At 32.0% G+C, this 72,089-nt stretch overlaps 5 protein-coding genes and 2 non-coding genes across 27 annotated transcripts; 3 read left to right on the plus strand and 4 right to left on the minus strand.

The window, feature by feature from the left end:
• The first annotated feature begins 2,494 nt into the window (after nucleotides 1-2,494).
• LOC107925488 (uncharacterized) lies at nucleotides 2,495-6,494 on the plus strand. 21 transcript variants are annotated; one of them, XR_005926981.1, is made up of 6 exons: nucleotides 2,554-3,310; nucleotides 3,404-3,601; nucleotides 4,122-4,163; nucleotides 4,321-4,472; nucleotides 5,177-5,405; nucleotides 5,491-6,494. XR_005926981.1 is itself a non-coding variant. In XM_016856205.2 (4 exons), exons 2-4 carry the CDS (start codon nucleotides 5,046-5,048, stop codon nucleotides 5,599-5,601), a joined length of 396 nt encoding a protein of 131 aa, XP_016711694.1. In that variant the 5' UTR covers nucleotides 2,675-2,929; nucleotides 4,122-5,045; the 3' UTR covers nucleotides 5,602-6,494. The 21 variants fall into 21 exon arrangements, 2 of the variants coding, with proteins under 2 accessions (XP_016711694.1, XP_016711695.1); XR_005926962.1 differs by having other exon boundaries at nucleotides 2,654-2,929; nucleotides 3,048-3,310; nucleotides 4,321-5,405; XR_005926975.1 differs by lacking the exon at nucleotides 3,404-3,601 and having other exon boundaries at nucleotides 2,669-2,929; nucleotides 5,052-5,405; nucleotides 5,491-5,678; nucleotides 5,885-6,494.
• Nucleotides 6,495-8,972: 2,478 nt separating this feature from the next.
• On the minus strand, nucleotides 8,973-10,786 carry LOC107925384 (YDG domain-containing protein At5g47160). Its single transcript, XM_016856045.2, has 2 exons — nucleotides 10,575-10,786; nucleotides 8,973-10,219 (listed from the first exon to the last, which is right to left on the minus strand). The coding sequence occupies exon 2, from the start codon at nucleotides 10,208-10,210 to the stop codon at nucleotides 9,335-9,337; it is 876 nt and encodes a 291-aa protein (XP_016711534.1). The 5' UTR covers nucleotides 10,211-10,219; nucleotides 10,575-10,786; the 3' UTR covers nucleotides 8,973-9,334.
• An 8,542-nt stretch (nucleotides 10,787-19,328) lies between these two features.
• Nucleotides 19,329-19,727, minus strand: LOC107925391 (uncharacterized). Its single transcript, XM_016856054.1, has one exon. It carries the CDS (start codon nucleotides 19,725-19,727, stop codon nucleotides 19,329-19,331), a length of 399 nt encoding a protein of 132 aa, XP_016711543.1.
• A 12,405-nt stretch (nucleotides 19,728-32,132) lies between these two features.
• On the plus strand, nucleotides 32,133-34,497 carry LOC107925361 (F-box protein At1g10780). The gene is made up of 4 exons (XM_016856021.2): nucleotides 32,133-32,400; nucleotides 32,888-33,632; nucleotides 33,736-34,016; nucleotides 34,121-34,497. Exons 2-4 carry the CDS (start codon nucleotides 32,891-32,893, stop codon nucleotides 34,355-34,357), a joined length of 1,260 nt encoding a protein of 419 aa, XP_016711510.1. The 5' UTR covers nucleotides 32,133-32,400; nucleotides 32,888-32,890; the 3' UTR covers nucleotides 34,358-34,497.
• Nucleotides 34,498-46,869: 12,372 nt separating this feature from the next.
• On the plus strand, nucleotides 46,870-46,972 carry LOC121206400 (small nucleolar RNA R71). The gene has a single exon (XR_005901460.1). It is a non-coding gene; the product is annotated as a small nucleolar RNA R71 (small nucleolar RNA).
• Nucleotides 46,973-49,003: 2,031 nt separating this feature from the next.
• LOC121206685 (small nucleolar RNA R71) lies at nucleotides 49,004-49,110 on the minus strand. Its single transcript, XR_005901828.1, has one exon. It is a non-coding gene; the product is annotated as a small nucleolar RNA R71 (small nucleolar RNA).
• A 21,022-nt stretch (nucleotides 49,111-70,132) lies between these two features.
• Nucleotides 70,133-70,874, minus strand: LOC107925403 (organ-specific protein P4). The gene is made up of 2 exons (XM_016856064.2): nucleotides 70,705-70,874; nucleotides 70,133-70,550 (listed from the first exon to the last, which is right to left on the minus strand). Exons 1-2 carry the CDS (start codon nucleotides 70,747-70,749, stop codon nucleotides 70,269-70,271), a joined length of 327 nt encoding a protein of 108 aa, XP_016711553.1. The 5' UTR covers nucleotides 70,750-70,874; the 3' UTR covers nucleotides 70,133-70,268.
• Nucleotides 70,875-72,089: the final 1,215 nt, after the last annotated feature.

Here is a 72,089-nt window from a genome sequence, read left to right on the forward strand (position 1 = left end):
TGCCGGTTCTTTTACCTTTTAACAAAATGAGAGCTCCACGAGATACTTTAATGTCGCTCGACTCGATGTTGATTCTGCATCCTTTCAAGTCTAAAATACTCAAGGAGATGAGATTCTTTCGTAAATCAGGTACATACCTGACATCTGAGAGTGTCCTAATCGTCCCATCGTGTATCCTAATTTTAACAGTACCAATACTGACTATTTTACTAGATGAATCGTTTCCCATTTGCAGAACTCCACCTTCAACTGAACTGTATGTGGAGAACCATTCTCTATTGGGACACATGTGGAAAGAACATCCTGAATCTAGGATCCACTCAGACGTAAGCTTGAGTTATCGCTCGTTGACACTAACAAGAAATCATCACCGCCTTCATCGACCAAATTAGCACCAGCTACATCTTCCTCGTTACTCTCAGCAGCTCTTTTATTTCGCAGTTTATAACAATCTGCTTTGACGTGACCTAACTTTTTGCAATAGCGACACCTTTTGTCTCGTTTCTTTGATGCTACCAAAACGAAAGCTTGTCTATCTGCTTTGCTATTCAAATCAAACTCATTGTCGAGTTTGTCTCTACTCAACAAATGACCCTTCACATCTTCGAACGAGAGTTTGTCTCTGCCATAAATCAGGGTCTCCCTGAAAGACTTGTATGAAGAGGGTAAAGAGCACAATAATAGCATAGCTTGATCTTCATCGTCAATATGAACCTCAACGTTCTTTAAATCATTTAAAAGAGTAATGAATTGACTGATGTGATCTTTAAGAAGCTCACCTTCGTTCATGCGAAACGTAAATAGACGTTGTTTCAACACTAAACGGTTAGCCAGAGACTTAGTCGCATAAAGAGTTTCTAACCTTTTCCACAAGGCGAATGAGGTCTTCTCCATCAATACCTCCTGCAATACTGTATTCGCGAGGCACAACTGGATTGCAGACAAGGCCTTTTCATCAAGCTCTTCCCATTCTGTTTGATTTAGATTCTCAGGCTTTTTCCCTGTAACAACCTTTTCAAGCCATTTTGAACTAGAATTGCCATCATCCGAACTTGCCACAAATTGAAATTTGTCTCACCATCGAACTTCTCAATTTCAAACCTTGTTGCTGCCATCTCTGACCGGGCTGATCTATGAAAGTTAAACTAGCTCTGATACCACTTGATAGGATCGTCCCGAATAAGCAACGAACAAGTAAAAATAGTAGAAGAAATTGAGAAGATGAACACACAAATTTAACGTGGAAAAACCCCTCAAAAGAGGATAAAAAACCACGGGCAAAGATAAATTTACTATAATGGCAAAAGAATGAAGAGTACAAAAGATGGAGATAAAAACTAAACCCCGAAAACCCGAAAAACAAAGAACCCTCAAACGTAAACACAAAATTCTCTGAATGTGTTATGAGTTCTAATCTAATGGGTGTCTCTTAATTCTAAGATTGTAAAGGAGCCTATTTATAGGCTAAATTAGTAAGTCAAATAAACTATACTAATAAATGCTAAATATATTATACTAATAAATACTAAATCTTCTAGAAAGAAAATATATTTTTGTTTAACTTGACTTGCAAGCAATCTCTTAGAATTTGGGTCACATAATTCTAACAGAGATGCTCGTCAACGTGAACTTTATCAATGTTTGTCATCCCCTGTTGATAAGAGCTTAGTCTTCTAAGTTTGCAATCTCTCTTCCATATTAGTAACTACTAAAACATCTTTTTAAACATATTTTTAAATTTCAGATCACAATTACCACTCACCATTAGTTTTGATTTATCTACATTCAACTTTTGTCTACATATTCGCATTACTCCCCTATTATTTGTTTTCACATTGCAGTATTCTTCTAAGTTTGTTCTAAACAAGATATAACTATCTTTTGCAAAAAAAAAAAGATGGAATTTGGTAGACAATTTTTTGTAATTTTTACCCCATAAAAAATGTCATCCTCCTCATTTGAGTAACGCCAAAAATAAAATATTAAGATAGAGGACGAATGTATACGAGGACGAATGTATACGAGGATAATGAATCCCCCTATTGAAACCTTCTCTTTGGTAGCACCATAGATGATTGATCTCTATTAATCGATACATGATAATTTACTGACATTACCAAATGAGCCTATAATTCATTGAGTTCCATAGCTTCAAGCACTTTTCAAATAAACATCCAACTTACCTCTTCTTTTGAATTATCTGTAGAATCTCTTCCTCTAATTTGCATGTTTCTCACAAGCCTTTTGGTTGATGGTTATGAGTTCTTTTATGCATATTCTATTTATCTGGTAATTGAAAAACAAGTCAAAAAAAAACACACACACACACCCACACACACATTTATGCAATGTTTTTGAATTGAAGTATCCATGCCTTTCATTCTTTGTATCTTAAAATAAAACAAAAGCAATACTCAAATTCTAAAATTCATTAAAAATTTCTATCAAGAGGAAATTATTTAAAACAAGAAAATGTGGGAATATATGCTGAAACTTGCAAGTCTAATAAGAAGGATTACAAGGTAGAAATGAATTCTAATTGAACCAGTGATTTACCGGTGATGATTTTCCTACTTTTTTTCTGATACATCGCTGATTATTCAGAGTTCATCACCATTTTTGTATTGTATTTTACCAAAACAATTTATTTTTTATATTAGTAGTGTAGTGATAATAGTTTAATTTATGTAAATAAAGATTTAGTTTGAATTTAGAGTTTAAAAATAAATACGAAAATTCAAAAAGGTACAGCAAAAATATTGCTTTCTACCAAGGTTTTTCGATTACTCAAAGGACAATTTGGTTTCGCCAAGACACTGTTCTTCTCTGGTGTTGGTGTTGTTGGGTTGATGGGTTCAGCCGTGCCTCATTACCACAGCTGTTTCTCCCCGTCACCAGCTCCGCCTAGGGTTCCACCTCTGCCTTCAAGGTACCCCCATCTATTACTTTCCATTTCCCAGCTGAGAAACCCCATCAAATTTATCTTTAAGGAAAAAAAAAAAAAGAGAGAATAAAAAGATTGATTCTTTGATTCTTATGTCATTCAGAAACTCTGCCATCTATGTAATGTGTCTAGATTGAAGTGTGTATGGTCTGAAACAACTTCCAAACCCATGAGAACTGGCAATTTTCGATTTGCAATTGATTCTGTCTGTCATTCGTGTTCATCTTACTTATTCTTCAATGGGGAAGAACAAAGAAAAGAGTTTGGAATTGCCGGTAATAGTGGCTCATCCAAGATATATACTTACAGGAGAAATTCATTTAACACAAGGAAATTGCCCAACACCCTTAAAGATGTTAATGTGTTGTAAGTTTTCGCTTGTGAAAACTACTACATGTTCATTCAACAAAAGATTGAATTGTCTGTATAAAAACGAAAAGTAAATTATATGATTTGCAGAATTTATGTTGCACAATTGGCAACACAAGGGAAGCTCTTGCGTTGGTTTCATTGTAGTTTTAGAAACTGTGGGTTGATATTTGATTACTGGTTATGCATATTCTATTTTGACTCTGTCAAAGAAAACTAGTTGCCGCTGCCAGTTACTGGTTCTTCCAAGCACCTGCAGTTGGTACATCAGGCACAATATTTAGATTAGTAAGTCGCCTCAAACTTATTCGCAAAATAAGATTAATGATCATAAGAACCTCTTCCAACTAATGAAATCTCTGCCTTGAAAATTTAGGTTTTCTTTTTCATTTTCTTTTGAAATAGATTTTTTGCTTTTATTGCCTGTCTTTGTCTCATTTGACATTCTCTTGGTAGTCTAGGTTGGTTCTGTTGCTGTGTTTGTAGCTAGATATATAGGTATGATCAGAGATGCCAAAGAAGATCTGCAACACAGCACAAGTTATTTCCACAAACCCAGTATGATTCTAAGTTTTCGCTACTCTTATGTTTGAGAACCTAAAACCATATAATTACCTATCAAAAAACCCGTCTCATGCATACCAAATGCAGTCCCTAGAGTTAGTTTCTGCTATGTTACTGCTTGATACAATGATTTCCTTGAAGAAAATCGTAGTATCTAGTAATCCTCCAGCCTACTTTCATAGTGCATCAAATGCTTTTGCTCTTAAATTTCCGAGCTCAGAGGTAATGAATGTTGATCATGCAGGTTATTAGGCTAATGTCAATTGGCACCAATAAATGTGGTTATGTAAGTCTTAACTACCATGCCTTCTTGTACGTTACTTATAGTATACCCGTATTTAAAGTAACGGTTTTCTATCATAAAAATCTCCTTATACTTCATTAATACAGACATTTACAGTTTTACTTCCAAGATTGTTTCATATCTTAACTTACAATTTCAGATAGGAGGCTTGATTTGAGGAGCCGCAGTTTACTGGTCTGTAGGACCTGCTTGGAAGTATGAATCTATGGCCAGCAATGGCCATAGAATATTCTCAGACTGAAAACCATTTTTTACCTTACTGACAGAAAGCTGAAACTTCAATGAACAACTGTAAGTATTGACAATTGTGACACAGGCTCTGATTTAAATTGGTTGTAGCTATACTATATGCAAAGTATAGTAAGGGGTTTGCAAGGTAGAAGTGAATTCTAATCGAATCAATGATTTACCAGAAAATAATCGAAGGGATGATGGTGATTTCCCTAGCTATTTTCTGATACATCACTGACCGTTCAGAGTTCACCACCATTTCTGTATTGCATTTTAGCCAAACAATCTGTTTTCTGATATCTGTAGTGTGGTGAAGTTTGAAGTGACGATGGCCTTTTTTTATATTGAAGCTCGTTGAATCTTGACCATTGATTTATTATTATTACACTTAATCATATCCGTTAAAAAATGGGAAACTTAATTAATGCTAATATTTATAAAAATTCCTTATATGGGATTATGCATATCCACCACCTACCACTTTAGATTATCATTTAGTGTTAGTGAAATATAAGTTGCTGTTTATCTATACTAATACAAAAAAAATATAACCGCGTTTGGTGCATGAGTTAATCGTACACAATAAAACTATGGAATTATATTAGATTTTTTAGAAAATACAACTTGAACTGCATGCAGGGAGGCTCAAGTGGTATCATACTTGAAAGTAGATTGCCTATATGTCTTAGGTTGGTGCTTCAAGCCTCCTCACACATAAATGATTTCCATAATTAATGTTAGACACTATACTGGCACCTCTCCAGTGAGTTTTGCAGGTCATATCTCCGTCAACTGAGGTGCTCTCGACTCTACGAACCCACGCCTACGGCAGGCCTCTTAAAGCAGTCGGGCTCTCAGCAAATTCAGAAGGATAAAACTCTGCCACTGGAAGAATGCCTTACGTTGTTAGGGGTTCAATCCTCATTGACCAAAAGAGAGATTTGGAGGTTGGCCACATCTTCTCTTTTGCATGCTAATATTGGACGCCGTATGGTATGGCTTCGAATTAGATGGTTTCAAATTACTCAACTAGGAAGTTTATTTCTATATTTGATTTAATAGAATTTTTTATTTTCAGGTCAATTGTTATTCTTTGAATTCTGATGGACCTACGATGGAGAATTTAAGCGGTCCAAGGAGATTCCTTGTAGTTTACTTCACCTCTGCTCTTTCAAGTAACAACTCTTAAACTCATTACAGTACCTTATAAATTGCCGGTTGTGCAAAGCACCTGCTGTTGGTGCATTAGGTGCAATCTTTGGATAAGTAAGTCATCTTGAACTTATTCGCAAAATAAGATTAATGTTGATAAGAACCTGTTCCAACTAATGATTGGCCGCTTTTTAAATCTAGGTTTTCTTTCTTTTTTGCTTGGGAAATTGATTGTTTGCTTTTATCGCTGGTCTTTTTCTCATTTGACAATCTCTTGGCTGTTTTAAGTTTGTTTTGTTGCTGTGTTTGTCTTGAGACAGAGGTAGATCAGAGATCCCAAACACTTTATGATTCAAAGCTTTCGCAATTCAATGTTTGAGATTCGGAGGAACCATATAAAGACATGTCAATAAACCCATCTCATATATGCCAAATGCAGTCCCTAGATTTGATGCCTTAGTAAGTCTGATATATTCAAGTTTCTCTTATGTTACTGGTGTGATACAATGAGTACCCGGAAAAAAGGTGTAGTCTCTACCGTCCTCAAGCGGACTTTTCTTAACGCATCAAATGCTTTTGCACCTGCATTTCAGAGGTTAGTGGTAATGAATGTTGATCATGCAGGTTATTGGGCTAATGTCTAGAGGCATTGATAATAGGGGACACATAAGTTTTAACTATTACACGTCTGCTTGTAGTATACCCTTATTCAATTGAAAAAGTAATTTATTTAATAATTGAATTACAGACATAATTAACTTGAAGCCCAATTAAGCCCGGTTTGACAGAGAGTAGTTGGCATTTTCTAATCCTAGAGAGGGCTTGTTGCGACCCCCTATAGTGCACTCATTATGGGAGTTGTATTTTTCTTTTTAAAATATTATTATTTTATTACTTCCTTTTCTATTGAGACTCATCTTATTTTTTCTATGAGTATGATATTGAGGGCTAAGTCAAAATATAGAAAGATTATTTTCTCTTTCTGACAAGATTTCTTCTTTCCGTTTTTAGCCCAAAATTTTACATTTTCATCGATTTGTGGAAGTGTCCACTCTTGCAAATTGAGATCAATAATAACAGAAAATAAGGTGATCGAAAGCCAAGAATGATTTAATCTACTTCCTACATAACATAAAAACAATTCAGAAAAAAATTTGTATCAAAGTCAAATTGTACAATGTTTATGGTGTAAATCAAATAATCGAATTCCCTGAAACTCTTTTCTTTGATTAAATTTTGATAAGATGTGATATTTTTGCATACATACATTTCATGTATTATATGTATGAATGTTTCGGTAAGTGTAATTATTTTATATTAATATAAAGTAATTTTGTCAAAAATTTTGATTCCTACATTTAGATCGATTGTACTTGAGTTATTTTTCAAGTTTGTAATGTAGATTATCATTATCCCATAGGTTTTATTTTATTTTATTTTTTGGTAAGAAAATATAAAAATCACTCACAAAAACAAATCAGTTACACTACAAACAAGCTGTCGATAAATTAATTAGACTACAAACAAATTATCGACAAATCAGTTACACTACAAACAAGCTGTCGATAAATCAGTTACACTACAAACAAGTTATCAATAAATCAATTACACTACAAACAAGTTGTCGATAAATCAGTTACACTACAAACAATCTGTCAATCAATCCAAAATTGCTCAATGATTTCTATCGGGATCTCCTTGAACCTTTTAGAGCCATACAGGAATTTTTGCATTTCATCAGCCAAGTATAAGTTGTAGCATTGGCTTCTGTTAAAACCTTTTGTATGATCACCTGCCACTCTCTTCTACAAAATTCTTGTATTTTTAGAACAAAGTCTCTATTCAATTGACCACGAGACTTATATTAAATTGTCATAAAAGCTTGAGCACAATCCGTTTTAACAATAATATTATCCCATTTCGCATTCTAAGCCAACATAAGAGCATAATAATTTGCCCAAAATTCTGCATGCTCGACACTACACCTTCAAATGTTCCTCACCATGCTCCAAGCCATCTACCCACATCATCTCTAGTCACCACTACAGCCAAAGCAAACCCCAAACTCGGGGATATCGCCCCATCCGTGTTTAACTTAATGTAGCCCAACAATGGAGGTTTCCATTGACGACAATGTCTTAGTCTCGTGAAATTATCAACGGAGGGATGTGAGCCGAAAATGGAGGTTTCCATTGATTTCGCCCAACACAACAAAGATTGAAGAATGTGAGCCAAAAATGGATTATGTTCTTTGTAATTGGACGACTTTCGATGAAACTTGGAAAAGCATGGTGGACACGTAAATCTATAAACAAAGAAAACAAACACAACCGAGTGGGAGGACGAGGCATCGTTCCCCGACCAAACACACGACAACATCAAAGTGCGAAGCCCAGCACGTAGGAGCATCGGGGCGTTGCACCCAAGCATGATGTGCACCAACCGCATAAGCTGAGGCTATCGCAGCATCAACATGTAGGGTAACTAAGCAGGGGCGTAGGCAGGGGGGCTGGCATGGGCCCCGGCCCCCCTTAAAATGGGAAATTTCATTTTAGGCCCTTAAAATTTTTTAAAAATTTTAAATTAGTAAAGATAAAATTGCACTTAGGCCCCCCATAAAATTATAAAAATTTAATTTAATCCTTTACAAATTATAAAAATATAAACTATAAAAAATTAAAATTTCATCCGGCCCCCCCTAAAAAACTTTTCTGGTTTCGCCCCTGTAAATAAGGTCGTTGCAATCCTAGTTGTTGGACAAGTGCGCAAAAGGGAACTGAAGCCGAGGCCATCACAACCCCAATGGAACCCACAACCGAGGTGGCCAAGGGCATTACGCCCCAAGCCAAGCGCCTTAAGGCAGAAGACTACACAACAACATAGCCCGATTGAGTGGGCATCAAACGCCAATGCCTTCATGTAAGCAAGAAGTGTGAAGTGATGGGATCGTCAACAAGCTTGCACAAGCGATGGGCGACAACAATAGTGACGGTTGCAAGGACATCGTGTGATGGCTATAAATTTAGTAGTTTGTGATTATCTTGGGGAATCACATGAAAACCAAAGTTTAATTTGGGAATATTTGTAACTTCTTTTCTATTATCATATTTTTTCCTTAGGATGAAACCAAATCTTTAGCCGGTCAAAATCTATATTTTAATGGTTCAATATTTTCGAATATTATGAATGTAAAAATAATTATTTTAAATAAGCACAAAAGTTGAAAAATAAATTAAAAATAATACTCAAGTTATTGATATTACGTTAATAGTCAAATTATTAATATTATGGTCATATATAACATAAAATTAAAATGAGATTTAATTTATTTGAAAGTAAATGATATTTTATTTTAATATATAAATCATATTTTAGTTATTAAAATTAGATACAAACATTACTCTTGAATTTCACAAACAAATCTGTTTAAATTTTTCATTTCTAGAGATTTTCCAAAGTTGAGAGATGGTAAAAAAAGGGCAACTAGCATAGGTATAACCACAAAATTCACCTCCATAAGCACTTGAGTAAATGCTTCACTGCTAGACCCTACAAACTTCCTAGCTTAAGCTAAAATTTATTTACAGATCAAAACAGTTCAAAAAACATGAAAGCAACTAGCATTCTACGAGTGCAAATTTCACCTATGGTAGAGCATATGAGTAAGCATTGTCAATGCATACTGCAATTACTTTCATGTTTATACTACCATTTATAGACCAAAACAGTCTATAACATAAAGAAGGCGATTTTATGATGCAAGTTCATTGTCAATGATACCTCCGAGTACGAACGTTGTTCACTTTCCATTGTGGCTCATATTGTAGATGATCCTCCAATTTCACCAGGTTGAACTTGTAAACATATTTACCAGAGTCCATTCTAATTTCTTTCCAACAATGGTTCACTTGGTACAAGCCTTCGTAAACAAACTTGTAGCCGCTCTCGTTTGTGTTGCCGATGTTGTCGAACCTACGTATCACCCTGACTGGCTTCCTGTCAATCATATTGTTCATCAATGCACGGTTCCCACCAACAAGCTTTTGATCTTTAAGTTTCTTAAACCCACAAAAGCTAGGATTTTCACCTTCCCCGCAGTAAGTAAACTCATCGGACGAAACCTTTCTTGTAGAACTATCGTATCGACCGGAATCGACAATGCTCGTAGCCCAAATTTTGCTACCATTGAGAGAAGTGATACAATCTATCCCTTTTTGAAATTCACTGTGAAGTCCGACAATGCACAACTCACCCCTCCAATGGAAACCATCACCAACTTCAATCCCTGCAACGCATCCTATTTTCTTGGCTGTGTTGACCCATTTTCCCAAACACCTAACCAGCTTCGCTAGTCTCATATGTTGCCCTATGCCGGAAGGTTTCCCTCGTTCCAAGCCCATCCCATGATCCTTTGAAATACCCTCACGGTAATCCTTGTCTGAAAGTAACCGTCTGTAACATCTCAGAGCTTCCTTGATAGCACTACGACATTCATACCATTCTGGAGTAAAAGCAGACTGTTGGTTAGAACAAATTCCTCGGGGATAAACCTTAACATGCCGCAAAACTTTGCCAACAACATGTCTTGCCTGCTTAGACTTAGATAAAGGTCCCTCTTTCACTGGTTTTGGAAGCGATGACACCATGATTAAACCCTGCTTACACCAATAGCCACCCAAATGAACGTTAAAAATCCAGGCAAAACACATTAAAAAAATCCATTGCAACGCTAAAGAAGAAGTGAATAGAAAAACAAGGCAAAACCCACAAAAATAAACATGGAAAACAAGGGAATAGTTCAAAAAAAGCAAGCAAATCTTAAAAATAGTGAAAGAGAAGATAAAAGAAGACTGTAAGACAAAAATAAACACATAGGAAGTGAATGTGACACCCTGCACAATTAAAACCAAAAAACAAGTCGAAAAACTCCAGGCTAAAAACAGAAGCTCCAATGGCAGGATGCAATAAAAAGGAGCAGAAGAAAACAAGATTAAAAAGAAATATATATACCTGGAAAAGTTATTTGCAAAGACTAGAGTTGAAAACTTTGAAATCTTCACTCTTAACAAAGAAATAATAGAAGCGAAACCTTTTAGAGTAAAAAGAATGAGAAGCGATGAAATTTTTGAAATGGGATGGAGAAGCTGTTGAATGTGGTGGGTTTTCTCTTTTACAGAGAGGGGTGCAGTTGAAAAGACGGGGTCAGGCTGCCATGTCTACAGTTTTACGGCAGTAAAAATTTGTCTGATGTTTCTTACAGCATCCGCTATCAATTTTAAAGATAAGACCAAATGAAGTTAAGTTTATTTCAGAGAGGGGAAAGGACGGATAGGGTCAGAGTGGAATGCTTTTTACTGCTTTTATTTGCTTCGATTTTTAATTATTAATTGTTTTCTAAGTAAAATTATATTTTATTTAATATAAAAATGACTTAAATGTCGTTTAATATGTTGATTTAAGTGCATTGGCAATGAATATTATGAATATATGTTCAAATCTCATCGGAAGAGTATTTACCAACATCAAATATAAATCGTAAAATGAATATAGAAGATATCAAAAAAAATTGAGTTTATACTATTATTTTAAAATTCTAAACAAACAAACTAAATTAGATAATGTCACACCAATACTTTTTACACTAAACTGGTGATTGAATCGATCAAACTATCGGTTTAATAGTCCAACCAATAAGATTAAAATAATAGTCCAACCAATTTAATCGGTCCATATCAATTCCAAAGTCAACTGATTCAAAGTCTTTCTCTAGACCGATACCTTGACCGGTTTCCAATCCAACAAATCTAATTAGTCTGATTTGGTTCAAACAACATTGAGTCACCTGGTTGTGTGTCACTAGGGGTGAGCGTTCGATCAAATCAAGTCGAGTCAAATAAAATAAATTCAAGTTGACAAATCTTATTTTATCATACTAACTCGATTTGAATTTTTTTCGAATGGAGTGAGTGAAATGAAATTCAAGTCGAGTTGAATTGAGTTAAATTGTTCGAATTAAATTAAAAAATTAAACATATCAAATTAAAATTGTTACAATATAACTGATTTCATGTTAAAGCACATAAATTTGAAATCATATATTTTTTTTTTCAAAACAAAATAAAAATAAAGATACTATAACACCTCCAACCAGTATCTCTCGCCGGAACAGAATTACGGAGCATTGCCGGAGTTTATAGATCAAACAGACAGAAATTTCAACATTTCATATAACATAACAGAAACCAATCAAACTCATACATACTGTCCCTTATTTGAGCCCTCGAGACCCAAAATACACGTTAGAAACAAGTCGTGACTAATTCGGAAACTCAAGAAATTTTTCGAAACACATTAAAAATTTTCAAAGCTGCAGGGGTCACACGACCAATAGACACGCTCGTGTCTCAGGCCATGTGGATATTCGAATTAGGGACACATGGTCGTGTCCCAGCCTCTATCCGTACTCGTGTAACTCTCTGACTTGGTTACAGTGTCAAGTCACATGCCTGTGTACTAGGCCGTGTGAGCATGCTGACTTGCATTCTTAAAGGATACAGGAGACACATGGCCGTGTCACCTGGCTGTGTGTCACACACGATTGAGACACACGCTCGTGTCTCTGCCTGTGTAGACGAAAATAGGCCATTTTACAAGCCATATTTCTCACCCAATTTGGTGTCAACCTACAATCAACATTATGCATATAAACAAGTCATATTATGGAAACCAAAATAAACAGAATCAAGTCTTAAACATATAGTATATTCACATACAACCAATATGCCCTTAGGCACCTCAAATGACAATTATAAACATGTTTAATCATGTAATCCATGTAACCAAGAAATCAAGCAACTTTTATGTATAATTGCATTAACACACAACATGTAAGTCATTTACCAAAACTTAATATTTGGTACCAATTGTATCACTTATTCAATAGCATCAAATACATATACACTTACTATAGCATAGTATCAAATCACACCAAGTTATAAAACATATGCATATTCAACTACTATTTTACCTTTCATCATTCAACCACAAATCATTCCACGCATCAACATTATAAGGCAAATTATGCACATACCAAAATATCAACACACAAGTCAAATAATTGGCTTATCTCAACAAAACACGTATAAGCCAACATTTATCCAAAATAACTTATACATGCCATTATAACCAAAATCAAAACATCCGAAAGTACAGAAAAAATTGATGGATAGTGTGACATAACTCCGACAAGCTTCCAACCCAATCAAGCTTCCAATAATTTGTGAAATAAAGGATAAACAACTACGTAAGCAATGAATGCTTAGTAAGCTCATTCAAACTTTAAACATAATATTCCAATTCACTAAAAAACTTTATATATTAAATATAAAGTTATACCAATGCCTCAAGATTTATCAACTACATAACCACCAACTCAAAAATGAGTAAGTCTATCAACATCATATATATTTATTCATTCTAACTTAATAGGATTTTATAAACATTATACACCATCGTTAATCTTTTCATAAAACTACGAATAACTTCCTTTACTTATTTTCTATTCTATTTACTAAACATAAACTTAAATAACAACATCAATTAACTAATTAATATATTTATTCATATCATAGGTAAGTTCAACCATAACATACGTAATTTCTCATATAAGTACATTGTTCAACTCATCAATCCCTTTTTCATCATATCACATTTCAATTATGAACTTACCGTTTTATTTGTATAATACTAGACATAAGCATATACATCAATCATAATCTCAAGTTTGACATATGTCTAATCACCATCATCAATACACAAGTTAGTGCATTTATATATATAACTCATTTCCATGTTTCAAATCACTATCCCATTTTCAATTCTCATACAATATCATGCAATGTCAATCATAGTACCGTTTTATTTAATTATCCTATTAACACGACTCGGACTCGGATGGATACATGGATCCAATCAACACACCAGTTTGGCACCCAGTGCCTCATCGGATAAATCCGAAGTAATATGTGTCCAGCGCTATATACATTTGACACCCAGTGTCTCATCGATTAAACCAAAGTAAATTGGCACCCAGTGCCTCATCAACTCGAAGTCGAAGAAATTTCTGAACTTTTCCTATCTTATGGCATGCCATCTATATCCGACTCAGCCCAATACAGTTAATAAGGTTTAATTTCACTTCCAAATACAACCAATATCCAATTATCATAGTTGCACACATATATATTCCTTTCAATTCAAATAATCAACACATTCATAATTTATATACAAATTCAATCCATTTCAATTAACTATCAAATGTCAACCTTTTCAATTCATACATATTAGCACATCATTTCAACATCATTTCTTACTATACTCAAATTGCACATGCTAACATCTTTTATTTGATTAACAATGTCCCAATTCACACAATTACTATATAAATAGCTATTCACATATCAAACCACAATTATTTGTACATTGGCATTAGCCATTCAATAATTAATAAATCTTTCAAATTCATTAAATAATTTACCTTATTGAGATTTTCCATACGAAGAACGACTTACGGATAAGAGTATGTCATCAACAGAAGCTCATAAAGCTGGTCCACCAGAACACACCAACAGAAGCTCATAAGAGCTTAACAGAAGCTCGTAAAAGCTTATCCACCCATTCACTCCAAACAGAAAGTAAAACACAAGAGTTCACAACAAATGTTGAACCCCGGTTTACTTGGTTAATATGTCGATATCTCCCTCCAATACCATCATACACCAATTTACGAATGTACTCAAATCTCGTGTTCCATTCAAACTGAAATTCAATTCAATATTATAATTCCAACAATATAATTAATAAATAATACCATTCATCAATTTATACAAAATATTAAATTTTAACCGTACGAACTTACCTGGCTAAATTATAAAAATACCAAGATTCAGGGGCATTTTGGTAATTTTTTATTTTCCTCAATTTTCCATCCGATCTTGATCTAAATTAATAATCTCATTCAATTTATTAATTTAGACAACAAAACAATTCATTTCATATAATTTGGTCACTTTTGATATTTTTATAAAATTACCCTAAAGTTTTACTTTTATTTAATTTAGTCCTTAAGTCCAAATCATACAAATTAACTATTTTTAATGCAAACCCATGCTAGCCGTGGCATTCAATACAGCCTATTTTTGTAATAATTCCACAAAAAACCTTGTATTTTTACTATTTCAACAATTCAGTCCCTAATCGGGAAATTCATCAAAAATTACTTAATAATTTTTTTTCTAAATAACAATTAATATCTCAAATTTATCATTTAATAACTAAAATTATATAGATTCATCAATGGCAACTTCCAAAATTTTAGTAAAATAAAAAACTAAGGTAAAATTTAGTTGGACCTATTTATAACAATCTCAAAAACATAAAAAATTACAAAAAAAGGGGTAAGAATTGAATTCACATGAAGCAAATTATGAAGAACCAGCTTAAAACTTTTCTCTTATGGCAGTTTAGACCGAAACAAGAAGAAATGTCTAGAAAATTTTCAATTTGTTTCATTTTAATTTCAATTAAATTACAATTTTACCATTGGCTTTATTTTATTATTTTCCGCCTCACCTTTTAATTTTGGTATATTTTCTTCTTAAGTCCTTCCTTTTTTTATTAATCAAGTCATTTAATCTCTTAAATATTATAATTAGTAAGTTTTGCACCTTTTTAAATTTAGCCCTTTTTAATTAATTGACTATCAAAACGTTAAAATTTTTCAATGAAACTTTAATACTACCTTAATGACACTCCATAAATATTTATAAAAATATTTACGGCTCAGTTTATAAAAACGAGGTCTCGATACCTCACTTTCAAAAACCACTTAACCTAATAAATCATTATAAAACACAAATTACTAATTCAAAAATCTTTTTAAAATCATATTTGACTCATAAATATTAAATAATAATATTTACAAACTTACTTTTCGGATTTGGTGGCCTCGATCCACTATTTCCGACATCACTAAAAATTGAGCTGTTACAAATACTATAAAAAAAGAATCATTAATTTATTTATTTAGGTCCCAATATTATTATTTTAGAAAATTTAAAATTTTTAACTTTCTTTATATATTTTTTAGATTTTTTTAAATATAAAATTTGTATTTTTTTATAAATATTTTGAATTTTAAATTTTTTTGAAATTTTAAAAAAAATTGTAATTGTTTTTTCAAAGAGAGACCAATTTGCTCATTTTCAAAATTGACAAGAACTAAAAAGATATTTACACCAATCTATTATTCAAATTGTAAAATTCAACTAGAATTGAACTCAAAACTCGAATTACTTATTCGAGTTGAATCGAAAAAATCAAATAACTTGATTCGATTAACTCGAAATTTAAAAAAAATTAATTTTTTCGAATTAAATCAAGTTTTATCACCCCTATTGAGTCTAAAAGAATACATTTAATGTAAAAAACACTCTTTTCAAATTTATTCAACAAAGATTTTAGATGGAGTGGTAAAAAATTTGTATATAAATTTTACTAAACATGTGTTGTATGATTGAATAAGTAGTTTTTAATTGTTTTATTTAAAAATTATATAAATATGTGAAAAAGAATATCACTATTGTAATTATATTAATTGTCAATTAAAAGAAAAGCTATATTAGTTTTTTTTTTCAATTTTTTAATTTGAATTTCATGCTATTTTTATAGTTCATGTTCAAAATTCATGACTCCCATCTCAACAATGTGCTCTCTAAAATTCGAATCTTGTTCGAGCTTTAGAAGTTTAATGTGCTGCATCATTGTACCCAACATTTATTGGTATCTATTTTATATTATATATTTACATATAAAATAAAATGTAAAATGTTATTTCAATACCAATAAAATTAGTGATTTGTGTAAATTGAATTAAATCAAATTTTTAAATGCACAATTACACAAAATCTAAATTCACATATCATATTACATTAAATCAAAATTCATATATAATTATAATATTCATCCCTAATAAAAATATATACCTATATTAACCTTATGCATGGCATAAAACAAATAAATTGTTAAAAAGAATAAAAATAAATAAAATGCATAAAAAATTAATTATCAAATAGATATTAAAATCTATGTTTAATTTGCATAAATTAAAAACAACTAATATAGATTTACACTAAAAATCGAGTAACATTATTATAAGAGAACTAAGGGCCCACCTAAGAGAAGTCTCTGAGCACAACATTTTTTTTTCTTTAAAGATTTTCTTAATTGGTTGGTTGAGAATTTGATTATTGTCTTGAGTAGAGAGGAATAGTCAACAAAAAAATCAGATAAATTATAAAAAAAATAGTTATTTTTATTTATTTTAAGTTGTATTTTAATCATTTATGTTTTAAATGTTATGTTTTAGTCACTTACGTTATCATTTTATTATGAAGTTGTTACTCTACCATTAAGCTTTGTTACCTCCCTAATAGTGATCCTACGTGGCAGTTCAAATGGTTTTTAAATGCCAACATAGATGTCCTACATGACAATCCAAATTAAATTTATTTAATTAAAAATATATTTTCATCCCAGTAACTGGACATCCTAGTTGGCATTTAAAACCTATTTGGACTGCCACGTAGGACTACCGTTAAGGAGGTAACGGAGTTTAACGGTAAAGTGACCACTTCGTGACAAAACAATAACGTAAGTGACTAAAATGTAACATTTCAAATATAAGTGACTAAAATATATCTGAAACAAATAAAAGTAACTATTTTTGTAATTTATCCAAAAAAACAACACATTTATATTGTTGAACTTTAGTAAAAAAAAAAGTTGAATTTAATTGAGAGAGATTTAAGCTCATAATTGAATTTATTTGATAATAATTATAATTAATTGAGAGGGATTTAAGCTATTAAATATGATATAAGCAACTCATATTTATATCGTTCAACTTTACCATGATTAATTGAGAAACCTTGAAAGAAAGGTAAATTAATTGAGAGAGATTTAAGTTACTAAAAATAATTTTATCTAGGGACCCAAAAAAGTTAATTTATTTCATAATAATCATATCAAATTAAATCAATTAAGAGACATTTAATTTTTTAATATAATTTGATTTAAATTTAATCAAAATTTAAAACTTAAATAAATTAACATGTACTAATATTAATTTCTGAAATCATCGAAGAAAGAATATTTAAGACTTTGATTAATTAAAAATATCAATATAAAATATATGGAAAAAATTACGATATAATTTTATTACTATCAAATTTAATACAGAATTATTCTAAAAGCTTTTTTTTCCCTTTTCCGAGATGAAGCAACTTTTTTTATTTAATTAAATCTAATAAAAATATATATAAATAAATAAACATTTTTTATTTATACTCAACACTAACTCGATTAGAAAAAATACTAAAAATCAACCTTTATATAAAATTTATAAAAAAAAATTATCATGGAAAAAATTATAAATTATGAGATTTTAACCAAAATCATAAGCAACTTAAATTTTTAATTTATCATTTCAATTACTCACATTAACCAAAATCATAAGCAACTTAAATTTTTAATTTATCATTTCAATTACTCACACTGTCTTCTCTATATATACATTAATTATGAGTTTCAACTCAATTGAAAAATAATTAATATACTTTTTTTAATTATAATTAATAGTTTATGATAATTTTTTTCATATTTTTGTATAATTTTTAAATAAAATAAAATAATTAAAAACTACAAATCCAATGTTCAAATATGTACTTAATGAAGTTTAGGTTGCGTTTGTTTAACCAAAAATAGTTTCTAAAAATTTGTTTTTGAAAAGTGTATTGATTTTTTTAGAAAAACTTATATTTTTTTTATGTTTGAATGATTATGCACAAAATTTTTTTTTATGTTTGAAAAGTTGTTATTAGTTAAATGAATACGAGTACACGACATAAATATATTTATTACAAAATATTATAATACGATTTACTTTTGACAATCAAAATTTATTTTTTATAATAACACTAGAAATCCTATCACACACGTATGCGTGTGAACTAGACCAATCAATGGGTCAAGCCACTCAGCCCGTTTCGAAGACTTGCCCGAAAAGTGGGAAGGTTTGGGTAAAAATATAGGTCTGAAAAATGGACTTGGGGTAGAAAAATAAGACATTTTAGAAAAGGGGTCGAGTCTTACGTAATGTTTTTTTTTTGCTAGAACCCAACCCAACCCGAATTTGAAAAAAAAACTGTTGTTCTTTCTTGTTTTGTTGTTATTTTCTTGTTATTTTCTCACGATTTTGCTATCATTTCATTATTATATTGCTACTATTTTGTTGTTATTGTTTGAATATTGTATAACTCTTGTTTTATTGTTAATTTTGTTACTATTTTGGAGGCATTTGCTTGTTAAGTTGCACTTATCTTAGTGTTATTTAAGTATACATATTTTTTAAATTTATTTTTAATTTGTTGGGAAACATTTGTTTGAATGTTTTTAGTATTTTTTTATGTATTATATATTTTTAAACAATATAAAAAATTTAATATGATTGGGCTGAGCCTGAGTTTTAGCATTTTTATTTGGGTCAGACTTGAACAAAATTTTAAACTCATTTTTCGGGTTGGGCCTGGGCCTAGCAAACGGGCCTAAGATTTTAGTTGGGCCTAACCTAAACCAGGCCATAGACACCTCTAATGTGAACCACATATATTTTTTTTTTCTGGTGAAAAAGAAATTACAACTCAAGTATCAAACATTAAGAAAACTCATCATATAATTTTTATCAACAAACCGCAACCCCGGTTTCCTGTCTCTCCTAAGCTTGACTATCCTGTCTGTAATTCTATTATCTTCTCTAGGAATATGTTGAAGATTCCAGTGACTCAGAAGCTTCAAAAGCAAAAGTATTCTCATAACTAAAGTAGAATTAGATACTTCATGAACTCCTTCATAAATGAGGTTAACAGCTTCAAGATTGTCTGTCCGAATGATGACTTTTCGAAAGTCGCTATTAAGAGTAATTTGCAACCCATCAAGAATGCCACATAATTCTGAATCAATAACTTCGCAATTACTTAAATACCTAATAAAGCCAACAATCCAAGTCCCATTATGATCTCGCAGAAGCCCTCCAACTATGACAAACATATCAACATATTTAATCGAACCATACGTGTTCAAATAGACCAACCATCCAAAGAAACATGAACAAAATCAGATCTTGAAAGTTTAGTGCCTTACGAACCTCACACCGAAACATACTATTTTGCCCAACATAGAGAGGCTTTGATAACCTCATCAATATTCCACAAAAGTCCTTGAAATATACATAGGTTTCGATTCTTCCACATACGCCAAATGATAATCTCGAACAGACAATACCAATTGGCTCCACCCACTAATTTTACGACTTGCAGATTTCGTAAATTAAGCTCCATCCATTCGTATAAAGACCCTGCAAAAAAAAAGATTGTTTACTTGGAGGGATTAACTGCATCCAAATATCCCTTGCCGTTGTGCAATCCCATAGAACATGAAAGACACTCTTATAATTATGGCTACATGTACCACAAGCAGTATCTGAACCCAATCCTCTTCGTGTTCTTTCAACATTTGTGAGCAAACGGTGCTTAATAGCAAGCCAAATGAACACTCTAACCCTTTGTGGTCCCTGATATTTTCATGGTAATTTCCAAACATCCTCTTTCATATTCCATGAATCTTCCCGAAGTTTCCTATACACACTTTTAATTGAGAAAGCGCCAGACGTAGTCCCCCCCAAATAATTCCATCCATACCAGAATTTGATTGAGGTGGCGAAATCTCTACAATCTGATGAATGATATATTCGGTTAACCAAAGGCAAAAGAAATCTAAATCCCAATTCTCATTTTCTATGACCATATCACTAAGGGAACAATCCATATCCAAGCTAGATTTGCAAGCTATCTTTTTGTACAATGGGCCAACATTAGGAACCTAAGAATCCTTTTAACAGTTAATATTGTGCCCATCTCCAATTAACCAGAGTAGATTCTCACGTATGAGCGGCCAAATCTTCGATGGAGATCTCCACAAGAAAGCGTCCCCTCGATAAAGATTCCGGTAATCCACCTTGAACCTCATACTTAGACCGAAGCACATTAACCCATAAAGAAGAATAATTAATCACTAATTTAAATCTCAGCTTCATCATGAAAGAAGTATTATGATTACGTAGAGACCTTATACTAAGACTGTCATGCGATTTAGGTTGGCATATCGAGTCCTAACAAACCAAAGTAATTTTTTTATTACCACTAGTGGATCCCTAAATGAATTTTCTAACCATAACTTCGATCTTATCACACGAACCTTTTAGGATCATCATCGATTGCATAAAGTAGCTCGGAATTGATAACAAGACCGCTTGAGCTAAAGTAATTCTACATGCAAGAGAGAGTTGTCTAGCGTCCCAACTACAAAGTTTACTCCGTACCTTATCAACGACAAAGCACAAAGTATTATTCGTAACCTTCTCATGAAAGACGGGAATCCCTAAATACGAACCAAGATTCTGTATTACCTGGAAACTAAAAAATCTCCTAATATGCCTTTGAATATTTTCATCCACCCCTTTAGAGAAAAAACATATTTGACTTTTGTAGATTAACATTATGACCCGAAACACCACAAAAAGTATCTAAAACTTCCTTGATAACTCGTGCTTGCTTCTCCTCTGCCTGACCAAAAAGAATCAAGTCATCTACGAAAAAAAAAAGATGAGAAAGGAACGAACCTGATCTAGTCAGCTGGATAGGAGATTGACCATCTACCGCCAGCCATGGCCGTATGGATACCATGCCCTAACCACTCTATACACAAAATGAAAAGGTAAGGTGAAAGCGAACATCATTGACGAACTCCTTTTGCTGGTTTGAATTTCTGGGAGGGCACTCCACTCTAAAGCACTTGCATAGTTGAACCAGAAATAGCTGACATAATGACATTACGAAGAAAGTTAGGAATACCTGCAACCTGTAGAGAAGCGTCTATGAAATCCCAACGAACATGATCATAGGCCTTCTCGAGATCGAGATCAATTTAAATGGCCATCCATCTTTTATTCTTTTGCATACTCTTCATAGAGTGCACGACTTCTTGTGCAATGATGATGTTAGCATTTATGTTCCTTCCTGCGACAAATCCTGCTTGTTTAGGTGCAATGATCTTCGAAAAAACCACTTTAAATCTATTAGTAATAACCTTCATCACCAGCTTGTATAAGACCAAACAAAGACTGGTATGGTGAAACTGCGAGAAACATTCCAGATGCTAATTGAATTTTTACGGTTGTCGAAAAAATGTATTTTCGGGTCTATTTTTCTGAAAAATTGATTTGTAAATATTTATTAAAAATATTTACAAAGTTAATTGACTGATTAATTAGAGTTTAATTAGTGAATTAGCTTAAATTGAGGCTAATTAGGTATAAGGATTAAATTGAATAAAGTGTGAAAGTTGAATTATAGATTAAAAGAAAATGTAAAGGACCAAAATGATAATTATGCCATTTGTCCTAATTTAGACGGCAAAAGAATGGAAAAATCTAAGATTTTTCTTAGATTAATTAATTAATTATTATTATGGTTATTATTATTTAATTGATATTAAATTATTATATTATGAAATAAATTAAAGTAAAGATAAATTTATGGCAATCAAAATATACATGTATAATACATATATTTGTACAATTGTAAAATATTTATTTAATTACTTTTTATTTAAGTAAATAGATTTTTATATAAAATAAATAATCGAAAGACAAATGTGTGGTTATGATTTGATACAAGTGTATTAATAAAAATACATACATTTGTAATACATGTATTTAATTATTAATAGATATTTATTATTTATAAAAATATATTTATTAATTAATTATATTATAAAACATTTATATAATAAATAAATTTAATTATAACAAGTGAATGGAGATGATGATATACAAATATAAAATAAATATTTGATATTAAATAGATATTTTTATAGTTATTAATGTTATTATATTATATATATATAGTTAAAACATAAAATAAAAGAAAGAAACAAAAGAGATGAGAAAAAGAAACAGAATATGAAACGTTAGCAGGGGGAAGGAAAGAAGGAAAGAAAGAAAAGAAAGAAAAATGGGAAATTCAAGGTTTGAATCTTGAGGTTTAAATAAGTATGTCAATTTAGCACTTTTTATTTAATTTTGATGTTTTAGAAGCTTTGGAATAAGGTTTTGATGAAATTTACTTGATATTTTGAAAGTTATTAGATTTCTAGATATTATCCATGTTGAATAAAATGATTAATTAAAGGTTAAATTGATAGAAATTCAAGTTAGAAGTCAAATAAGGATTGAATTGTAAAATAATTCATAAGTTTTATGCTATAGGGAATAAATTGAAAGAATTTTGAAATTATGGTTTAATGGTGAAATTAGAAAATTGAAATTAGTTTAAAATGGAAATTGAATGAAAATATTGAGTTAAATGTGAAGAATCAAAGTTAGTCTCGATTTAGGGACTAAATTAGAATTTAGGCAAAAGTTGAAAAGAAATAAAAAAGAAATTGAATGGTAGTGTATTGATAATTTTTAATTGATTTCCGTAGCTAACATTGTGCGGGAAAATCTCGGCTAAGTAAGGAAAAAGGCAAAGTCGACGGGGGTTAGTTCGGAAATTATAGTTTGTATTTCTATAATCCGAACTTAGTTATTGATTGTTATATTTTTATTTAAAGTATATGGCAAATGTTAAGGTAAGAATTATTGTGTTTTATGATTGAAATGGATTAATTGGTATATGTTAAATTTATTGAATTTACATGGATAAATGTGATTGATGTGGAATTGAATATGAATGTAGGTTATATTGAAAAATATATTGATTTGGAAAATGATGAACTTGATATGAAAATATATGATTATTGTGAAATTTGAACATTTGTTAATATAAAGTGAACTGAAATATATTAAATTGAGAATATAACTGATTAATTGAATTATGTACTGATTGAAAACTGAAAGTTTACTGAATACCCTATTAACAGTATCAGGCTAAGTTGGATCTAGTTGGCATGCCATAGGATTGGAAGTATATAGGGATACTTCGACCTTGAGTCGATGAGGCACTAATAGTGTCGTACTATTACTTCGACTTCGTGTCGATGAGGCACTTCGTGTGTCGTACTGTTACTGATACTTTGGTTTAATCTGATGAGGTACTATGTACCGTACTGCTACTGTTTACTTCGGCAAAGCCGATGAGGCACATTATTCCGAACTGGTGTGTTGGTTGGATCCGTGTATCCGTCCAGGTCCGAGTCATGTTAATAGGGGTAAATAGAGGTACTGAATAACTAACTGCTACTGAATAATTAACTGGTACTGAATAAATGACTATTATTGAATAACTGATTCTTACTGAATAATTGACTGTTACTGAATAAACGACTGTTATTGAATAAATTATTACTATTGAATAACTAATTAATACTGATGACTGACTGATACTGAATAATTAAGATCAATTGATTGTTACTAAAGAATATTAACTGTTATTGAAATGGAATAGTACAGAACATTGAATGAAAGATGAATAGTATTATTATTCAAATGAATTGTAAATATATGTTGGAAACTGATTATCAAAGAATAATTGATCACTAATGAATGATAATGATAAACTGATTGATTTTGAAAAATATTGACTGATATAGAGGTTGGATTAAAACAATTACTGATCGAAAAGTAAAGAGTTGATTATTACTGTAATACCCTGAAAATTTTTACAGTAAGATATTATCTTTGATATAGTAAAATAAGGAAATAAAGTGACAAAAAGGGAAATTTTGAGTTATGTCAATATTGAGAAGTATATTATGATATATTAATTCAAGAAAGGACTAAATTGTAAAAGTGAGAAAAGTTTTGTTGCACAAGAGTAAATATTCATAATTTGAGGGGTTAAAGTGTAAATATGAAAAAGTTGAAGGACCAATAGTGTAAATAATTTAAGAGTGGAATGATCTAGAAACTAAGGAAAATGGATGAATTAGGACCAAATTGAATAGATGAAGAACTATGAGGGACTAAATTGTAATTTTACCAAATTAAATGATGACTCAAGGATGGAATTTTAAAAGATAATGAAGGGCAAAATGGTCAATTGGAAGAGAGAGAAATCTAGAAAGTAATAATGATGCTAGAGATATTTTGATATTTTATAATTATTTAATTAGATAAATATTATTTTATTAATACTTTAATAAGATATTTTATTATTATTTTATTAGTATATAAAGAAAGAAATATGAGAAATTCTCATCCATAGTTTCCCATGCACTAACGTGAGAGAAAGAGAGGAAGAAAGAAAGTTTTGCTTTCTTTACAATTTGGTCCTTTTACCAAAAATTCACCATTTTCACCCAAAAATTAAATGAATTTCCATAGCTACCAAGAGACAAAAATGTTAAGGAGAGCATGGGGAGTTAGAATATCAAGTTGGATTCAAGAAATAGAAGCTGGAGGAGAGAGAAAATCAAGTTAAAGATTAGTATCAATAGAACAAGGTAAGTATATCAAGATTTCAATATGTTTTTAAGTTTGTTATTATTGACAAAGCATGGAAATAATGTTATAGTAGAGTTTTCTTACATAAGGTCCTATGTTTTTGATATGTTAGTGAAGAGAAAATAAGAGAAAGTGATGAGAAATGGTGTAGAAAAAGAAAATAAGGGTGTTATAACATGGTAATTAATAGCTTGCACAAAAATAGTTTGGATAGCAGCAGTAGACTAACTTTGAAAAATCACCATAAATTGTAGAAATCGAATTAGAAGATGAAAAAAATATGTAATTAAATCTTATTTAGTATAGTTTCTCATAGAAGAAATAGTGTAAGAAATGAATTTGTAAATTTTGAGATATAATGAAATTTGTGAGACAAGGTCAGAATGAATTTGGGTTCCCCTATTCTGACTTTGAAAAATCATAAAAAATTGAATAAAAATAATTAGGGGCTTAAATTTATATTTATAAAATCTTGAATGAGTATATTTTTAGTAGAAACAAACAAGAACATCATTTGAATCCTATATGAGGAGATAATTAATTTTTGGTGAAGAGGGGTCAGAACTATTAGACAGCAGAACAGGGGTAACTTTAAAGAATAAACTGTACTTATTGGCTAAACCAAAAATTCTGAAATTTTTATGGTAAGAATATATATGAGTCTAGATTCAGGGAAAATTATCGGATATTAGTTTGGAGTTCTATAGATCCAGATATAAATAATTTAGTTACTATGATGCAGATAGACAGCTTGAATATTCATAAAAGTAAATAATAAAAATTATGGATAATGTTACTTACAAGTGTGTTATCTACATTAAGGATGTGGAATGGAGAGGTGGAGGAGGAAAAATATGTATGAATATTCATCTAGCATGGCTAATTTGCATATTTTAGGCTCAGGGACTAAATTGAATAAAAGTAAAACTTTATGGGCAATTTTGTAAACATGTCAGAAATGACCAGATTGCATGAAATGAATTATTTTATTATTTGAATTACAAAATTGAATGAAATTATTAATTTAGTTCAAGATCAAGGGAAAACATGATTTAGGGATTAAATTGAAAAGTGTTGAAATTATGAAAAATTTTGATATTTTATAGAATTCATGGATTGTTATCAATATATATGAGAATAATAGCTGGAAATAAGGATTAAATTGCAAGAATTTTATTTTCCTGACCCTAAGGATGAAATCGTCATTAATTAAAAGTTTAGGGGCAAAATGGTTATTTTACCTAGAGCATTAATTAAATGCATTAGAATATGAAATGAATGAAAATGATGATCAAATTTATTTATAAAGATCCGGACGACTCAAATATGAGATTGATCGTGGAAAAGAAAATATATCAGATTAATGAAATTATAAACACAAACAAGCAATGACGTAAGTTCGTGTAACTTGAATTATATTCTTAAATGCTTGAAATGCATGTTTTTGATATGAATATGATTTGAATGTTCATTATATGAAATTTTATGAAACATTGATAAATTTGATAAAAGGAGAAGAAATCCCGGGAATGAAAGGAAAATTCGATGGATCTCTGAAAAGGAATTGACGGTAAAAAGGATCTAGCCCGGACGGGTGATCCTATCCTGATATATCCCTCCCGAAGAATATGTGTAAAACGGATTTAGTCCAGACGGGTAATCCGAATTAGGGTCTGAATTTAGCCTGGACTGGTAATTCAGATCCAAGCTCATTAGAGTAATTGTCGTTGCAGGGGATTTAGCCTGGACTGGTAATCCCGACAATACTGTATGAGTTTAGATTACAGGGGATTTAGCCTGGATTGGTAATCCCACTGTAAGGATGAGGTTCACGGGAGTGTGCTCTCTGATATGAAATGTGTAAGACCATGGTTGAAAGATACCATGGCAACCTGTGTGTAAGACCATGGTTGAAAGATACCATGGCAACCTGATATGAGATATGTAAGACCATGGTTGAAAGATACCATGGCAACGTGACATGAAAAGAATAAGACCATGGTTGAAAGATGCCATGGCAACATGACAGAAAATGAGTAAGACCATAGTTGAAAGACACTATGGCATCACGTCAAAGACACATAAGACCGTGGATGGGAGACGCTATAACATCTGTTGAACAATTGATATTCAGGTAAAATGTATCAGATGACGAATGGTTATATGAAATGGTTGTGTGAAATGTTTACAAGAACTGGTCATATGGAAATATATGTACAAAAGCGTTGTATGAAATAATTATGAAAATGGATAAACGAAATAAGTATAAGTACATGGAATATAATTTATGTTAAGTTTGATATAAGCTATTACCAGAATAAATATACATAAAATATATGGAAATGATGAAGCATAAAATATTGATATAATGAAATGAATGATATATGCTTGTGAAGAAATGGTAAGAGCATGATATGTTTCATGACATGTACATATATGATTATCTTTGATATGTTGATACAAGGAAATTATGTAATTGAGACTATTATTAAACTCAAGTGCGACATGTCGAGAAAATAGATATATCAATGTTGAATTTATATGAGATATGTGCAAGTATACTAACAATGTTGTTGTTTGATGCTTATACAAGTGCCAAACTGTTGATTGAATGGTAATATATTTATTTTATATGATGCATTGAATCGGTAAGTATTTTAATTTTTTTTAAGTGATATGCAAATGGTAGTAATGCTCCGAAACCCTGTTCTGGTAGTGGATACGGGTTAGGGGTGTTACAATTACTTAATGATATTGAACAATTATACCATTGTGTTTATTATATGATTTTAAGAGTTTGTAATTTTATTATTCTTATTATTAAGTGTTCGAATTATAGAAATACCACTAAGTTCATACTTAGCGTACTGTTTGTTTTTGTGTACAGGATAGGTTAAAGTTAGACCGTTAAATCAGCATTCCAGGCCGATCCCTAACTCAATGAGGTAAAGTCTATTAATTATTGGTATTGGCATGTACCTAGAACGTTTATATGTGTCATTTAGAATTGTCAATATAATGATGAATTAAATAAATGTAGAATTGATAATAGTATATGGTAGGAAATTGACTTATTTGATATGAATTTGAATTATTTGATAATGTATGTGAGATACTTAAAAAGATTTACTGAATAGGTACATAAGATGTCTAATTTAACATATTTTAAGTAGCTTTAAATGTGATTTAAAGTGATTGAATGAATGGTTTTTGGATTGTTGGTGTCTTAAATTGCAGGGTTGGTAAATTTGATTTGTAAGGCTCATTTTGAGTCTACACGGCCTAGCACGTAGACTTGTGGCCAAACCGTGTGAGACACACGGCTTGCACACGGGCATGTTGTTAGGCCGTGTGTCCCCTGCACCTTAAGTGTTGTAAAACAGAATGTCCAGATAACGCCACACGGGTAGAGACACGGGCGTGTGTCTCAGCCGTGTGAGGTACACGGCCAAAGTACACGGGCTTGTGCCCTGGTCATGTGAAAACTACACTAAGTTCTAATTGAAATTAAAACTACACGGGCTAAGCACACGGGCATGTCCAAGCCGTGTGAGTCACAGAGGGTGACAACATGAGCGTGTTATGGAGACACGAGCGTGTCTTCTAGACCACATGGGTGTGTGGTACTATTTATTAAAGGAAATTTTAAGAATCGTACGAAAAAAATTTATAAGCTTCCAATTGAGTCATGGTTTGGTTCTAACATGCATTTTAAGTCTCGAGGGCCTATTAAAGGGATAATGAGATATATTTTATGAACTGAATTATATTTCTTTCTCTATTAGTCGTAATCGAACTGTAGTGACCGGTAATACTCCGTAATCCTGTTCCAGCTACGGGATAGGGTTAGGGGGTGTTACAAAAACCGACTTAACCCACTCACAAATCGAAGGACCAACAAGCTCCCACTGACTCTGATAAAAAATAGCGTGTAATCCATCACTGCCTAGTGCTTTTAAAGGTGCCATATCAAAAAGGGCCTTCTTAATCTCCTCATTAGATAATGGCATACTAAGGAATTAGATCGCTTCCTACTTGAGAGATGGGAAAGCAGTACACTCAATACTACCCGTTCTTCTTGATTGCTTGCTATAAAGATTCTTATAAAAATTAACCGCTTCCTGCTTCAAGTCATCCTCATCCATAACCCACTTCCCCACTTGATTTTTTAGGGCAACAATACGATTATGCTTCCTTCTCTGTAAAGGTCGCATATGGAAGAATCTTGTGTTACGATCCCCAAAAACTAACCAGTCACACCTGGCTTTCTGCCGCCATAAAAGCTCTTCATGATGTAACACTGACTCCAGCTATTCTCGAATTTCTAACTCAACTTGATTTAAAAAAGTCAAGCTTCTTCAATCAATCGTCTTTTGAACGTTATCCAGCTTTTTCTTCTAAAGATTCTTCCGCTGCGTAATGTGACCATATACCTCATTATTCCATAATTTCACTTAATCAGTGAAAGTAGCAAGTGTAGTTGACATATCCCCCAGAAACTCCCAATTCTTTTTATCATGACATTGTCATCAATTGTGTGTTAGTATCAAATTGACTTGTAACACTAACTCAATTAACAATATTATTAATACATACAACAGATGGAGATAATAAACTGAGCATATTAAGATAAAACTGTATAAAGTACATCAAAATGAAGCTTTGGTTGAGTTGTTTGTAATAATTAATATTATATATAAACTTAATAATAAATAATGATTAACTAGAACTTAATTTAGATTACATATATTGCATATGTGAGAGTGTATATTAACATATTAGAGTTGGAAGGGATACAGGAAGCTAAACATTATTTAAACAAATACTCACATTTGTATAATTAAAATATTTATATTTTATGTGTATAGAAATTATATTTTATACTAAGTTAAAATATGTCATATGTCATTGTATTATTCGGAATTTTGGAATTTAGCCCCCATATTTTTATTTTTGGAAATTTAATCATTCTATTTTTTAGATTTTAAAATTCAGGTTTTACTGTTAACACTATTAATTGCTTTGTTCAATTTTTGTTTATTATAATGCCATTTTTTAGTTACATGACTATCAAGTGAGTAGTTTTATTTAAAAATGTTAAATCAATAAAATTAAAAAAAAAGTGTTAACAATTAGATCTGAAATTTAAAATCTAAAAAATAAATAGATTATATTTCTGAAAATAAAAGTATAGGGACTAAATTCCAAGTTTGAGAATAGTACATGGAATCATGGCATATTTTAACATTTATACTAAAATATATTTATTATTAGTATATTTATAATTGTAATATATATTATTAAAATATTAATATAAATATTTTTCAAATATTATTTAAAATTATTACTTTTAAAATATATTGTTAAAATGAAATTGTATTGTTCAATAATTTATTAAAACAATAAATTATCACATTATTAAATATAAAATAAATAAATAAATATGTTTACTAATATTGAAAATTATAATATTTGGTATTAATGTTTTAGACATTTTTAAAATTAAAATTATAAATGATTATTAATATAATAATGTGAGGCTTGATTCAAGTTATATTTTATATAAAAATAAAGTTACTTATGAAAGAGTTCTTTTTGGAAAATAATTTGTGCTCTTAAAAAAAGTAAGTTATTTTATAGAAAAAAAAAGATTATTTTCCATTGATCAAGTTATTTTCCACAAAACAACACAAAAAATGTAAATATTTTTATTAAACAAATGCAACCTATATATAAGTTTTTTTTAACACTACATCCATAACTATTGATGATTAAATTTAAATAAAATTTATATAAAAAAATTCATGTGACATTTTACCATAGATCAAAGTATTTTAATAAGTTTTGAGAAAAAAAACATTTGGTTTAAATATGTAAGAGATCCTTATACTCTTTTAAAATTTAAATTTAGTCCATATACTTTAATTTTGGGATATTAAATTCTATACTATTTTATTTAAAAGACTTGCTTCCTCTATCTAATTTACACTTGAAGTTAATTTTGTAGTAGTTAAAAAAAAGATAAAATAATTCTTTTTAACCTTTAATGTTTAGTTTTTGCTAAGTGGATCTTTATTCTTTAAAACTATGTAAAAATTTTAAAAATCTTTACTTTTTTTTCACATTTTAAATTAAGGGTTATTATTTGGTATATTAACATTGTACTTTTTCATTTCACAAGTAATTTTAAAAAACTTGTCATGTGTTTTTTTAATACTTTATTAACCCTTACAAGACACTTTTCATCCTCTTAACTATTGCTTGTGAAGTTTAAAAACTCTACTGAAAGTGTACAAAATAAATTTTCTTACATAAAAATATAAAAAATTAAAGGGCGAGTATTTGGTACATTAACTGTGTACTTTTTTTATTCCATAAACAACTTCAAAAAATTAACACATATATTTTTAATATTTTACGTCAAAAAAAAGAAAATTCTTAAAGTTTTTAAAAATAAACATCTTTTTTAAAATATCATTTTAAAATTATTAAAATTTTAAACAAATATAAAATTACAAAAAAATATTATTTACTCATTGAATAATAATAAGAGGCATTCAATAGCCGCTTAACTCAATCATATTGGCCTTTTTACTTGTTTTATTTTTCACATTTTTATATTTTTATAACTTCATTGAAACTTAAAACTAAAAAAATATAATTTTTAAAATAAATTTTGTAATTATTTATATATTTTTAAAGAGTAATGATTAAAATGACAAAAAAGAGAGTAAATATTGAGAAAAGTTATTTCTATCTTTTTTACAACTGCCATATCAACATTTGTAAAGGCAAATTTTGAAAGAGGATTAATATTTTAAAATCAATATATAAGGATTAAATTTTAAAATTTAAAAAAGTACAACTACCTTTAATAAATTTAAACCAAAACATTTTAATAAGTTGGCCGTTGTTGAACGGTCAAAAGAAATTCAAAAACTTGAAAACCCATGCAGAAGTATACTGACTAGCAATAAACTTTAAAAGAAAAAAAAAAAAAAAGCAAAACAAGAAAATCCCTCTCTCTCAAAGTTTTTTAAAAATTGAAAACACGCTTAAGCCTCCATTGAGGCGCGCCACTCTTTCTCTCTGCACTCTTTATTTATTTATTTATTTATATATATATTCTTTCTCATTCACTTTTTCATCTCTCTTCAAATTTCAAAATAGATATTCTCTCAGATCTGTTTCTTCATCTTCCTCTTTCAAATTATATCTGTAAGTCTCCTTTTTCATCTCTTTATTCACTTCTCATCCCTGAAATGTTCATGAATGTGTCATCTCATTTACTTGAATTTCATTTGGGCTTGTTTTGAAATGTTCGTATCTTATCAGGGTTCTTCGTAAATTACGCTTTTTAATACGCTTTTTAAGTATATTTGTGTGCAATGCTAATGTTTTGAGTATATTAGTTTTAAATGTTCGTAGCTTGATTAGCTGTTACCAAAACTTTAAAATTTTCCTTGCGAATTTTAATTTATCGCAGTGGTTAATGTTCCATAACTTGTAAAATAGTTCTTTTTTTGAGTTGAATGTTTATGTTAGCAGCCAGCAAATAACTGTTTCAATTATGAATTATATAATGTTTGCGTATTCCTTTTAATTAGTATTTAGTTCATGGAGTATACTTGTATTGATCTATCGTGTTGGCTTCTCCGATAATTAATTAATTATTGACAGTTACGTGTTTGATGATATTTCTCAGTGAATGGAATCTCTTCCTGATGCCATAGTTCAGTACATTTTGTCACACTTGAACAATGCTAGGGATGTTGCAGTTTGTAGTTGTGTATCCAAGAGATGGAAGGAGTCATTGCCTTACCTTAAGAGTCTCTACTTTCCTCGTAACTCATTTGATGGTTACACCGGCAGTGATAGCCCGGACATTGTTATCTGGAAAATGCTTTCGTCAATCACATGTTTAGAGGAGCTTGTTGTTTACAGTCCATTCACCAGTTCAGGCCTTGCTTCATGGCTATTGCTGGTGCATTCATCGCTCAAGCATCTTGAGCTCAGAATGGATAATATTACTGATTATAAGGCTTGTGTTGATAGTCCATCCAAATTGGACTGCGTTAGTGCAGCTAAGAATTTGGAGTCTTTGAAGCTTTGGGGTGTGCTAATGGCTAATTCACCCAAGTGGGATGTGTTTAAAAACCTAAAAAGCCTTGAAATTGTCGGAGCAAGATTGGAGGATTCTGCATTATCTGCTGCACTAAGGGCATGCCCTAAGTTGACTAACTTAGTTCTGCTTGGTTGTCAAGGGTTTAGATCAGTTTCAGTTGAGTTGCCATATTTAGAGCAGTGTAAGCTGGACTTCTATGGCTTGGGCAACTGTTCCCTTTCTCTCACTTGTCCAAAAATCGAACTCCTTGAGGTTCAAGGTTGTAGTTGGCTTCGAGTTCGTGAGACTACATGCCTAAGGAAGCTTTTGATTGCAAACAATTCAGGTAACTATTCTACTTTATTGTATGCTTTTCCATTTCTGTGTAGGAACTAGGAAAAACTTGAATTGGAATTTTAATTACCATTTTGCTTTTGTGATGCATTTAGGTAGAGTATACATGGTAGACTTTGGGAAGCTTTCAGCCCTTGAATCCTTATCAATGAGGGGGGTCCAATGGTGTTGGGATGCAATAAGCAAAATGCTAGAGTGGTCTAGTGAGGTGAAGCATCTCTATATGAAGGTTGAATTCACTGGAGATTTGGAGTCCCTTTTACCCTTTCCAGAAGTTGATTTCGTTGAGTTTTTTAATAGCCATCCCAAGCTGCAAAAGTTTGATATTCATGGGGCCATGTTTGCTGCTCTTTGCCAGAAAAACAGCCTGAAAAATGTAAGCTATAAACATAGGCACAGCAGTATTATTGTTGGCTCTTTGGCCTAATTTGACCTTCAAGATTGAATGTGTTAATCAAGAAAGAAAAATCGTGTTTACAGGTAGAACCAGGGTTTGTGATTCCATGCCTAGAGGAAGTTGTGGTTCAAGTAAGATCACCATTAAACGCTGAACAGAAAATGAGCACTTTGGAGTCCCTTTTGAAGTATGGGAAGAACTTGAAGACGATGGTAATAAGGATTCTTCAAATGAAGAGCAACCATAGTAGCTCAGACGATTTCTTTGATGAGATATGCAGGCTTAGGTTTATGAACCGCAAAATAGTTCGAATAGAATAAAGCTAACAAGGGGCACCACCTCTATGATTCCTTTTTTTTTTCTGCTTTGGAACTTAAAAGAGTTTTGACTGCTGATTGCTTCATGATGATTCTCATGAAGATACTTACCAAGTTTCTTATTTAATCTCGAATGTTATGCATTTTGACCTCTTTATCAATCAACTGAATTAACCTACAAGACCCTCTGAAAATAAGGGGAAGTTCCTAAAAACACCAATGCAACCTAACATGGTGATTTATATATATATAATTTGTCGTTGGAATGCAAACAAATCAGATGAAACCAAGTCTAGAAAAACAAGGTAGCGTATGAATTAGTACTGTGCAATAAGGAGGACAAGGAGAGTGATCCTCCTATCCTGCAATAGTATGCACGTGAGCCAGGGGGTTCGAGATTTGGTTCCGGGACTCTTTTGTCTTGTTTGTTCTGGTATAATTTGTTTTCTTTTTATGTCTTGATGCTGTGTTTGTTGGTATGAAGGGTTTCCTTGTGCAACATATATGAAAAGAAAACAGGTGTTTGAATTTCCTCATCTACTAATCAACATTTAGATAAGCATGTTTTGGAAGAATTGCTTCAAGTAGCACTGTTGGAGACCTTATGGAGAGCTCCATCTTCGAACGATACCTAACAGAAATATTATCAATGGTTTGCACTGCTCCTTCAAGTGTCCTCCAGCTTAAACTCTACACCCTATATGTAACTTGTTTTGCTGAAAACAATTATTAGAAAATATTTAAAAATAGATTGATTTTTTTTTTTAAAAATTGAGCTCCTTTTTATGTTTGGATGATGTTGCATAAAATAATTGTTGTCTGGCAAATTTTCTACATAAAATGTCAATTCTCATTTTTTTTGGAAATTGTTTTTTATGGAATGAATATAACATAAATTATATTTGTTTCAAAATATTATCAAATGCATTGCCCTTTGGAAATAAAAAATTATCTTATAATAACTATTATTCATATTTATAATAATAAAATATTTGCATTTATATTAAAAACATTTATTATTAAATATTTATAATTTATAATCTATATATTTATTATTAAAATATTAAAATAAAATATATTTCAATAAAATATTAAGAACGGTTATAAAATAAAAATAAATAGAGTTAAAGAACAAGAGAAATGGGAGGACAAAAATAAGACTAAAAAATGTGTTATAAGAGTAGCCAAAAACTTCTAAAAGTAACGACTTATTAAATAATGGAAAGCAAACAAAAAAACATATAAAGCCTAAGACAACACGGGTCCAAACCGGCTTGTGAAATTATTTATTATTATGAAATACTTTCAAAACAAAAATAGACTAAGAAACCAACAAAGAGTGACCCACTTTTCAAGAGAAACTGTTGGTGGCTAGTAGAGTTTCAACTACAGAAGGCACCGTCATTTGTCCATCATCACTTATGAAGACAACAAATATACCCACAAAATGGATGTAACACCCCATACCTGACCTGGTCGCCAAGTCTGAGCTACAAGATGCCACATCCTTTGCCAGAGCAACTACGATAAATTATATACACAATGCAACCATTTATACATGTAGATAAGTATACTATGTAACAGCCCGATTTTGGGTTTAGTCGGAACAGTGGTTTCGAGACCACAAATTCGACACAGAAAAACTTATTTTTATTATATTTTTATGATCTATAATTTTATGGTATGATTTCTTGAAAATTTTGTTAAAACATTTTGACGTTTGGGCACTCAATTTGGTCAAAAGGACTAAATTGTAAAAAAGTACAAAACTTGAGTTCTATATGCTAAAGATGTTTATTTGCTATGAGATTTTAAATTAAAGGTCCTTAGATGGTAATTATACTATTAATTAAGTTGGTGGACAAAAATGGATATGGAGTAAGAGAAATTTTAGTGTTTTAAGAAAATGGCTTTTTGGTCATTTGGTAATTAAATGAATTAAAAAGCAAAAATCAAGCAAAAATATTTGTCCATCTTCCTCACCATAGCTGAATTTTAGAAGGGGAAGCTATAGCTAGGGTTTGGCCACTTCCAAGCTTGACTATAAGTCTGTTCTTGTCCCGTTTTTAATGCTCTTTACATTTTGAAGTCGTTGTAACTCGATCTACCTATTTCTAGCATTAATTTGAGGAATGATTAAGGTCCAAGGTTTGACCCATGATATACATGTGTGTATTTTGATGGCTAATGGTAGAAAATGCATGTTTATTGTTAGAAAAATAACTTTTGCTCAATGATTTTCGGTAAAAATGTAAAAAAGGATCTATTTGTAAAAAGTTGTAAAATGGGTGTTAAAATGCAAATAAAAGAAAAATATGAGCTGCTATAAGGATGTATAAGGTGCGACTAGGCATGGGTATTGAAGAAATTGAGTACATTTCATTTTACGAGCCTAGGGACTAAAATGTAAAAATGTCAAACTTTAGGGGCAAAAATACAAATTTTGTCATAATGTGATTTTGGGCTGATTTGAATAGTATAAAGATTAAATAAGTTAAATGTGATATTATAGATAATGAAAAACGAGGTTCAGAACTGGAATAGGGGAAAAACAAGTATTTGACAGTTAGGCCCTTTTCGCCATTTTTATGCCGAGGTAAGTTCGTATGTAAATAATGCAATGTTATAATTATATTTTTATATGCTTTGATATTGCATGAGTTGTGTGATTGCCTCTTTGGACGTATTCGACAAAGTTTCGACAAGCGATAAAATCCCGATTGAACCTTTGGAATAGATTAGGATACGAGTGACATGTCACTAAGAACCCATGTGATATATGTGATTATGTGATCCGAGTTCTAGTCTCGTACGTCCTATCGGTGGCTGGGTACTCCGGCATATGTTACGGACATCTGACAGCTTGTGTGAGCAGCACCGAGTAACTACGTCTTAACTGACAGCTTGTATGAGCAAGCCCATGATTGGCACGAGAGTGAGCATATATGTGTTATGAGATATGAGGTAGCATTGGCTACGTATGTGGCACTTATGTGCAAGACTTTCTGTGTATCCGATTAGTATTCCAAGTGTTCAACGAGTATGTCAAAGAAGAGAAATAGTATGTAAGTATTACGAATTGATACAGGTAAGTACATAAAGTTTATAAGTATTGACTTCATGAAATTGTGAGTTCATGATTTCCACGAGAAGGATTTTGTGAAAACCTTGTGGCTATTGGTTTATACTTGTGATGTATGAAATTCATGGTAAATTCGGTTGAAGATCATGTGATTGGCTTTCGAGCCGAACTGAGTTATGATATAGCATGTTTTATTCACTTAAATTGCAATTTATCAGATATGAGAAAAAGACATAATTGCCTATTAAAAATGGTTATGAAAGCACGGGAAGATAAAAGTTTAGGCAATTGAAAGATATTAAGATATGTGCTTAGAAATATGAGTACACATAATTAATGTGCATGTTTACTATGAGGTTTGAAATGATTTGTTAATTGTTGTAATATGTTACAAAGGATAGATTGCGGTTGTTAGGCTAATGCCAAGATATGTTAAATTATGCTTATAAGCTGATAGAGTAAACATTGTGACTGAATAAAATTATAACTGTGAGATTCATAGCAATTTGTATTATCTTACGTTTAAGTTGTTGGACTTGATAAAAGATTGGTAAGAGTTGCTTATTATTTTCATACGAACTTACTAAGCTATATAGTTTACCCCCTTATTTTCTCATATCTTATAGGGTTATTAAACTAGCTTGGGTTGGTGATCGTTGAAGATCCTATCACACTATCAAGCTATCATTTTGGGTATAAATAAATTAAAGCATTTTGAGTTTATGGCATGCACAGGGACTAGGTCAATTTTTCATATGTGTCGTTATTAATTTGGCCATATGTGTTGGCTTGTAAATGTTAATGCTTCAACTTATATATATAGCCAGGAATGATGGCTTATACTGATTGTAAGTTTATTCATATGTTAATGCCCTTTTATGAAAGTGAAATTAGCATGTTTTTAATGGGATAAGTATGATGTTTTAAGTATGATAAATGATGGTATAAGAATGACATGTCATTATTTTGGTTGTGATTATTTGGTTGCATTTACATGCTAGGACTTGTGCCATGTGATGTTGTGTAGATGTGTGCAAGTAAGGGTGGCAAAATGGCTTGGTAAATAGCCTTGTTTCCGTCCACACGGGTAGACACATGGGCGTGTGTCTAAGCCGTGTATGGCACACGGTCAGCCCCATGGGCTTGTGAACCGGTCGTGTGTCCCTTTGTAACAGCCCGATTTAGACCCTAGTCGGAATAGTGGTTTCGGGACCACAAATTCAAGTTTGAAAAATATTTTAATATTATTTTTCGTGCTTAAAATATGTGAATTAATATCTGTGAAAGTTTTGTGTGAAAATTTTATTGTTTGTGTGCCGATTTGATAAAAATGACTTAATCGCAAAAAAAGTAAAAGTGAGGTTCCATATATTAAAAGTGCGTATTTGCTATGTCTTTTTACATGAAAAGTCCTTATGTTGTTAATATGCCATTTACATGATAATTGGACATTAATGGCCTTAATATATGTGATTTTATAATGTTTTAAGCAAGGTTAAATTAGTAATTAGAATATTGTGTTAATATAATTAAAACATAACATCAAATTAGTCATTATATTCATCATTTTAGCCGAAATTGAAGAAAGAAAAGCTAGGGTTCTTGTGTTTTGATATTCGGCTACTTTCAAGTTTGATTAAGGTATGGTTTTGATTCGATTTTTTTTTTATAATTTCTACGTTTTTGTGATCGTTACTTAGTAATCTATCAAGCCCATGTCTCAATTTCTGAAATTGTTGATGATTTTGAATTGAGCCATTGATGAAACTATGAGTTTTATGAATTTTGATGATAGTATTTGGAAGCTTGATGTTGGGTTAACATGTTTTATTTTGGAATTTTTGATGAATTTGAGTAATTTGGGCTAAATTGTGAAAATGAGAAATTGAGAGACTAAAATGTGAAATAAATGAAATATATGAGCTTATATGAACACTATGAAAATTCAGCTAAGCATGGATATATGGAAATTTTGTATATTTTGTGATTTTTGTGATTAGGGACTAAAGTGTTAAAATGTGAAAATGTGAGGGCTAATTTGTAAAATTTCCTAAATGTGTGTTTATGGATTGATTTGAATGATTTTTTGAATAAAAGATTTAAATTTGAATTTATTTAGATCAAGAACAAAAGAAAACGGAATTAGATTTGGGGAAGTCGAAAGTCATCGAGTAGTCGACTTTGTTCGTTCGAATTCGTACGAGGTAAGTCAATATACAAATAAACGTGTTTGAGTTGATTTATTTATGTTTATATGCATTGAATTGTGATAAATGGCTATATGAGAGCTCAATATGTGATGTCTGAGAAAGTTTCGATAATGTAACAACGTCCGAAAAGCCCCGTACGAACCATAGGAATAGTTAGGATACATATGTCATGACATAGGGTGTTTTCGTTTAAGACCACATCTGGGACGTTGCCATCGACTTATGATTTACGTGTAAGACTATGTCTGGGACATCAGCATCGTATTTGATTTTGTGTAAGCCCCTATTTGGGACAGTGGCATCGATATTTGATTACATGTAAGACAATGTCTGGGACGTTGGCATTGTGCTAGCTTTCCGAGTTATTCGAGTATCCTTATTAATTCCAAACGGTTCAACGAGCATTCCGAGAAATGAATGAATATGAGAATGTGTATCCAAATTCAGGTACGTTTGAAATGTACATTATGATTAAGAATGAAAGGTAAGTATATGTTTATATGTGGACATATGAAATATGTATGAATTGTATGAGTATGAAATGTGTTATGTGTAAGTGACTTATGAACAATTGAGTTATATGAGAATTATGGATATGTGGTTATGTTTTGCCATGAATTACATGAATGAAGTGGTTTAGAAATGTGTTATGTGATAAGTTTATTTGTATATGGCTTACTAAGCTTTTGAAAGCTTACTTTGTGTGTGTGTTTGCATTGTTTTGTAGATATTGAAGCTACCGGAAGCTCGGGGATTGTCAAGGATCATTACCACACTATCGAACTATATTTTGGTACCTTTTGATAATGTGAATATTAAAGTATGGTATGTATAGGCTAGAAGTATTTGAATATGTTTTGTAATGTGTATATCTAGCCATGTGATATGGCTTGGTTATGGATGTGATTATGAATGAATTTTGGTATATGTTTTGTGTTCAAAAATAGTATGTTTTGATGCACTTTTGAATGACCAAGTGAATTGGTCAATTTGGTAAGTTTTGGTATGTGCTTATTTTGGAATTTGGTAATATTTTAGCATGAGAATGAATGAAGTAAATTGAGATTATGAATCATATATTTTAGTATGATTTTTGGCTTAGGATTTGGCATGATTTGGTATGGATTACACGCATGAAACTTGTTGATAATGATATGTCATGAATGATGTATGTTTTGGTTATGAATTGGTTGAAAATTTGGTATGAAATGAATTGGTTTTGATATTGGTAGGGAGGACCCTTAAAGGGTGGAATTTTGGCCTTGTAAATGGCCTATTTTTGCCCACATGGGTAGAGACACGAGCGTGTGTTTCAGCTGTATTGCTCGAGGGCCATTTCGAAATGAGCCTGGGCAGACCACACGGTCGAACACATGGGCGTGTGTTAGGCCGTATGGCCAAGTCAGTTTCGAACACGGGCTAGACACACGGGCGTGTGACTAACTGTGTGACCAAGTCAGTAGCCTCCCTAATTTTCACACGGCCTGGCACACGGGCGTGTCTTGTGGCCGTGTGGACAAGTAAGTATGTATGCCCTGTTTTGCCACAGCTTAAACACACGAGCTTGTCTAATATCGTGTGAGGCACACTTAAACACACGAGCTTGTCTAATGTCGTGTGAGGCACACGGCCTGCTCCTATGGGCTTGTGACCTTTACAACTTTGAAAAATGTTTAGGTTTCAAAAAATTTTGTATGAGCTCAGTTTAGTCTGGACTTCTTTCTAAAGCATGTTTAAGGTCTCGTTGACCTACGTAAGGGACTCTATAATGATGTTTGACTTTGATGCTATGTTGATTATGAAATGATTGCGAATTGTTCTGATATGTCCAGTAATGCCTTTTAACCCTAGTCCGGCGACGAATACGGGTTAGGAGTGTTACACCCTTGCACCTTAATATTTGGAAAACAGAATGTCTAGTATCCAACACATAGGCAGAGACACGGGCGTGTGTTTCAGCAGTGTAAAGGACACGGCCTTGGACACGGGAGTGTGCCTTGGCCGTGTGAAGTCTGGACCTAGTTTATGAAAAATTATGAAAATTAAATCGACCACACGACATAGCACACGGGCGTGTGGCATGGCCGTGTGCACAAGTCAGTAAGCACCCTAGTTTAGGGCACGACCTGAAGCATGGACGTGCGATACGTCACACGGGCGTGTCCCCTGATCCACACGGGCGTGTGACCTTGTAACATGAAAAATTTTCTAAGTTTTGTAAAACTTTCCTAAGTTCCCGGTTTAGCCCCGAACCACTTCAATTGCATGTTTTGGGCTTCATAGACCCGTATTAGGGACTTTATAAGTATTTTCAAATGGTTTTAATTTGGACGAAAATTTATAGCCCGGTTTGTATGAATGAATGTGGTATAAGTCCAGTAATGCCTCGAGCCTTGTTCCGGCGTCGAATACGGGTAAGGGGTGTTACATACTATGCATTCATAATATATTACATAATCATTTCCAAGTCTTATACAAGCTTACGAAAGCTCTTTTGCTAACATAAGGTTGAATTCAGACCAAATATTTAAGGTTGTAAAATATTGAGTTGACATCGTCGCGACTTCAGGAGTTCCTCGTTGCGACTTTAGGAGTTCTTTGTCGCAATGCAACTCACTGACTTGATCATGTCGCAACACTAAGGGCCCGACATCATGACGTGATTGCCTGTTTCCAAATAGTGCAAAAGATACCAGTTGTAATACCTAAACAAACCAATAGAACATTTTCATTCACTTTTCTAGCCAAAGATGTATCTCAAATAGGTTTACTTCTAAACATTAGCACTTTATGTACATATAAGTTGCATCAATTCCATCATTTCAATTCAAACACATCAGTCTAATTTTATGATATTAACTATTTCGTCACTTGCTAACAATTCACATACATGCCGCAATTGTTACCTCCATTCATTCAATTCATAGTTATATACCATTTGGCAACATCAAATTTACCATTTCTAGCTTTACATATCAACAAAATCTCATATTATGCAAAATCGACTCAAACCTAAGTACATGCCATATATCAAAATGAAAGAGACTATACAAACATTTCTGAGTCAAGGACTACTAATTGGATGTTGAATCAATTCTTAGAACTTCGAGATCCACCTAAACCTGCGCATAGATTAAACAAATCATACGTTGAGAGATAAAGCTCAATGGTACTTTCATGATTCAAGTTTATGCAACATTAGCATTAGCAAATGAACACAATGAATTCAAACTAAATGTCTAACCAATTCACATTCTATCATGCCAAGAATTTCCATTATTATATATATGCATATACATATAGATAAATTCATTTAACATTTATAATAGAATCCACCATATCATACCATTCATCAAATCTTAATCGCTAAACTATTCGAAACATTCAATACCATTTAAGTTTCAAACATATATGCTTTTAACAATAAGTCATCAAATTTTCATGTTCAATCAATGTTGTTTAACCGTTAAACTTACGATTCTACTCTTTTTTGGAGTCCATTAACTCATTCATATTTGATTTGGCCGCCAAGGCTCATTTCAATGTGATTCGCATAATCTATTATATGCTTTCTCTATCATAAATTGCATATAAACATATATAGTTGATGCGAGCATCAAGGCCCAATCAAGGGAGCATGGACATGATCTGCTAACTCTACCTCAATACCCTATTACAAGATCGAAAGCTAAGCAAATTAAGTCCAGATTGAATGTAGTAGTCTAAGAGTTTGTGACGAAGACCCTACAAGCTTGTTCAAAGGAAAAATGAGATCAAGATTCATTTTCTTGGCCTAATTCCATCATAATCTTGGTCCAAGAAACCACCTTTGGAGTTGGAACAAAATGGATCACATTGACATGTTTATACGAGCCCAATCTTGCAATGAACGGATCTAGGATGCAAAATTAATCCATGGGGACGTCCATAAACTCATCTTGAAATTTCAACTGGAGTTTATTTGGATCACTTTAGGACTTAGTTTACTTTTTAGTTTTAGTTTGGCCCAATCTGTTAATGACCCAATTAATAAGCTTAGTCAAGTCAAGTTGTCTTTCACAATTTTTAGGGATTTGTTGGCTAAATTGTAGGCAATTGTCTTCTACAATTTTAGGGATTTGTTTCTCTTTTATCCAACCTCCTTGTAGTATAAAAATGAGTGTTATCTACCATCTTTAGGAAACATTATGAGTTTCTAATTAATAAAAAAAAACCTTTTTGAGTTTCTTTTTGTAAGATTTGTTTCTTGTCTATTTTAGACGTTGTTCAACACATTCTTCTTAGATTGTTGGGGATCGTCTTTAAGCTCCGACTTACTAAGAGTTTTTTTTTGGAGGGGAGATTAGAACCAATTGAAGGGAGTTGTTGGATCTCTTATTCCAAAGGTTTCTTAGGGCATCTATTCAATCATCCATACTCCATCTTCAATATTCAATTTCATTCACCCATCATCTTTTTCATCTCTTCTTTAATTTTACTTCTTGTTTATTTTATTTATCTGTTTTCATGAATCTAATCACTTCAAGTTCTTATTTTTTTTTAGGTTTAAGAATCCAAAAATACATTTGGTATTAAGGCTACAATTTTCCATTCAAGTTGGTTTAGCACCTTAAGTCAAATCTGCAACTTGAAAGCTTTTCGATCCTAATCCGCTACCTATATCAATAGTTCCAAATCATCATATCATATTAATTCAATATCATTTATTAAGCTTACATTTTATAACCCCTATTAACCTAACTCAGACTTAGACGAATACATGGATCGTCCAACCAACACACCAATCTAGCACCAAAGTGCATCATCAGATAAACTAAAGTAAGGGAAACTTGCACACATAGTACATATTGGCGCACAAAGTGCATCTTGGCACACGAAGTGCATCTTGACGCATAAAGCACATTCTGGCACACAAAGTGCATAAAGCCGTACATAGTCTAATCCTATAGCACACAAAGTGCAATTTAATATGAATATGTAAATAAAAAGATAGATCTCGAATTATAAAAAGTACAAACCGAAATTGTGATTACTTGTTAGCAACTTTCGCCTTTCCTTTCCTTCTCGACGGCCCGAATACAATAGATAAATATTATCAGATTTTATCCAATTCACATCCAAATACAAAGCCAAACATGTTTTTCATTTTATTCAATTTAGTTCCTATACTCGAGATATGCTTATCTTTCGATATTTAGCATCGCATCAAAATCCAATTTCACATTCATTCGTTAAAGACCCTATACTTTCTATTTCTAGCATAATTTCATAATAGGTTTTCAATTTATTCAATTTGGTCCCTAATGTTACAAAGTTAACTATTAAGCTTATTAAGCTTTATAATTTAGTCCTTATTATAATCTAAGCTAATTTTCTATCAATTTCAAGCCTAATTCATCAATTTCTCAATAATGGGAACTTGCTAAAATTTCAACAAATTGATACGTGACTAGTTAAATCAAGCTCCCATTATCACAAATCTATGAAAATTATAAGAAAATGACTTATCATAAATTGATTTCTATAGATTTTTGGATGCTTGGAATGTACCGATCAGATCAGTGGGAAGCTCACTGTACCGTATCTCGATTCAGTAGATTTTTGAATATTTTGAAATTGGTTACTTGAAGCATGCATATAGAATGTTTACTTTGCAAACTAATGAACATGTTTTGGTACTTTGGTTGTGTATAAGCTTATATACGTAATCTTGTTGTGTTATGTGGTTGATACCAATTCGATACTTAATAGGTTGATGATGTGGGTAAAGTTTTGAGTGGCATTTTGTTTATTCTTAGGCAATGGCATGAAATGGTTATGGATTTTTAATTATATTAGGCAAATATTTATATCTAGTGTGATTAAGTTGGACTTTGAAATGATTTAAGACATTTACAATATATGGTATGTTTTGTTTGAAGAAATTTGTGCATGTGCTTTAAGCTATTTGGCGAATTTATATATAGGTATTTTAGATATAAGAATATTAGTTGCATATCAATGTTTAGGTATGGATAGTTTGGTAGGAATGGTGATGAATGGTTGTTGTTTCATGATTTAATTGTGGTGTCAATGTGACATATTGGTTAGGCACTTAGGTTGAATGAATTATGCTGAGTTTTGGTGTATTTTGGTGTACTGTAATAGGTTGGTTAAGAGCCCATAGTAGTAACTTGAGGCTTAAGAGAGTTTAGGTCATTTTTGCTTATTATGGAAGGCATTTTTAGGTATACACGATTTGTGACACGGTCTGCCACACCGCTACGTGCCATACACGGGTGTAGGGCACAATAATGTTGTCTGTTTAATTTTGGTGTAGGACAATTTACATGGCCACTATTTGTTATACCGTTTGGAGACATGATCATGTGATGACCTCAACCTTCTCACATGGCCTGGCCATATGATTGTGTGACTCATATTTTAACTTTTTATCTAATATTTATAAATGTTTCAGATTGGCTTTGATTTACTTCCAAACTTGTTTAAGGGCTTTTGTAAGTTAGTTTGAGACTCGATTTTGATTTTAATGCATGTTTAACATGATGTCACCCATCATACTCATCAATTGGCTCATTTGATCTTCAAGTTTAGTCAATGTTCTTTTTAAGTTGGTGCATTTAGACTGCACTTGTTTCACATCCGTTCTCATTGACTGCATTTCCCTCTCTATTTTATCCAGACGTTGGCCACATAGAATATGGTCATACGGGTTGACCTTGTCCTGAGGTTTCTATAAATAAAGAGGTTGATAATTAATGTTTTTAACTTGATTCAAGTTATTACCTCCTCTTTGGTTTCCTTCCTATCTCAAGTTCGAGTGATCTCTCCATCTGGGATTGTATGTATTTCAATAGGGATTTCCACCCTTATTTTTAATGTAGTTCACATTCTTAGTAAGATTATTAATATAGTGGAAAAGCGGTTTGTCTCATCCATAGATATCCGATGTACCCTTTTCAACCTCTATTTGATTGATTCTGTCCAGTAATTGTTGGTATTTGTCATCTTCCTAGACAACCTTCACCGTAGATGGTCTTTGGCAATATGTATAACGTTCAATTGGCCATTGGCAGGAATTCATTGCCATACTTTCTATTAAGTCGTACGTATCCTTGTATGTTCTGTTTATCAAAGCTACTCCTGTTGCTCAATCTAATCCTAACCTCGAATGTACATCCAACCCGTTGTAAAAAGTTTACAGTCGTAACCACTCAGGCAACCAGTATGTAGGCACTTCTGAATCAATGTTTTGAAACGCTCCCATGCTTTGTGAAGGCTTTCTCCTTCTAACTGTTTAAAAATCAAAATTTCCCTTCTTAACTGAATCGTTTTGCTTATGGAAAAAAACTTTTGTAGGAATTTATTTCTTGCAAGTTTGCCCCATGTTGATAAACCATAATATATACATATTTTTACCCCATGCTTGGCATATTTATGAATGATTTTCCTTGGTTTTAGTGAATTTGATGCTCCTAATCCTTTAATTTCATGTTTTTTACTCAGGAAAGCTTAGGATAGCAAAAAGTGCGAGAAACGAGCTAAAAACGGACAAATTGGGCCTAATTCAGTGTTTCACACTGCCTAGGCACTTTCACACGGGTGATCCACACGCCTGTGTGTCATGGCCGTGTCAACACGAAACCAAGTCAGAATTGCACACGGCCTGAGCATCTTCCCACGAGCGTGGCACACGGCCTTGTCCTTTTCGAGTCTAAGTCTAATTCTACTCGAAAAGGCTAATTTTGGGCATTCCAAAGTCTATTTAACGACCTAGAAGAGGATTAAAGGGGGACAGCCATCAGAATCAACTCGGAAGTAGGATCTACATCAAGGCTGAAGATTTCCATCCAATTTCCTAGAAGTTCATTGGGTTTCTTTATGTTTTGTTGTTTTCTAAATTTGGAGATGTTTTCCATTATTATTATGAACTAAACTCCCTAAATACCTAGGGGAGATAAAACCTAAGACGGATCTTATTACTATTTGAATTATATGATAAATACTTATTTTCATTCTTAATTGTGAGTTTAACCCTTGCTTTAACATTTCAGGATATTAATTCAGGTTCTTGATGTGCTTATTCAGTGGAGCAAAAGTCCCTGTTCAAGAGTAGATCGTTCATAATTAAGCGAAGTTGCATGCAATCCTAGAGATAGGACGACATAAATCTACCGAATTAGAGTCAAATCTAATAAGGGAATCCATAGATCGAGTTAATGCGACAATAGGGGTTTTAGTTAGAAAGAGATTTCAATTAATCAACCTAGAGTCAGTTGTTTTTAGTCTCGAGAAAGATATTAACATAAATCAGGGATTTCTATGGATTAAGTTAAGTGAATAAATCGTCTAGATGGATTCTTCCTTGGGTATTATCCTCTCCATCGGTTTTCTAAAAAGTATTTTCCAACTTTAGTCTCTGTCGTAATCTTAGTTAATTAGATAATTAGTTTTAGTTTAAAAACATCCTTTAATTCTCTAAATTGTTAGGCTAGATAATAAAAAGATAGTAATTACTAGTGGTTTTAGTCCTCGTGGATACGATATTTCCGGTCCCACCAGAACTATACTACTGTTCGATAGGTGCGCTTACCTTAAGTCGAATTTTTAGTTAGTTTAGTGACCATTAAGTTTTTGGCGCCGTTGTCGGGGGGACTAAGATATTAGGAACGCTTAATTTTTATTACTTTCGCCATTTTTTATTTTTATTGCAATTTAATTATGTTTTAATTACTAAAATTCCTTTTATTTACTTCTGACAGGTTTTTATAGTTTATGGCTAGAAGAAACCTGTCAGGACCTCTACTTTTCGACAGTGAGATTGAAAGCACAGCTCACAGAAACCGAAGAAAAATAAGGCGAAGCTTACAATACATAGAGGAAGGGCAAGAGGGCGATATTCGTACTACAACCGAGGAGATGGCTGATAATCAAAATAATCTGCTACCTCCAGTGGTTGCTGTAAATCCAGTAAATCAGAATCCTGCTCCTTGTACTATGTATGATTATGCTAAACCTACTTTAATAGGAACTGAATTGAGTATAGTTAGGCCTGTTGTTGCTGCAAATAATTTTGAATTGAAGCCTAACACGATTCAAATGATACAACAGTTTGTTCAATTTGATGGTTTGTAGGACGAGGATCAGAACACTCATTTAGCAAATTTTCTGGAATTCTGCGATACCTTTAAGATCAATGGCGTTTCTGACGATGCCATTCACCTTCGGTTGTTTTCATTTTCATTAAGGAATAAAGCAAAACAGTCGTTAAACTCGTTACCGCAAGGGTCAATCACCACTTGGGAACAAATGATGGAAAAATTCTTACTTAAATATTTTCCTCCTGCTAAAACAGCTAAATTGAGGAATTATATCTCTTTTTTTGTGCAGATGGATCTAGAAACTCTTTATGATGCATGGGAGAGATACAAGAACTTATTAAGAAGGTGCCCTCACCATGGGTTACCTCTATGGTTGCAGGTTCAAACTTTTTACAACGGTGTGAACACTTCAACAAGGCAACAGATCGATGCAGCCGCCGGTGGAACGTTAAACAACAAAACACCTGAAGAGGCTTATGAATTTATTGAAGAGATGTCACTGAATAACTATCAATGGCAAGTCATGAGAACAAAGCCAACAAAAGCAGCTAGTGCTTTTAACCTTGACGCGTCACTATGCTATCTAACCAGATGAACTTTTAGATAAAAAGATTGATGGTTTATATGGTTCTACTCAGGTACATCCAGTGATGAGATGTGATAGAGGAGGAGTACACAACACAGATTTTTCATCCTTTAACCCTAGATTTGAGGAGGAACAAGTCCACTATATGGGTAATAATTCTAGACCTCAAAATAATCCTTATAGTAACACTTAAAATGCAGGTTGGAGGAGTCACCCAAATTTCTCATGGGGAGTCCAAGGAAATCAAAGACCACCATATCCTCCAAGTTTTCAGCAACCACCTTACCAACAAGAGAAGAAATTGAACCTTGAAGAGATGCTTACAAAATTTATCTCGGTGTCAGAAACTCGTTTTTAGAATATTGAAATTGCATTTAAGAATCAGCAAGCATCGATTCAAGGCTCGAAACTCAACTAGGACAGCTTGCTAAGTTGATTTCTGAATGTCCACAAGGTAACTTCCCTAGTAACACTGAAACTAACTCAATGGAGCAACTTCATGCCATTACTGTGCACAATGATGAAGGGTTAGCTGAAGCTGAACCGAAATCGAGGCAAGACAATGTGGAGAATGAAGGTAAGGTTGATGTAAGTAATGATAAATAGAAAATGGTAAGTAAAGAGTATAAACCTTGTGTGCCATACCCCAATGCGACAAGGAAAGACCTCACAAATGAACAATTCGGTAAATTCCTTAAATTATTAAAAAAATTACATATTAACTAACCATTTATTGAAGCTTTTTCGCAGATGCCAAACGCAGTGAAATATTTAAAAGAGCTCTTGGCTAATAAACGAAATTTAGATGATGCCTCATATGTGGAATTAAACGCAGTTTGCTCAGCCGTTCTACAGAATAAGCTACCCAACAAATTGAAAGATCTAGGGAGTTTTACTATTCCTTATTTAATTGGTAGTTTAAATATTAAGAATGCGTTGGCTGATTTAGGGGCTAGTATTAATGTCATGCCTTATAAAATGTTTAAACAACTCGGTCTTGGGAAACCCAAACAAACTAGGATGAGCATTCAATTAACAGATAAAACTATTAGATTTTCTAGGGGTATTATTGAAGACGTACTTGTCAAAATTAATAAATTTATATTCCCAGTTAACTTTGTTGTTCTAGACATGGATGAGGATAGTGACGTGCCTTTAATTTTAGGAAAGCTCTTTTTAGCAACTGTTGGAACTATCATAGATGTTGGCACAGGTGAATTGATACTCCGTGTAAGAGATGACATGATTACACTTCAAGCTCGTGATTCTGCTAATATATTTAGTAATCGAGACGATTGTTTAAGTTCAATTAACTCGAGTAATGTTAAGGTGCAAACCTCTTTGCAAGAAACCCCTAGGAAGAACGTGATGGAGCCACATTCTAGTCCATGTGACAAAAACAGAATGAGTCATGAGGAATGTAGACTTCAGATCAATGAACTAGACGAATGGCGAACACATGTATTCGAACACATGTAGAGGAGAAACCAAAAGAACAGAATAAATTAAAGCGACACCACGATAAGCGTAGGGATGAAACAAAACAATTTGAGGTCGGGGACAAAATATTGTTAGAAGAAAAGGACCATCGAATTGCTACTTCAAAGCATAATACAAACGGAGTGATTCCCTTCAGGTATTGAATACCTTCCTACATGGTACAGTGGAGGTAACACATACTGAATTCGGAACTTTCAAGGTAAATAATACTCGACTCAGACCTTATTTTGATCAAATTGATAATAGAGGTGAGGAGTTCCAACTCCTCAATCCATCGTGGCCACATGAAATTGAGGTAAGTCGAGCTTAGACTTTAAATAAACGCTTTTCGGGAGGTAACCCGAGCACTAACTCCACTAAATAACATAGTTCGTTTTTCCATTTGTTTTACAATCTAACTACAGGTATTCTTAGCGTACAGGGCCTAGCATACGGGTGTGTGTTAGGCCGTGGGCTTACCACGGGCAGGAGATACGGGCGTGGCCATGGCCGTGTTAAAATAGGACAAATATTTTTCCTAAGACAGGATGACACACGGGCTGCGATAAATTGTCACGGCCGTGCGAGGCGGCCGTGGGAGCCACACGGCATTTAACACGAGCGTGCTTGAGGCCATGTGAGAACTTACCTAAAGATCGAAACGTTCAAAAAAGACAGAATAGAATACGGGATGATGCCACGGCAGTGCTTGAAGCCCGTGTGCAATCCTGATTAATAGAAATGGGCGTGTTGGACTTACCACGGGCGTGAGAGAAACGAAGGGAGCACCACGTAGCTGTGTAATGCGGCTGTGTAGGCCACGAGGCCTAGACAGACGGGTGTGTCCACGGGCCGTGTGGGATACTGACTTAAAACATCAGACCACAAGCACAGATCATGAACACGGGCGTGTCAAACCTTACAAGGGCGTGGGAGAAGCGAACGAACGTGCACACGGCCGTGCGACCCGACCGTTCACACCAGACGGCCTGCCCACACAGGCGTGGCCAAAGGACCGTGTGCAACACTGACTATGATTTCACGAAAAACATGGGCTAGAAAACTATCACACGAGCGTGAGCTACGGCTGTGTGACCCAAAATGGGGCTTACAAGACCATGGCCTCCCTTTAATTTCCCCCCTAACCCTAATTTCTTCTCATTTCCCTTCACTATTCATCATCTTCTACAACTAACCACCCTATTTCTCCTTCATTTCTTCATTGTTATTTCCTTTTTCTCTTTTCCCTTCTTCTTTCCACTACTTCCCTATTTTCTTTACCCCCATCCTCCTTCTCTATTTTTTCTTTCTCCCTTCTTTCCTTTTCTATTCTTTCCTCTTTCCCTTTCTTCTTCCCTTACCTCTTTTCTTCTTTTTTTTCCCCTCTCCCTTCGACCACCAAGCTCCGCCGCATGACCCTGCTGACCCCACCACTCTCGGTTTCCTCTCTTGCACCTCTAACTTTTTTATACTATTTTACTCATTTATTTTATTTTATTTGTTGACTATTATTACCTATATTTCTTTATCACTATTCTATATCATTTTCATTTGACTCATTTATTACTTACTAATACTTTATTTTCATTTGTGATTATTGCTTAGTTTCAATTTTTATTGATTTTCTGCTTAAGAACATTTTAGAAATTTGCTATATGCTGCATAGTTTTTTTTAGAGTCATTCGCTTTGTTCAGTTAATTCGTATCTTTCTTATACATATTTAGTACTCCATTAGTTAGTTCTACACTAGTCATTACGATTCTATTCTGTCTGATTATGTTGCATTTAGATGTTTGTTATTATTCGTTTGGTCACTATGTTGATTAGAGCCATGTGATTACTTTTGCAGGAAATTATGACGAACACTAGAGGCAAGAAAACTTCTGTCCTCGCCTCTAAAAAGTGAAAAGAAGCGGCATCCTCCTCAGGTCCCACCACTGAAATACGACATCCATTCATCGAATTTTCAACAGGGCCCTAGGAGGAATTATTTTAGATTCTATGTACCCGACCCCTAGGTGTGCGCCGTTGCATTGATTGGGCAGCACTAGAGCATGTCCATCTAGCTGATTTGGTTCGGGCCCTCTTAGCTACAGCTGTGTGGGACTGATTCTTTGACATCATCGAGCTGACGTATTGAGAGTTTTTGGAACTATGCTCGATGTTTCAGATGCAAACAATTATGGTGGAGCACGACAACCCAGGAATAGTCCAATTTTGCCTTGGCGGTCTGGTACGGCAGTTAAGTGTCCCAGAATTTAGAGTGGATTTGGAACTCTATACAGAAAATTTCATGGAGGCTGAAAACTTTTCCCACCTCCACCGCCACATCTACTATGCGCTTTTATCATGTTGGAATGCCAGGATGCCTGCTACAGGTATCTATGACCCCAGCCGCTCCAAGGCATCGGCTCTAGCTCCAGCTCTGCGATATCTCTACGCTCTTTTGGCATACACATTAACAGGGAGACAAGAGAGCACTGGTGTCGTTAACACTCACGACCCATACTTCCTGCGGAGCATGAGGCAGGGGCACATTTTTTATCTCGCTTATTTCATTGCCTTTGCCTGTCGCCATCAAAACGACAGACAACGAAAGAGAGTCATCAGCCTTGGTCCATATGTGACTCGTTTAGCGCGATACTTTGGGCTCATGAATACAGTGACACAGTCCTCTTCGCTCACGCTCATTGGTCAGATGTCCCCACAGGGCATCCAAAGTATGCTCCATATGCGGATGATTGAGCGTCGTCATGGGTTCGACCCTCCTCAGTACTGACTTGCACGAACTATCGATGAGGATGACGCCAAGGATAATCCTGATGATATCCCTGCATTTCAGGAGGACCCACCTTCTCAGCCACCACCGAATCACCAGCCAGTTCAAGCGGCTGCTTCATTGCCTGAAGTTTTTGACCACCTTTATCGCTTTGAGCAATATTGCACTCAGCGATTTGACAGCATCGAGACGACGCTACAACAAATTTGCCAACATTTTTACATATCGCCTCCAGCACCACCACCTCATAATCCAGCTGTCTACGAAGACTTTTGAGTTCATTTAATTTTCAAATTGTTTTTCTTTTTATGTTATTTTTATTTTTTCATTTCTTTTTGTCTTTAATTATCATTTTCTTAAAACACTTTTATTAGTATAATTTGAATTTTCTTTTATCTAGTTATTTCATTATTACTCACCATAACAACTTTATCGATATAACTCCCTAAAGCATTACTGATGGCATTTTAGTTTCAAAAGGTTCAGTCGATGGGTGCTACTTAGGAATAAATAAACAATTCTTCACGACTGCTATGTCCTGCTTGACCACGACTATAGCCACCATGACACCGACCACCACGATAACCTATTCGCTAGGTACTGTAATTGTCGAACCCAACCTCTACCACCATATTCACTTCTGTCTACATGTCACATACATATCACTTTCAATGTCTCTAAACCCGTTTCCGCTCTTTCAAGGATTACATCCAAATTTAGGGCAGTTTCGCTTTTCTCCTATTCTTCTGATATTATGTTTATATTGCTATTATCTATCTTAAGTGTGGGGACGTTATTTATGTGATTATTAGAAAATCCCTGAATTTCTATCTTTTCTCAAATAATTTTCTCATATCATTATTAGAGCGAATTCGGATTGATTGATGATTTTGATTGATATGTTTTAAATTAAATCATAGGTAACTGTGCATTGATTGTTTAAACTTTAAAACATTAGAGGATCAAGCATGATAAGTTAACTTTTGAGAATTAAAATTGCAAGGTTGTTTCCTTGAATTGAAGTATTATCTTGAAGTTTTGAATTTACAGGATTGACATCAAATACCCATAATTTTTGTGAGATTTTGAGCCTTTTAGAGCATATATCTTTCTTGCTCACTTATTTTATTGGCTATGAATGTGTCAACATTGATTTGCTATTCTAGAACTTGCATTGGTTATACATGTCGAGACCACACCTTTGATTTGATATACTAAAATGATAAAGGCACTTAGGTTTTAACCTATTCACTCCACAAAAAGCCTACCCACATAATTGACCCCTAGTGAACCCCTTTGAGCCTTAACTTCCCCTTAATAGCAACCCTCAACTTAACCCTTTTTTATTCGTTAAGAATTTCTCCCTTCTCATTGACTTTCTTTTTATCGAGATTTGATTTGATTAGTTACCTGACTATGTTCGTTCATTCCAGTTGTTGAATCATTTATTATTCTGTACTTTCCATTAAATACTAGTTCTTATAAAAAAACTTATATTTATATTCATTTAAATTACATATTGTTCTAAGGGGCTTGGATAAGTTATCATATTGAGAGAAAAGCTCACTTCATTAGTTTTGGTTATGTTAATTCTGGCACTTGTTTGTAATTCAATGATTAGCTTTGTTTTTCTAAGTTTGGTAATCTATTAAATTAATCTCGATTCTAACCCTCTTTTGCAGCTTTTATCCACACCTTTAACTCAAACCCCATTACAACCCTGTTAAAGACCTTTTGATTTTTATATCATTTCATTATAGTGGTGGAGAATTGATTTTCATGCAAGCCTATGGTAATAACTTTTCATGTTTGACTATTGAGTGCCGAATTATTGAACCTTAAACACTTTGAGTGATTTGAGTGAATCATTAGTGAGGATGTCAACCTTGTCAATTTGGAATTAAAGGTGATTACTTAGATAAAGGGGGATACCTATGATTTTATGATTGAAACGCTCAATTTGGATTGTTTGAAACTTTAATGTTCTTTTAGTTAAGCTCTTAACGTATAATTACTTGTGGATTATTTCGAACATTATTGATGAGAATTATAAGTTCAGAAGAATTTATTTTAATTGTGAGTTGAGGATTTTGCTTGAGGACAAGCAAATGCTTAAGTGTGGGGATATTTGATAAACCATAATATATACATATTTTTACCCCATGCTTGGCATATTTATGAATGATTTTTCTTGGTTTTGGTGAATTTGATGCTCCTAATCCTTTAATTTCATGTTTTATACTCAAGAGAGTTTAGGATAGAAAATAGTGCGAGAAATGGGCCAAAAATGAACAAATTGGGCCTAATTCAGTGTTTTACATGGCCTAGGCACTTCCATACGGGTGATCCACATGCCCGTGTGTTATGGCCGTATCGACACGAAACCAAGTTAGAATTGCACATGGCCTGACAATCTTTCCACAAGCGTGGCACACGACTTTGTCCCTGTCGAGCCCAAGTCTAATTCTACTCAGAAAAGGCTAATTTTGGGCTAATTTGGGCATTCCAAAGTCTATTTAAAGACCATAGAAGAGGATTAAAGGGAGACACAAAATAGAAGGCAGAAAATACTCAAGGACAACCATCGGAATCAACTCAGAAGTAGGATCTACATCAAGGCTGAAGATTTCCATCCAATTTCCTAGAAGTTCTTTGGGTTTCTTTATGTTTTATTGTTTTCCAAATTTTGAGATGTTTTCCATTATTATTATGAACTAAACTCCCTAAATACCTAAGGGAGATAAAACCTAAGACGGATCTTATTACTATTTGAATTATATGATAAATACTTATTCTCATTCTTAATTGTGAGTTTAACCCTTGCTTTAATATTCCAGGATATTAATTCAGGTTCTTGATGTGCTTATTCAGTGGAGCAAAAGTCCCTGTTTAAGAGTAAATCGTTCATAATTAAGCGGAGTTGCATGCAATCCTAGAGATAGGATGACATAGATCTGCCAGATTAGAGTCAAATCTAATAAGGGAATCCATAGATCGAGTTAATACAACAATAGGGGTTTTAATTAGAAAGAGATTTCAATTAATCAACCTAGAGTCAGTTGTTTTTAGTCTCGAGAGAGATATTAACATACTACGGATTAAGTCAAGTGAATAAATCGTCTAATTCAGAAGTAATAAGTGAAGTCTAGGTGGATTCTTCCTTGGGTATTGTCCTCTCCATCGGTTTTCTAAAAAGTATTTTCCAACTTTAGTCTCTGTCGTAATCTTAGTTAATTAGATAATTAGTTCTAGTTTAAAAACATCCTTTAATTCTCTAAATTGTTAGGCTAGATAATAAAAAGATAATAATTACTAGTACTTTAAGTCCTCATGGATACGATATTTCCGGTCTCACCATAACTATAGTACTGTTCGATAGGTGTGCTTGCCTTAAGTAGAATTTTTAATTAGTTTAGCGACCATCACATGTCGTGGTTGATCTTGGTTCTTGTGAATCTAGCCAATAAAAGGCGTTACCGGTTAATGAAAAGGGGAACAACCAAAGACGAATAGCATCATCAGTGACCACATTGCATTTGAAGGTATCACAAAGCTGGATGAACTGTTTTAAATCTTGACTCGGATCCTTTGTCAATGTTCCGCGAAACTGTAAATTGTTTTGAATCATCTGGATCATGGCTGGCTTAATATTGAAATTATTGGCCGTGATAATTGGCCTCGTTATGCTCCCTCGAACCATATCCAAATTTGATAGTGCATATTCTCTCAGAGTGCTCTTATTACCTGTCATGTTTAGATTTCTGGGTAACTGTAGTGGTGTGTTGGCGTTGGCTTCGTTGAATAACGAATTTTCGCGAGGTATGTTTCCCATAGTAAGTGGTGTGTTCTGCGTCTATTGCTACTAATATTGTTGTTATTTTCAACGATTCCTTCGGATAATTCTTTTTGGATCTGTGGCTGGCTTTATAGGTGTCCTCCTACTACGAGTAGTACACTAACCCAAAAAGATAAAATTAGTAGAAAATAAATTTAAATTCGTAACTATAACCTAAAAACTTCCTGATTAGTCTATTAAAATGCAAAAATTAAAACTAATATAATGACGTGCCTCCTCGGCAACAGCGCCAACAACTTGACCGCCTCATGATGTACCAACGTCTAGAGTAGAAATCCTGCGCAAAAGATGTGAACAAACAGTATCCGCAAGTAGACGAGTCAAGTTTGAGACTCGGTTTTGATTGTAATATATGTTTAACATGAACTTAACTTGAATATTTTGATTTATTAAATGATAATGATTAAATTGTTTATAAATGTTCCAATTTAATGTAGTAACATCCTATAGCTCGGGTTTGGCAACTAGACCGTGTATGAGGTGCTACAATTGCTCAAAGAAAGAATTTGATTAAAGAATTTTCTTGAAAAATTAACTTGGAAAATCTTAATGATTTTTTGAAAAAATTAAATTAATCAAATTAGTTAAAATTAATATAACATTTTTGGAAATTGATTTTCAAGTCAGACAATTGCCTTAATGAGTAATTAAACTTTAAAATTGGACTTGAGATCGAAAATTGAGCCAAAGAACCCAAAACCAAGACCAAGACCTGAAAACTGGTCGAACCGGGCCTGGTATGTAAAAAGGGGCCTGTGATCTAACCGATGGCTGGACTGGACCGGTTGGGCTATCACTGGCCCAAACTGAACTAGCTTGGGGGTGTCGTGAGGGTTTCACACCTACGATGACACCACCAGACACGACGATACCAACGACAACAACAACGATATTTTGGTGGCCGGTAGGTGGTCCTTTGGCGGTTGAGTACTGGAGGAATCACACTTCTACTGGGACTCTACCGGATAATTTGATTTCATATTAACTATTCCAAAAATAATTTTATTTTAATAAATTTAATATTAAAATTAATTTAATACTTATATTGATAGTATTTTATTAATTTAATAGATTTAATATTAAATTTAATCTAATATTTGTCTTGATAAAAATTATATTAATTTAATATTAAAGTGATTAAGTTTAATCATAGTTGAACTCTCTACACTCTCCTTATAAAATGAGAGCCTTAGGTTATTATTTTACACACACTTAAATTCAAAAGAAAGTTATAGTGAGAAAATTCTTTGAAAAAATTATTTCAGAAGATTACTAAAGATATTTTTTTTATTTACACCTTGATCCCAAAGTTTAGAGAAATCGTGAAATTGCTCCACCGGTAATTTTATGGAAAATTTTCTGATTCGAAGCGAGCCCACACTCAGCATACGTGAGGTTGAAGATAGTAGAGAAGACAACTAGATCGAAGCATTCATCGTAGATGAATCAAAATGGTACAATTTTAATTAAACTTTAGATATCACAACCAAGTTATTGTTTTAGAAAATTTTTTAAAAATCTTGTTTTTCCCTAAAACATATTTTCCGCTACATTTTCCAAACCTGATTTTCAAACAAAATCATGCGTATAATATAGTATGATATCAATTTTGGGTCTTATACGAGCTTATGAATGCTCTATTTCTAACCCGGGTTCAAAATAAGATCAAATTGTAAAAATTTCAAAACATCGGGTTGACATCACGATGCAACATTCTAAGTAGGCCTCATCCCAACATTCAATACACACTGTTGTGCCGCGACATGGCAACCCAGTCTCGTCATGATGACAAATGTTCGACATCGCAACGTGACAAACTGTTTCTGGAGAAATCAGCTTGTCACAAGTTTGGGTGACCTAAAAACAACCAATTCAATAATTTATCATTTACAACCAAGCCAAATTTGCATAAACATCAACCATCACATTATGTCCAAAACATTATAATACAATTTGACCATTTATAACCTTTGAAGAATTAAAACCTAGGTACATGCCCTTAGATCAAAAGATGAGAACTATACAAATTATGTTGAGTCGACAGATACGGTTTGGATGCTGACTTCACTTGTTCCGGGACTTTGAAAAAACTTGCACTTACGATGTAGAAAAAAAACCCATACACTGAGCAATAGGCCCCAGTGGTACTTTCATGATTCATAGCTACTTTGTTAAAACATAATGCATAGATCAATTAACCTAATTAGACATTCACCAATCATATCAATTCCAACAATTGTTAGATACTTTTCATGTGAATATTTTATGCTTATACTCAAATAAGATTTCAATACCTATGCATACATAACATTGTCATTATTTCAAACAAGTTCATGATGAATCTATTCATCTTACCTTACCACTACCATTTAGAACTTGTATACAACCATTAATTAACATCAATACATATATGGAAATGTCATCACTTCCATCAAATTTGTATAACCAAGTCAATTCACTTACCTTATACTTACCATTCTATCAGATTCTAGAGTCTATTGACTCATTCACATTTGATTCGGCTCGTAAGGCTCGATTTCACTTGCTTTGAATAATAAGATACATACTTCTCAATTCAATTCATATATGAGCATATTCAAAATCTCAAGCATCATTTTAATTCATTTTGATATAACTTATCAAACTTATTATTATGACCCCTATTAACTTGACTCGGATTTCAAGACGGATACATAGATTAATCAATTTGCATCTCAATCTAGCACCGTAATGCATCACCGAATAAATCGAAGGAAATGGACTATCACATATAGTGCATCATTGGACAAGCCAAAGCAATTATACTGGCACACAAAATGCATCATCGAATGAACCGAATGATCATACTGGTACATAAGTGTATCATCGAATAAATTGAAGTAACCATACTAGTACATAAGTTCATCATCGAATAAACCGAAATAATCATACTGGCACATAAATGCATCATTAGATAAACCAAAGCAAATATATTGGCACACATAGTGCATTATCGACTAAATCAAAGTATAAACTGTTGGAAAAATGAGTTTGGAAAACGCAACGAAAAATAAGGTTAAGGGAAAAATTAGAGTTTTAATTTTTTTTCCAAAAGCAAGAACTTGGTTGTGATATCTAAAGTAATAAACACTTAATTAAAATTTTACATTTTCGATTCGTCTAGGATTAACATTGCGACTGAGTAGTCTTCTCTGCTATCTTCAAGCTCACATCTGCCAAGTGTAAGCTTGCTTCGAATCAAAAAATTTTCCACAAAATTACTAGTGAGGTAATTTCACAATTTCTCTAAATTTTGGGTCAAGTTGTAAATAAAAAAATATCTCTAGAAATCTTCTAAAATAATTTATTTTGTGAATTTTCTTTCTATAACTTTCTCTTGAATTTAAGTCTATGAAAAATAATGACCTAATAGTATCTTTATATACGGAGAGTTTAGAGCATTAACTTAAGATTAAACTTAATTACTTTAATATTAAATTAATAAGTATTAGATTAAATTTAATATTAAATCTATTAAATTAATAAAATATTTATCTACAAGTTAAATATTAAATTAAATTAAATTTAATATTAAGATAACCACTTTAATATTAAATTAATAAAATACTATTAATATTAGTACTAAATTAAATTTAATATTAAAATTATTAAAATAATATTATTTTTGGAATAATTAATCTGAAATCAAGTTATCCAGTAGAGTCCCAGTAGGAGCGTAATTCTTCCACTACTCAACCACTACTCAACCATTAGCTGGCCATTGGAATGTCGTCGTCGCATTCACAAGCACTACTGGGTGGTGCTGGTGCGACACCCTCATGGCACCCTAAGTCTGTTCGACTGTTGCTGGTTTGGTCCAAGCCAATGACGGTCCGGTCGATCTGGTCCAACCATCAGTTGAACCATTGGCCTAGTTTCATATATCAGGCCCAGTTCGATCAATTTTGGGCCTCAGTTTTGATTTTTGGTTCTCGGTTCCAATTTTCAAGTTCAATTACCCATTGGGCCAATTGTCTGACTTGAAAATTAATTTCCAAAAACATCATAATAAATTTAATTAATTTGATTAATTTAATTTTACTTGATTAAAATTAAGTTTCCCATAATATATTAAGATTTTCCAAATTACTTTTTCAAGAAAATTCTTTAATCAAATTCTCTAGTTGAACAATTCTCACGATCGCCTAATTTAATTCCACATCGAATAAATTGACTCAATTAAATTATTTCCAAAGTTATAGAATTTTCTTTTGATTCAAATGCAATCTGATTGAGCTTTTGTTGAGCTAGCGGAGGGACCAATCAAACATATACAATTAGGCTTTAATAATTGTAATCATATCCAGAAATATCATTCCGATAATTCATAATTTACTTAATCATGGAGTTAGTCTACAAGAAGTACCATGATTGAAAACTCCTTATTGTATACTCTTTATGAAAGCAATTCATCCAACTGCTTTGTCCAATGACCTCATCATGTATGTGTTACGCTCATATGATATCCTTGATTCCTTTGAGTTAATTCCGTTAACTCAAACTCATTGTCACCATTGTGCCTTCTTAATAATTAATAGTGAAATGTGAAATTTATTTACTCTTCATTCAAATACATAGAAAACACTTACATGTTTACTAAAATATAAGCACATTTCTCAACATAAACTCGTATAGTTAATTGGGTAATCAATTTCCAATTTCATCATATAGTTCAAATCACAATCCTATCATTCTCAATTCATCATCAATTCACCATTTCAATACAATATATGACATGTTTCAACTCAATTTCCTATCAGGTGCCATATATCAATTAAATCATACTACTTTCTATTTTATCCAATTTAGTCTTAAATCTCGATATTCCATATCTATCACCACAATTTAATTCATACAAGTATTATATACTCATCTCATTACTAAATCGTGCAATTTAACATGAATATGCAATAATTAGATTGATCTCGGATCATAAAAATACAAACAGAAGACTCGTGTCACTTGCCATCGACTCTTGTCTTTCCTTTTCCTCTTGATAACCCGATGTCATCTTTAGCTAAATCAATGGCCAAATAGTTTAGCTTTAAGAATGTTTCTATTATTTTCTCTGATTTAGAAAGATGAAGAAGATAACACAATCTCTTTCTTTCTACTAGTTTTTGATATCTATACTGTAATTAAGTCTTAATTAACATTTGTAATAATGTTTAATTTAGATTAATTAATCATTAAAATGTCCAATAACCATGCCACCATCATCCACTATCTTTTGTTAGAAAAAATAGTTTAATTACCATTTTTGGTCTTTTGGCTATTTACTAATTAGGTCCCTAAACCTTTGGCCATTTAAAAATTTATAGCGATTAGACTTTATGATTTAATCCCTAAGCCTTAATTAACTATTAATTCGGCAGAAATTATTGGACCAAACTTTAATACAACAATATATTATACACGTAAATATTAAATATTATTATTTATGAAAATGAGATCCCAAAACCGTAATTTCCGACACCACTAAATTTCAGGTCGTTACATTGAGGGCCAAAATGACCAAATGAGTAAAGGTTAGGAGCTAAATTTGTCTATATGCCTTGATATTAAAATGTATAAAACAAAACTTTGGTTGTAATGGTAAAGTTGAGGTTTTCTTGTTTTTAATGGCATGTGTTTAAATTTTAATATTTGTAATTTTTTTATTAATTTTTTTAAAATAAAAAAGTCAAATAATCTTGTAATAATATAAATTATTTAAAACGTGTAAGGTTATTTTCGTAATTTTCTTAACTTAGTTGCTGTCATTTGGCTCATGACACCAAACTTGGTCATGACTTTAATAATAGTAGAGATAATTCTGTTAAAATAATTAATTATATTAAAAGAGGAGGGATCCACTTAGTGTAAAAATTAAAGTAGTTTTACACACTTTCATAATTATTTATATGATTAATATTTTAGTGATCCAACCATTATATTTCATGGTCTATTAATGTAGATCATGCATGTCAAATTTGATGTAAATTTAAAATTTCTAATAATTTGTTCCATGTAATAAAAAAAAACCAACCGTTCAATATATATTAATATATAAAATATTTATATCAATATGATGGAGATTTTGGACCGGTTTGAAATTTTACATGGATCATAAGTACAATTATATTAATAAATTCAACGATTGGATCATTAAAATATTAATCATATAAATAGTAACGGAAGTATGTAAAACTACTTTAGTTTTTACACCATGTAAGAGGATTCCTCCCCATATTTAAAATTTATTATATATTGTTAAATATAAATATGTATGTTTAATAATATTAAAAATTATGTTGATTGAGTGTTAGTTTGGTTGGCATTGACATTGTTACCAATGTTGGAAGGCTCAAGTTCAGGCGTGTTCGAACTAGTTTACCCTATTATTTAAGGGTTAAGGAAGGGTTATATGTAATTTTAAGCTTTATATAAAAAAATAGTATTGAAAATTATAATATTTAAGATCAATATTTTAATATTTTTAAAAATAAAATAAAAATTTATTATTAGTATAACGATATTTGGTTCTTCAATTTGTTTTTTTTTATCTAAACATCATGTTACTCATCGTTTTGTACTTTTCAAAAAGAGAAAATAAATTCTAAAAAAAATCTTGATGAAAGCTGATATGTGTATTTATTTTTCAGTTTTATTTAAAAAAAACACACATATATTCTCATAGTTATTTATTATTTTGTAAATAAAATATCGTTTTAATAAATTTTCAATTGAATTGGTGTTTAATTAATTCGTGATACTAACTCAAATAAAACCTTAAGTATAAGTATAAATATATGTAGTACAATATTTTTCAAAAGAAAAAAAAACATTAAAAAACTTATGTTAAAGCGAAAAAAAATGTACAAGTACCATGGAGGCCCTTTGTATTAGAAGTTGGATTGCATTTTCTTCACTCTATTTTAAAATGGAAAAATTATTTTTTTTATTCGTTAGATCAAAGAGCAAGCTGATCATTTTGTTAAAAATATTTATCAATTTCTATCATTTAGTATGGTTAAGAGAGCAACTAGACAGTAATACATAAAATGTCACATGTACCTTATGATGACGTGACGATATTTTGTTAGATGAACATAAACATAAACATTTGTCCATATTCATTTGAACTGGACAACTATTTGTTAGATATATCTTAGACATGGTTTTTCAAATGATTATAAAATATAGAAAGTCATTTAAATTTTAATTTTTGGTACAAATTTAAAAATTATTAAGAACTATAAGAAATGATAAATTAAAAATATTTAATAATTATTTAAGAGACCAACAAGAATTACTTCGACAATGTTGTTTTAAATAATTTTCTATAATCTTTTACAATTATTTTTTAAAAAAACACATTTAAAATGAATTTGGACCATCATTTATCCAGGTTTATTATGGACGTGGTTTTTTAAATAACAATTAATTTTTTAAAAAATATTTTAATTTTTAAATAGGCATAATGACTTATTTAGCTATTCAACTCTACAAAAAAAAATCATTTTAGCCATGCATTTAATTTTTTGCCTCCTTTAACCCTTAAACTTATATTTTTTGTCAAATAACACCAAAATGGATGTAAAAGTTAACTTTACTGATGTGACATCCATATTACAATCCATGTTAGCAATTAATTAAAATTTTAAAATAAAAATATTGAAAAAAATATTTCTTTATAATTTATAATTTTTAAAACATATTTTTTGAATTTTTAAAATTTAAAATTTTAAAAATTAATTAATTACCGACGTGATATCCACATGTATGCCATGTCAGCAAAGTTAACAAATATGAACTTTTCTATTCATTTTGAGGAGATTTGACAAATACCAGAAGTTTAAGGACTAAAAGAGACAAAATGAAATGAGGGCTAAAATGACATTTTTTTTGTAAAATTAGAGGGCCAAATAAGTTATTCTACATTTTAAATATTTACTGGCGTCAGCATGAGATACACATGACATACCATACATCATTATTTAGTTGCTTTGTCAGTCATGCCAACATTTAAACGATAGAAATAGATGAAATTTTTAATAGAATTATAATTTACTCTTTAATATAACGCACATAAATTACTTTATTCATTTTTAAATAAAAATGACAATACAATTTAACCTTTAATAAAGAGTATTTTACTAAAAAAGGCTCATTTCCAACATTATTTACGGAAATGAGCCACTTAAAACATTTTTTATCAGAATGGGCCAAAAAACACAGAACGCTTCCACGTAAGCACGTTTTAAGGAGAAATTGCAAAAAAAAGCTCCCTTGAGGAAGCACTTTTGCTGACATGGCAAAAGAGCTTCCTCGAGGGAGCTTTTTTGCCCGTGTTTTTTCTAAGGTTTTTTGGGATATTTATATGTTAGGGTTTATGATTTTATGGTTTATGATTTTTGGAAAAATAAATAAATTAGGGTTTATGATTTTTAAAAAATAAATTAAAGTTTATTTTTCCAAATTTTTTTTTAAAAACTATAAACCCTAAAACCGTAAACCTTAACATACAAATATCTAAAAAACCCTAGAAAAAACACGGGCAAAAAAGCTCTCTCCAGGAATGCTTTTTCCATGTCAACAAAAACGCTTTCTTGAGAGAGGTTTTTTCTGTAATTTTTCCTTAAAACGCGTTTACATGAAGACGTTTTGTATTTTTTTAACCAATTTCAATAAATAATATTTTAAGTGACCTATTTCCATAAATAATATTAGAAAAGGCATTTATTAATAAGGCAATATTTAATAAAACTACCTCCATAATATTTTTACAATAAAAGAATATGACTCATTGGAATGATAAAAGGTTGTAGACGTTTGACTGTGTGTTTTCCAAGTCCAATTATAGGGCAATGATGAAAGAGATAAATAAAACTTTAATGGGCTTCTCTTTTGAAACTTACCCTCTACCACTCTGCCACAATAATAATATTCAAATTTTTTTTCCACAACAACTTTGGGTTCCAAAGTTTTGAAGTTATACTTCTCATAAATATCAATATAATAGGTGTCAATATATTCAAATTTACATTTTTTTAAATTAATAATAATATTCATATTAATCGAATTTAAATTAATAATAATATTCATATTAACCATTCATTTTTTTTATATTTTACAAATAATTCAAATGAAAAAAAAAGTGATCACATATTGGATAAAAGTATATTGATGCTTTCCTTGGTTAAGAAGGTTAACCTTTGTTGGAACTTGTGTTATGAGATGGACTTAAATGAATAAAAGATAGTGAAAAAAGGGGTAAGGTAAGAGTAAAAGGTTGAAAATGGTAGTAGAACGTAGTTGAAAGGTGGGAGGATATCGGTACAAAAATTTGAACAACTAATCATGTGATAGTTTTCTACATTGGAAAGAGCAGTGCATGCTATGTTTTAAGAATCTAAACAGCCTGTGACAGACCAAACATAAAATTAAATTATCCAACATGTTTTTTTGTTTGTTTCTTTGGATTTTTACTTTTACTGCTTCATCTTGTCATGCTTTGACCTAATACCAATATAAAGTAATGTAGTATTTAGTATAAGTCACAGGATGGATCAAGCGTTTGACCAGCCTCAGGCCCTCGGCCTCGCCACCCTCCCCACTCTCAACTCTCAATTTCTCAATTTCCAAAGACTAAACGTTCATACCATTAATTGTAATCAAAATAATACCCAAAAAAAAAATTGGAAAAGAAAAATCAGTTTGTCTTTTTGACCCCTAGATAAGTGTGTGGAAATGTTTCATATACGAATTCAATTGTGGTTTTTTATTAATTTGTTGCATTTTTTTAATTCCATGCATATAAATTGTGTAAATTGTTAAAATACTAATTTTCATCAGGTTGCCATTTAATGATAAAGTTTAGCAATGTTACCTAGTAGGCTAACTTTTCGATTTTTGTAAACTATGCAGATCCAATTTTAACAAATTAAATTAAAGGGACTAAAATCTCAAATTTTGAAAACTAAAAGGGTGAAATTCAGAATAAGACCCTTTTCGAGAAGTAATTGAATGAGAGATGTCAGGGAAGCTTACGGTAACCTTCCTTTTCTCTCTATAAAATACCCGTAGGGTAGGGTTTTCCCAAGGCTAAAAACAAACACAAAATTTGGGCTTTTACTTTACTTTCTTTTTTCTTCATTTTCTGTCAAGTGTCACAGGGTTGGGTTGAAGTTGATAGGGATGAAGAACGGGGTTGTTTTTCAGAGGAACGTTTGCTGGGTGGGTCGATGAAAGTGAAAGGTATCGAACCTGCAGTCATTCATTCAAAACTACATTTTCATTGTACGCCTCTATATAATTTCCTTGATAAAATGATGAAGCGAAAGGGTTGATGGGAATGTTGTTTGGCTCGAGGTCATTTAGGGTTCGTCTAATATCTATATATGCATACATACATAGCCCTATATGATGTCGGACCAGGCTTCATTCCCATCAACCAAACACTTCCCCTCGTCTCATCTGATCGTGTCCGACTCATGAGATGGATGTTGGCCGGTTTGACAGGTAATTTTTTTAGGCAGAACAAATCACTTTGTTTTTTCTTTCTTCTATCGGGTTTATTGTTGTGTTATGTGTGCATGCGAAACCTTTTAACCCACTTTTTCACTTGTCTAAACTTGTTCTAACAAACAAAATGATGAGAAGATGCCGTTGACTTATTTTTTGCGTTCACCCATCATAATTCATAATTATTTGTTTATTTTATCTTTTTTGACACAATACCTAAAACTATCTATAGTTTCTCCTCAATCCATAAAAAAGAGGATAATATGCTTTAGCGCATTTAAATTTATATCCTTCTATAAACATATATATACAAAATTATTGAAATGTGTCAAATTAATGTGCATGTGTGCATGCGGTTGGAAGGGTAAAATAATTAACAAAAACTTTTAACCTTATTTTTATTTAGGTAAATTTTTATATTCTTATTATGTTAAAATAAACTCGTAATATTTTAGGTTATATTCGAAGAATAAGCCTATAATATTTAATTTAACAGTTTTTTTTGAAAAAAATGATTAATACTCATTTTCATTTGGTAACTTAGAATTAGGGTTGGAATGGAAAAGAAAATAAAGAACATGTATAAGAAGGTAGAGGAGAAGGTAGTGACGTGTTTAATCAATTTATTAGAAATCTTATCATATGTATATGAGTAGTAATATAAAATAAATAATAAAAGGTATGATTAAAATTAATTAATTATAAAAGTACATGAAATTGTACTATATTAATTGGTATAGGTTCAAATTCTATTATATGCATATTTTAATTATTTTTTATTGAAATGGAAAGAATAAAATACTCTTAAATGGTAGGGGTGAGCGTTTGATCGAATCGAATAATTTTTTTTTTTGAATTAATTAAGTTGATGAATAAAATACTTATTAAATAGTATAAATAATATAGGTGCGGTTGGGCTCTAATAGTTTTTGAAATATTATTGGACTAATTTTTAAACAATGTTGGGTTTTATCTGTAATAGAATGTGCAGGTGACCCACAAAGTTTTTAGTATTTTTAGGATTTTTTTTAGGTTTTTTATTGATACAGTGATACGTTTATTTATTTATTTATTTTTTTACATTTGTGATAATTTTTTTATCACTTTAATTTTTTCACATTTAAAATTTAATCAAATTATTCTTTTAATAAAGAATGTGATCAAATTACTATTATGGCTGTGGGGATTAATTTATATATTTTGATTTTTAAAATTTTATGAAGTACACTTGTCACCCAATAACCACGTCTTTGTTAAAATTTTAGTGATCTAGTCATTGACGCTGACAGGCCCTCGTAAAATGAAAATTTTATTATATGGTCCATTTAAAATTTTTAAAATTTAAAATTAATAAAGATAAAATTGTATTTTGATTTCACTAAAAATATAAAATTTGATTTAATCCTATAAAAATTTTAAAGATATGATATATTAAAATGATGAAATTATATTTTTCTATTATAAAAATTACAATTTATTTTCGACCCCTCCTAACAAACATTTCTACTTTTGCCCTTGGATCTAGTCAATGTTTTTGTCTAAAAAAAATAACAATTTGAATATGTTTTAAAGTGATATATAAAAAAGAGATAGGGATTAAAATGATAAAAAGGTAAATATTAGATGATAAATTTAATATTATGCCTTTTGATTTATAATTAATATTTATATTATGATGAATAATTAGATTGTGAAATTTTTGATTTTAAAAAGAATCTATATTTTCTTTAAATAAATAAATAAATCTTATTCTATTACTTTCAAGTTTCAACCGTCTAACTCTAATTGTGAAGCTCAAATTACATATGAGTTTGTATAGTTTGATTTGAATGTTCATATATTTGGTTTTGTGTTGATACACGGTATTAACGGTAGAGACAAAAGTAGGGAAAAATTTCCTGGTCTAGTAGAAGAGAGGAAGAAGATAATAAAGATAAATCTTTTCTAGTTTCGAGGTATGGGAGACAAGTTCCTTTTTAGTACTTAGATTACGAGTACATCGGTTTGGATCCCGAATTGGATAATTTATATTATAATTATATATAACACTTTGTTTAACAGTAAATCAATTTGCTTGAATTAGCCTATCTTCTTCGGCATACTCTCTTAACTATATATATAAATTGATCAAGACCAAGATTCAAATAATAACAAAGGAAACTTCAAGTTTAACAATCCCAACAACAGAGCTCAAATCACATCCAGTTACATATACATCTTCAAGCAAGTTATATATTTATATATATATGAAACCCACCCCCCTCCCTCCATTAATTCAAGGTTTTTCTGTCTGGTTCTTTTTATCAGATTTATGTTGTTTCTGATTCTTCAAGTCCTTGACATAAGTCTTATCTTCTTCTTCTTTGTGCTTCAGATTACTGTGGTATATTATAAAGCTATGCCGGCTATCGAAATCCTTGACAAAGTTCTCAGAATCCTTAGCCGAAGCTTCATCTTGATGTAAAAGGCCTTGGATTGCTGCTGGTATGGGCTGATCCTTCATTACACTTTTCCAATAATCCCTTGGTTCCTTTCTTGCATGGTTGAGATTTCCATACTATATATTCAATAAAAAAAGATCAAACACACATGAAAAGATTGATAAATACAAACTAAATGAAAACTTCATGGGAACATAATAAAGAAACTGGGTATTTTTTTTCACTAGATCAGTTGCTGACAACTAAGATTACACATGAAATACTGCTTACCAGGAGAAAAGAGCAGAAAATGAAGAAAAAAAAGAGAGTCTTCATGTCATTGGTAGCCTGTTGAAGCTGAGTTGGATTGTTTTTGCTGTTGTGTGTTGTAGCTGCTAAAAACTCCCTAACCCCATTTTATAGGCCATTTGCAGGGGACAATAAAGTGATTTCTTTTATTCTACTTCACCGTTTTATAGAAAGAAACATGTAAAACAAATAGTATATATGTGTAAGTTAATTAAGCTAAGCCTTCGTTGCTAAGGGTTATGTGTCAACTAATTGTACTTATGTTTTCATGCCTTTTGATTAAATTAAGCAATTTGTGGTCTCATTTTTAAATGGTGCTTCCATTTAGAGAGTGATGATGTACCAGACACTAATTAAGGGAGGTTGTTAAGGACCAGAAAATCTTTTTTTATTGTTTTATTGACTTAATAATTGCCATTTGCTTAAATAAGAGTATTTGATATATTAATAATATACTTTTTTTTGTTCCACAAATAATCCTAAGAAATTGGTATGTATATCTTTTTTTTTAAAATAATTTACTATACCTTATAAGATACTTGTCAACTTATGACTCTTTTTATGAAATTTAAAAACTTTACTGATAGTCTATCAAATAATTTTCCTTCAAAGATATATACCCTGTATAGGGGAATTATTTTATCACCAGGTATATAAGATGACTTCAACTGTGATTTTTAATTATTTTATTAATATTGAAGGTGGGTTTCTTTATTCTCAACTTTTGCATGATCCTATTGTTGATTCTCAACTGACCAGCTACAAAAGACTAAACAACAAAGTGCAGTGGGTATTGGCGGAGACTGTGAACAAAGATTGAAAAAAGAAAATTGGGAGAAAAATTTTCAAAGAGATTAGATAGCATCCAGGCTTAAAGTCAAACTTGATACACTGTTTTCTATTTTGTGCTTATGAAAGTGAATTTGTCTAGTTGCACCTTTTTGTTTATTTGTTTTTGGTTTCCATGCTCAGAATCTTTCTCTTTAATCTTACATTTTTAATATGGTTATTAACTTCTTATGTAGTGATCACGCTCCCTTGGCCTCATGTGCCAAAGTCAAACTTCATTTGCATATCAACACATATATGTAACCCTAGTTCATCTATTTGTTCTGCTTAATTGATGGAAATATAATTTCTTCCTTTATTTAATTTAGTGTCTAAACTTTGAATATTGTATTTTAATTTGCAGGAAGTTCTAAACAGTTTAATGGGTTGGATTCCTTATTTAGGTTATTTTGCTGTAGACATGATTATGTGTCAGATCACTCACTTAAGTTTAAAAGTCCGTCCGAAAATGGGTTTGGACAAAAAATAATGTTTGTTTCCTAAATAGACTAAGCCTCGGGTAGAATTTTTTGGTTCAG

Source organism: Gossypium hirsutum, chromosome A01 (genome assembly GCF_007990345.1).
Source record: "Gossypium hirsutum isolate 1008001.06 chromosome A01, Gossypium_hirsutum_v2.1, whole genome shotgun sequence".
NCBI classification, from domain to species: Eukaryota; Viridiplantae; Streptophyta; class Magnoliopsida; order Malvales; family Malvaceae; genus Gossypium; species Gossypium hirsutum.

Coding starts and splice junctions, on each gene's coding strand:
- LOC107925488 (XM_016856205.2), top strand. CDS start 5,046: ATGCAGGGAGGCTCAAGTGGTATCATACTTGAAAGTAGATTGCCTATA. Junction 5,102..5,176: donor AGATTGCCTATATGTCTTAG/GTTGGTGCTTCA, acceptor GCACCTCTCCAG/TGAGTTTTGCAGGTCATATC. Junction 5,406..5,490: donor CTAATATTGGACGCCGTATG/GTATGGCTTCGA, acceptor TTTTATTTTCAG/GTCAATTGTTATTCTTTGAA.
- LOC107925384 (XM_016856045.2), bottom strand. CDS start 10,210: ATGGTGTCATCGCTTCCAAAACCAGTGAAAGAGGGACCTTTATCTAAG.
- LOC107925391 (XM_016856054.1), bottom strand. CDS start 19,727: ATGTTTGTCATAGTTGGAGGGCTTCTGCGAGATCATAATGGGACTTGG.
- LOC107925361 (XM_016856021.2), top strand. CDS start 32,891: ATGGAATCTCTTCCTGATGCCATAGTTCAGTACATTTTGTCACACTTG. Junction 33,633..33,735: donor TTTGATTGCAAACAATTCAG/GTAACTATTCTA, acceptor TGATGCATTTAG/GTAGAGTATACATGGTAGAC. Junction 34,017..34,120: donor AGAAAAACAGCCTGAAAAAT/GTAAGCTATAAA, acceptor TCGTGTTTACAG/GTAGAACCAGGGTTTGTGAT.
- LOC107925403 (XM_016856064.2), bottom strand. CDS start 70,749: ATGAAGACTCTCTTTTTTTTCTTCATTTTCTGCTCTTTTCTCCTG. Junction 70,551..70,704: donor TTTTCTGCTCTTTTCTCCTG/GTAAGCAGTATT, acceptor TTGAATATATAG/TATGGAAATCTCAACCATGC.